Genomic DNA, 72,089 nt, shown 5'->3' on the forward strand with positions numbered 1-72,089 from the left:
AGAGGCCTCGCAGAAAACTAAGTTTTTCCCGATTTTCGACTACGACTTCATTTTAGCTTCGTTTTTCATCGTTTTAACGCGGGATTTTCACCCAAAACTTTATTTTAACATATAAGGCCCCCTAAATATTGATATTATCCAAGAAATATTATCCAAGAAATATTAACAAGCAGGATTTTCACCCATTCTTCACATTTTTAATATAAATATTATCCAAGAAATGAGTGTGGGTGGAGTACAAAGGTTCAGTGTTGACTTTAAATTATCTTATGACACAAGCAACCACCCCCACACCCACTCTATGACCAGCCACACCTCCCCACCTTACCTAGGTCACTTCAATGTCCTTTCCACTCATTTACCAGCCCTCCCCACGTCCTTAGGGCTGGAACATCCATCCTCTCTCTTAACTTCTCTCATTTTCTCTCATTCTTCCATCAAGATCAAACTTCATTTTCTCTTATTTTCTCTCTCTAAAATTCGAGCTTCAAGGCCATTCTCCAAGATTTTCTTCTACCTTTGGTAAGTATTAACATCCTCCATGAGATTATTACACTCCATTCTACTCCAATCATCGATTGCTTACACAAACTCCATCACTTTAATGTTAGATTCTCAAAAATCTTCAAGGCACCTTCAAGTGTTCTTGAGTTGAACACTTCCATTCTTCAACAATCATCTACTGAAATCACTCAAGGTGAGTTCATTCCTCTACATTTTCATGTTTTCTCAAGTTTCTAGGGGGGGAATACAAGTTAAAACACCAAGAAAATAACTAAACTTTTCTAACAGCCTTCATCAGAAAAGTTGGACTCCATTCACGGACTATTTTGGACAACTTAAACATTTTATTTTTCAAAACTGTATTAGTTTCAAATAGTTCAAGTTCTTACCTTTAAAATGACTACTTTCACATCTCCATACGAATTTTCTACAATTTATGATGATTTTTACAAAACTGTCTATCATTTCAAACATCAATCCGGACCAGTCTGTAATTATGGACTTGTTCACACATGTTAGAGGTCAATAAAAATCATGAGAACAATTATAGAGAAAGTAGACTCATTTTCCAAACTCTCAGATTTTTTGGATTCTGATTTTGACCTTTGATGATTTTTCTACAAATTTTCTAAGAATAGGGATAGAAAATGTTATCAATAGAAAAATACTATTAATTTCATTTCACCTTGTAATATGTTGAGCAAGGTGTATATCTTTATGTGATTATATGTTATTTCAATATATGACAATATTGTCTTAGTATGTAGACATACATCAGTTAACAAATGGATTTTTCTAGACAAAGCATAGAAATAACAATTTGTTATAATCAAAGTACATCTATTACGTACAAACATTTGAATACACTATGTTAAGTATAGTTTATGTACATTACAACTTTTACCTTTGTTTTGATAAACTATAATAGGTATAGTTTATGATACATCACATAACACACTCATACAAAAAGGGTACATTTATACGAAAATGTTCTACACTCACGCACACCACATGTAAACTTGTTAACTCAGGTTTTGAGACATTCTCTCCCCGTACGTCCGAGTACGGGATCCAAATTCCTGTAAGTTATAACCAAAATCTCTTGTAGGGAGAGCGTCATAATTGTGTATAGATCTATATTGGGGTTGACATCCCACACCTCGCTGGTAGCTACAGCCGGACCGGGAGGTCTGCGGGTGACAAGAGTCATAGGATCAGGGCGTCTGAAAGACGTTGTGTAGGTTACCTCTAGTCATAGTATGGTTATAGCGACTCACATAGGGAGCTAACAATACATAAAGTTTACGGGACTTTTTATAAATCGAAAAGGGTTTTATGCGGATTTAAAACCACTTTTATATCTTTAAGTATGGCAAATACTTGTTATTTCTCGGTCTTGGGATTTAGGACTACATATACATATTAAAGAAAATATTGGATTTTCTGGATACATGCTCTATCGCTTTTACAAGGAAAACAGTTTACTTCTCTAACGAAATCTCTTATCAAATCACCAACCTTTGTGTTGACACTTTTTCAAACAACTTGTATTCTTAGGAAATCACTAAACAGGAAATCAAGTGCATTTTGAGGATGGGACGTTAAGGCGTCAAACATTTCATATTTTGTCAACATATTGTAATTGATTTTGAATCATGTAATTCCTACAATGATGTAATTCTTTCAATTATATATATGTTGATTTGTGTTTACTTTCATCACTATTGCCTCTGTTGTTATGATACTATACATGAAGTCCTCCACCCCCGAACGTTTCCGCCATCCTTGGTTTGGGGGTGTGACAAAGTAGCATGCTATTTTCTGCTTAAAAGTTAAAGTAGGATGCTATCTCTTCGTTAAAAATGAAAGTATCTACCTATTTATAGCTACATACTATCATTTTTCCAAAAGTTATAGATTCAAGTTAGAAGGCATGTTAGGAAAAAAAATGAAAGTAGGATGCTATCATAATTCCCAAACAAATCATAGAAGTATATTGATATTTATTGCATTTACATAAAAAGGTTAAATGCAATAAATAACAACATATTTTCGTTTAAAATGACCAAGTTTAAAATAGCCAATGTGTGTTTTTTGTGCCTTAATGCTAAGTTTAAAATGACCAAAAAAAATACTAATCTTTTCCTGTTTTACCCGATTCAAATGACCAAAAAGATTATGTTGATGAAATCAAATAAGTAGAAATAAATGGTCAAATGACCAAAAAATTCCAAATGTATTTTATGTCTTGTATTGTCAAGCTTAAAATGACCAAAAACAATTACGTTTTACATGATCAAATGAAAAAATATATTTAATGGTTAGAATGGGCAAAATGGTCCAAATATGTTTTTTTACCTATAAAGCTAAGCCATAATGATAAAAAAAATTACTTACTTTTTTGTTTTACCTGATTAAAATGAGAAAAATGATTATTTTGAAAAAAAATGACAAAAATAGCCTTAAAGGTCAAAATGAACAAATATAGGAATCAAATCGATAAATAAACTGAAACCTAGATGATGAAAATAAACGATATCAATAGAGACCTCGTATACGATGAACTATAACAGAAAGTACATGTTGAAATTCCTGAATCGTGGAAGACGGGAGAAGAAAAAACGAAAATTAATGAGGTTTCATTACCAGTGAAGTTTAAGAAGAAAGTACACAGTCATAGTTTATAAGAATTGATTTGGAGATGATTTCGTTTTAGAACCCTAATTTCCTCCAAAATTGTTGATTTGGAATTGCTTGCGAGATTTGATGATTTCAAATTTAAATTACTATTTGGTTTCCAAAATCAAGAAGGCAAAATTAAAGGAAACAATGAGTAATGTATGGAATAAACCAATGAGTATCTAATAATCAGGTTTCGTGTATAGAGTTGACTTGACCATATGGGCAATATCGGAACTTCACTTACACATTTGAGCGGGATAAATCGATTGAGAGGGGGCTAATAGCATGCCACGTGGCAAAATTGGTTTTATTTATTAGATTAAGGGATAGGGGATGCAAAGATCTTTATGTATAAATTAATGATAAAATGATAATGTTATGCAATGAAATATATATAAAATTAAATGGATTAGGAAAAAAACTAAGACATATAAAAAGGTATAAACCTTAAAGGTTTGTGAAACAATATTTTCTAATAAGTTCTGAAATAAGAAATATTATGATAATTATTCTATATATTTTTATTCGTAAATTTAAGATACAACTTTTATAAATGATCATTTTACATGTTTCTCCTTTTAATATTGCCTTAAAGTGGAGAATTTCTTCCTTCCTTGACGTTCTACTCCTCAATAACAGCAAACTGCTGCTTAAATCGATTGATTCCACTAAAAATGTTAGAAAAGGTATTTATTTAATTGAAAATAGTTAAAAATCATTAAAATTGACATCTCTATGAAAATCTTTGAAGTCTGACCTTGATATATTTCTTAGTTTTAGCAACACCTATCTTCAGCCTAACACTGACATTCATTATATCTTCAACGGCTCTAAGGGATGGTCTAATATGAGCCCATGCATGTGCTTGATGAGTTTCATGCATCTCTTCCTTTTCAACATCATCTGTCACAACTAACATTTTAGCTAGGAAATTCTATTCCTGTGTAACCATTCAACTATTGTAAATCTTATACCCTAAGTAAACCACACACTATGCTCATTAGATTCATCAATGACGTTCAACAAAGAGACTAAAAACCCTAAGAATCCCAGTTTAAGTCCGTATTAGACTAGGAGTTCCTTATTGGGCCTAATGGGCCAATAAGCACCCAATTCAACCTCATTGGACTTAGAAGCCCTAATTGGATCCTAACTGGACCCAATTCATAAATCTAAAACATTTTGGACCATTTGGGTCTAGAATGATCCATTTTAACCATAATGGGCCTAATTGGGCCATAACTAATCCAATTAACCATTAGTGAGTCATAAGCCATTCTTGTATTCAAATTGGGTCGTGAACTACTCTAAAGGACCAATGGGCCGAAAACTTTCTATATGGGCCGTAAAATCTCGAACCAAGATTAGAAGTGGGCCAAGTTAACCTATTTCTTCTCCCTTTAGCCCACTCCCGACCCATGTTTAAAAAAAATAAAGAAATAAAAAAATAAATATAATACAAGGGTGATTAGTGAAGTGCCACCTCACTAATAACCTTTAGTCAACCATGCAATATACACAACATACATCTATGAACTCTCATATTTCCATGCACCTGTAATCTCAACTCTCTTTCCCTCTCCTCTTCTTCTATTCTCGGTCGAGACCACACACCCACACCCACACCACCATCTTCAATTTTCCCTTCAAACTCTCAAACACTCAAGAACATCTCCTTCCTTTCATCAAAATTTTCGAGATTTCCAAGTGCTTCAAGAGGATCTTTCAATAACACCACCAACCTTGGTAAGTTCTTACTTAGATCCATGGGTTAACTTCTTGAATTCATCAATAAATCTCTTCTTAACCCACATTATTACGTGATGCACACTCTTGGACCTCATAGAACTCGAGATCAACTCAAGGAAACTTACTAGGATTGAAAACTCTCTCCATTTCTTCTTCAAAACTGAATCATCAAAGCAATGGTGAGTTCATACCCCCTTGTTTTCAGTTTTCATATGATTTTTGGGGGAGAATACAAGAAAAATGTGTAGATCTATGTGTTATATGCATGTTTTGTGTGAATACTTGTTTTTTTGGTAATAATGGGTTAGATCTTAGAAAATCTCGAAATTTAAGTATTATCTAGCAAGGATCATTGAACTATTACATTATACATATCATATTACCAAGCCAAAGAACACATGTTTAAGATACAAAAGAATTCAACAAAAATCTTGTTAAGGGTCAAAAATTGTCAAGAAAACAAAAGATAAGGGGTAAAAAGCGAAAATTCTGTTTTAAAGGGGGCCAAACAAGTCCTATACGTATAAAAAGATATTTTTATACTAAACATACTTTTAAAAGGGTCAAAATTGCAAATTTAGGCTTATTGGGCCAAACATTTGGGCCTCAAGGCCTTTGGGCCCATTTTGCAAAAAACATGAAGTTTTAAGGTTTAAAATGTTATTTGGCCAAAGTTGGAGTCATGAATGTAATTAAATCAAATTTGGAGGTGAAAATAACATTTATTTTCAAAATGGACCAAAAATGTAAAACTTTCCAAAATTAGGCCGAAAATGTAAACTTTTACAAACAAAGTGCCAAAAATGCTCTTTTCTGCAAAACAGGATTCTAAATGTAAAAATATACCTTTTTGGGCCAAAACCGTAAGTTTTTAGACATTTGGGACAAAACTGCAACTTTTTATAACTTATGGACTAAAATGTCATTTTTACAAAAAAAAAAAAAAAAAAAAAAAAAAAAAAAAAAAAACTCTTTACGTCAATCTAGTAAACCCTTAGCTAAAAAAACCACGAAAAAAAATGAACGAACAAATTATGTCGATAATCAATTATTGGGCTTATTATTCACGACACCTGGTCTTTGGGCCCAAAGGGCCTAACTAACTGTATATTGAACCCAATGTGTTCCATGACGTGTTTAGTGGGCCTTGCGACTCACTTACATGTTAATTTAAGCCTAAATTATGGACTATATGTGTATTGGGCTTTTGTGGCCATATACATGTCTATTGGGCCTAAGTTACCTTTTTACATGTTATTGGGCCTTCGTGGTCCATTTACATGCTAATTGGGCTTGGAATGGAATTCATGTGCTTGCGATCAAAACTATACCATTGCGTAATCATTTAACGTCTTATACTTATATAAAAATGTACCTTTTGAATCCAAACCTACAACATATGTGTGAACATTAAACATGGTACGAAAAAGGAGTTGAGAATCTAGTGAGACATGACGGTTGGCACCACTGAGTGTACAATCATAGCCTGTAGTTATAATCAGAGTTTCATGGGTGGAAAGCGGGAGTTTGTGTATAGATCTATACAGGGTGACCCCCCACGCCTTAGTTGTTCGCTACAGCTAGACTAGGCCAGTCTAGGGCAACAACATCCTTATCAAGACCGGCATTTGGAAAAATACCAAGACGGGCGACCTAGTCATTATCATGCATGGTTATAACAACTCATTTAGGGATTCGATACCAAAATTTAAACCTTTTATAGATAAACTCTTTGAGGGTTTCAACACAAAACTCTTATTTAAGGATACAAAAATCTAAACATTGCTATAAAACGGAAAATATCGGATTTTCTGGGGAAATTATTCGTACATATTTATCAGTTATTCAAAATACAATGAATCTAAACTACTTTTGTAACACCGTGAAAATTTACAAACAATTTAAACTTTTCAAGAACAACCCATATTCATTAATTTATTACAAAAAGGTTTTCAGTTCATTTATTATCAGAGTATCCCAGAAACATCAACATAAAACTAAGGAGTGGTACGATCACGCCTTCGCCTTGCCACGGTCTCCTGAAGTACCTAAAACAATACACTGAAACTGTAAGCCCGAAATCTTAGTGAGTTACCCCCAAAATACCAACCACAATACCACACACATATCATATCATATCATAAACAGAACAGCCATGCATATCGAGTCTACAATGTGACTGGTCCGCCTGCACCAGGCCTTAATTCCACCTGGTTCACTCTCTCTCCGAGTCTACAATATGACTGCTACACCCGCACCGTGCCTTCAGTCCACCTGGTCCTCTCTCTGAGTCTACAATATGCTGGTCTGCCCGCACCGAGCCTTCAGTCTGTCTGTTCCACTCTCCGAGCCTCGGCACTTCTGGTCCGCCCTCTTGGGGCCTTCAGCCTATCCATACCACTCGTCGGGCCCTCGGTCTAACCGGTCCGCCCTGAGTCTATTGGCCTACAACACAAAGCAGGACCCACCTCAACCCAACCCCAGTCCAACAACCATGTGCACCTAAACATATAATTATATTACATCTCACAACTAATCAAACCGATCCACCATATCACATAACATAGCAACATCCTAACCATGATACCAACATAACCGATCACTAGAATAGCATCATCCTATATACCAGGATACCGACCATAACCATGTCTCTAACATACACCATCCTAACTACCAGGATGCAGAAATAGCAAAGAAATAACATAACAACAACTACTCGGATTTCCATCCGATAAAGGGCCGACCTTGGTGCCTTAAACCCTGTTGATATAGTGAGGATAACTCACCTGCAACTGCCGACATGAAGAAATAAGATCACGCTGCTCCGACCACCAGCACGAACTCCACCACTGAACATTACAAAATTAACCAAATCCAATAAACACCAATAATTACCAAAATACCCCTAGAAGTCAAACTGGTCAACCCTTGGTCCAAGTCAAAGTCCTCAGTTAAACTCAACCTTCCTGGTTGACCCTACTCGCCGAGTCAACCCGATGACTCGTCGAGTCCCTATACTCAGAAACTCCCATAACACGACTAACCTCACCGAGTTACCCCAAGACTCGTCGAGTTCAGTAATCTCCGAGTCTCATCCTGCTCAAACTCAACGAGTCGTCCCTCAACTCAGCGATTCACGACTTAACCAAAAAAGGCTAGGGTTCCACGACCAGACTCGCCGAGTCCAAGAACAGACTCGCCGAGTCCAAGGAAATCTTCAATATACTCGCCTAGTTGTTCCTCCAACTTGCCGAGTCCAGACGTGACATCTTCATCCAGACGATTTCAGGCCATTCCGTTGCTTCCAATACATTGATCTGGACTCCTAGGCCATATTCACACGTAGAGTTTCCAACTTTACGTGCATGCAAGGCTCAACAAGCTCCAACAAGCTAAAAATAAAGGTTTAAGGCAAGGACACTCTCAATCACGCCTCAAAGCTATCACTTTCTATTCTCATGGCTCCAAACCAACCTAGATCTGAAGTTGCAACCTCAGATCTAGTCTCTATACCCGAAATAGATCCCAACCATGCTAAAGAGCCCCAAATCACACACCATGGATGAAATAACAAGCAAGTAGCTTAAGGTAATGTCCTCTTACCTTAGAATGAGTCTAAACTGATGCAGACTTCAGATCCACAAGCTCTCTTGATGCTATCCTCAAATTCCTCCAACTTCTCTTCACCAATTTCTTATTCCAAGCTTCAATCTTCTCAACAATGGAGTCTCTCACGATTTAGGGTTTCTCTGGAACACTCAGGGAAGATAGAGGCTGAAATGAAGGCATATTATTCTTTAAATAGGGTGCAAACCCTATGGATTAGGGTTTCTCATTCCAGCACGGACTCGTCGAGTCCAACCGCCGACTCAGCGAGTCCGGTCACTTAACATGTGCTCGGCACACGCTTAGACTTGACGAGTTGCAGCTCCTACTCGCCGAGTCCCTTTTTTCCAAACTTACACTTTACCCCCTGAACTCTTGATTCTGACTTGGGATGTTACAATTCTCCCCCACTTAAATTAGACTTCGTCCTGGAAGCCTGCTGCAGCACACAATTCCAGATAATTCTCCCACAATGCACCTCCTAGTATCAACTTACTCAGGTTCCTCCGAACACTGCTATCAAATCTCTATAAAGTCCAACTCTTCCCTCACATAGTTACGACAACTGATTTGAGCCGGCCACTGGCTTCTTTCTCTTATAACAATTCTTATTAACCAATGATCACCCGATGATACTTTAATCACTCCAGATCACAACAATCACCTTACTCTTACAAAGCTAGATATCATCATGAACCACCGGGTCCTGACCCGGTACCAAGCTGCTACCCCTTTCCTCGACTGGCATAACTTTCATTGAATTCACTTCTGGGACTTAACCCATTTTCCTTTCCGAATTCAGCTCTTTTCTTTCCGTGGTGATAGGATGTCACATCCTTCAGCTCCTGAGCAACTCCCATGAGCTCTCCCTTGAAATCACATACCCATGTTGAACTTGCTCTAACATCCTCGGGCTGGAAAAACCTGACACACTGACAATACCTCCAGACATCCCCAGGATGATTTACCACTACATACATGACCTCCTGACCACAACCATACTGAGAATCCAAGGCTCCCTCCTTGCATCCCTTCCGAACTCCTCTGGTTCTACACCACTGGAAATCCATCTGTGACCTCAACAGACATCCAACCCGGATGTACTTCCATACCACTGGCACAATCACAGTACTCAACAACCATAATTGAAATACTCTCAATCATCCATTCTCACTACTGCTTTCACTTCCGTGAACCAACACTCCCTCCCGGAGTTACATACCTTTCCCTTTCCTTATCCAAAGAAGTCTACTTGAACACCTTGTTACTTCAACAAGTGCCATGGTTCTCACACCCCACTCTACACTATTCCCTTGTAGAGTAACCACTATTCCATGCATCACACACACTCTGAATCTACTCGCAAGGACTCTCGGATCCATGCACTGCCTTCCACTAACATGATCAATACCCGGGGCCAGACTTACTGTTTGCTATTGCATCGCAACATACTCAATCCATCTCCTTATATATCTATCAACACATACAGAGTCTTCAGCATGATAGGGCCGCCTTACCAGGCCTTCAGCCAATCTGGACCACTCTCAGAACCTTCAGCATGTCTGGACCGCCCTCCAAGGCCTTCAGCCTGTCTGGACCGTTCTCCGAGCCTTCAGCCTGACTGGTACGCCCACCGGCCTTCAGTCTATCCAGACCTCTCAAACTATCATACATCATCCCGAACTATCCTTCCCGGGAATCTCTCTCGTACATACTGTTCTAGCCCTCTAGGGGTTCCGAACTCTAACTCCATTCTATATATTCAAATCCTGGCCTAATCCTAGGCCTCACACAAACAATCACCTTTTCTGAAACCTTGGTCTGTACCCTGCCCCATTTGACTGCCATTTACTAATACCAGCCCATACTCTTGGATTACTGAAACACTACTAAATCCCAAACAACTAATCAACCTCAAATACTTGTCGATCCTCCTGAGAATTTTCCAAGTCTCCCCACTTAGAGCACTGACTTCCAACCACCAGTGACCCAACTGACATCACTTAAACAACCCTACTCAACATATTCCCCTTATCCATGAACTTATTTCCTCCAAAGTGAGCAACCTTCACGAAATCACATCCCGACATCGCACATCTTGAACTCTAAGGGAGTTCGACCCTCAGCTGAACACTCCTCAAATTGCAAATGATATACCCGACATCCAGACCAAAAAGCCTAATTCCCCACCAACAGTCCCCATGGATGATAACCAACTAAGACTCCCAATAACAAAACCCTCAATCATACGATAAACCCAGCGAAAGGACAAACGAATACAATACCATGAATCATGCGAACGACACTAGCAAATATATAATACTCCATAATAACCACAAGATAACAAGATAACAAAATGTAAACATACCCGTAGCTACATCTGGCTCTGCCCTGACCTCCTCGGCAGTAAGCTGAAAAGCTCAACCCTGAGCCCTCGGAGGCTCCGCTCCACCCTGCCCCCCGCCAGTAGTCCTTAAAGTGGTCGGTGCTGGAACCTACACCGGTCTGGATACGAGTTGTGGATAGTTGGCCCTCAAGTGACCAACCTGATGGCAATGATAACAAATCCTCAAATCCTGAACTGGGGATGACTGCCGACAATCCCTCGCATAATGCCCCTCTCTCCCGCACCTACGGCACGCACCACTAGACCTACAAACTCCGGTATGAGCCTTCCCGCACTTCTCGCAAGTGCGGATGCTCTGACTTCCCAACCTGGAATCAACGGTCTTTGACCGTTTCGGCGCCAGCTGCGACTGCGTCGGGGCCTGCCTCTGCTCTCTCAACTGCAACTCAATCTCCAACTCACGCCGCCAAGCAGTCTCTTGCAAATCCAGTAAGGTCTCGCACCTCTGCATAGACACAAACTGCCTGATATCCCTCTTGAGCATACTCAGATATCGGGACATCTGAGCCTGCTCCAAAGCAAACTCAAGACAGAACATCACCCTCTCAGTGAACATCCTGGTGATCTCTGTCACTGACTTCGAATCCTGATTTACTTCCAAGAACTCCTGAGCCAACCTCTCCCTCTCAACCCATGGAACATAACAGGTACTAAACATCTCCCGGAACTGATCCCATGTAAGTGCAGCCCTCAAAAGGTTCAAAGCACAACTCACTCTCTAATCCGCAGGGCATGAACACGTGAAGAAACACCCCTCCACGTCCGACAACCATCTCATAGCAGCGATCGGATCCTGAACTCCATCAAAAGTAGGGGGCTTCGTATTATCGAAGTCCCGATACTGAAAACCTCGACCAACTCCTCCACCTGTCACTGCTACAGCCGCTGCAGCTGCCGCGGCAGCCGTCTCTGCAAGAGCTACATAGCTCTCATCAAAATACTCAACCATGGAGGTCTTGATCAACCCAAACATCTCCGGAATCTCCTCCCTAAACATAGCAGTAATCTCATCATGCAGGATCTCACGAATCTGGCATGCAACTCATTCGTACTCATCTGAGCAATGACCTCGGGTGGCGCTGATCCACCCTGACCGCCCTCTCCTGATCCCGATCCCGACCCGGATCCACCCCCGGCATGCCTCGTAACCACCATACTGAAATACACCGCAAGAAAATCAGATGCTTCCCCAATAACCCGGGAACCAACTCCCAACCCGACCCTAGGGGTTGTCATTTCCTTGATACGCATAAGGGTCCTATGCTTTCAATAGTACGGGCCCATACTACCTTCCACACCTACCCATATTTATATCAAGTATCACCACAACACCCTAGCGATAAACATATACGTGGAAACACTCAATCCTCACCTCTAGAGGAACTGCTAACTACCTCACATAACAGGGAACCCTAGGCTAGCAGGCATCATATAATCAGACAATTCTATCATGCAATTCCTGAAGATCCCTAGCCTAGTACTAACATGTTGTTCTAACATATCACATAATCAAATAACTTGTATGACATTTTGGGGACTACTTACTGGCTATGGATGATCGTACCTCCGCATCCTCCTCAACTTATTTTTGAAAACCATTTCAATTTCACTTTGAAAACTCTCCATGATTTGAGATTGGATTCACACGAATGTTCCTCCAATTCACTCAAACCAAGGCTTTGATACCAACTTGTAACACTGTGAAAATATACAACAATTTTAAACTTTTCAAAAAAAAACCATATTCATTAAGTTATTACAAAAAGGTTTTCAGTTCATTTATTATCAGAGTATCCTAGAAACATCAACATAAAACTGAGGAGCGGTAAGATCACGCCTTCACCTTGTCACGGTCTCCTGAAGTACCAGAAACAATACACTGAAATTGTAAGCCCAAAAGCTTAGTGAGTTACCCCTAAAATACCAACCACAATACCACACGCATATCATATCATATCATAAACAGAACAACCATGCATATCGAGTCTACAGTGTGACTGGTCCGCCTACACCAGGCCTTAAGTCCACCCGGTTCACTCTCTCTCCGAGTCTACAGTATGACTGGTACGCCCGCACCGGGCCTTCAGTCCACCTGGTCCACTCTCTCAGTCTACAGTATGACTGCTCTGCCAGCACCGGGCCTTCAGTCTGTCTGTTCCACTCTCCGAGCCTCGGCACGTCTGGTTCTCCCTCTTGGGGCCTTCAGCCTATCCGTACCGCTTGTTGGGCCTTCGGTCTAACCGGTCCGCCCTTAGTATATTGGCCTACAGCACAAAGTAGGACCCGACGCAACCCAACCCCAGTCCAACAACCATGTGCACATAAACATATAATCATATTACATCTCACAACTAATCAAACCGATCCACCATATCACATAACATAACAGCATCCTAACCAGGATACCGACCTAACCGGTCACTAGCATAGCATCATCCTATATACTAGGATACCGACCTTAACCAGGTCTCTAACATATACCATCCTAACAACCAGGATGCAGACATAGCAAAGCAATAACATAACAACAACTACCCAGATTTCCATCCGATAAAGGGCCGACCTTGGTGCCTTAGACCTTGTTGATATAGTGAGGATAACTCACCTGCAACTGCCGACTTGAAGAAATAAGATCACGCTGCTTCGACCACCAACACGAACTCCACCACTGAACATTACCAATTAACCAAATCCAATAAACACCAATAATTACCAAAATACCCCTGGAAGTAAAACTGGTCAACCCTTGGTCCAAGTCAAAGTCTTCAGTCAAATTCAACCTTCCTGGTTGACCCTACTCGCCGAGTCAACCCGATGACTCGTCGAGTCCCTATACTCAGAAACTCCCATAACACGACTCAACTCGCCGAGTCACCCCAAGACTCGTCGAGTTTAGTAATCTCCGAGTCTCATCCTGCTCAACTCACCGAGTCATCCCTCAACTCAGCGATTCACGACTTAACTAAAAAAGGCTAGGGTTCCACGACCAGACTCGCCGAGTCCAAGAACAGACTTGCTGAGTCCAAGGCAATCTTCAACATACTCGCCAAGTTGTTCCTCCAACTCGCTGAGTCCAAACGTGACATCTTCATCCATGCGATTTCAGGCTATTCCATTGCTTCCAATACATTGATTTGGACTCCTAGGCCAGATTTACACGTAAAGTTTCCAACTTTACGTGCATGCAAGGCTCAACAAGCTCCAACAAGCTAAAAATGAAGGTTTAAGGCAAGGACACTCTCAATCAAGCCTCAAAGCTATCACTTTCAATTCTCATGGTTCTAAACCAACCTAGATCTGAAGTTGCTACCTCAGATCTAGTCTCTATACCCGAAATAGATCCCAACCATGCTAAAGAACGCCAAATCACACACAATGGATGAAATAACAATGAAGTAGCTTAAGGTGATGTCCTCTTACGTTAAAGATGAGTCTAAACTAATGCAGGCTTCGAATCCACAAGCTCTCTTTATGCTATCCTCAAATTCCTCCAACTTCTCTTCACCAATTTCTTCTTCCAAGCTTCAATCTTCTCAACAATGGAGTCTCTCACGATTTAGGGTTTCTCTGGAACACTTAGGGAAGATAGAGGCTGAAATGAAGGCATATTATTCTTTAAATAGGGTGCAAACCCTATGGATTAGGGTTTCTCATTCCAACACGGACTCGTCGAGTCCAACCGCCGACTTAGCGAGTCCGGTCACTTAACATGTGCCCGGCACACGCTTAGACTTGACGAGTTGCAGCTCCTACTCGCCGAGTCCCTCTTTTCCAAACTTACACTTTACCCCCCTGAACTTTTGATTCTGGCTTGGGATGCTACAACTTTTATACAAGTTATAGCTATGAAATTCAGACATGCATTTATACTGGATTTTCACATCATTTTCAGATAATTTACAGAAAATATCGGATTTTCTAGCTTTTTACGAAAGATACAAAAACTTTTACTCAAACATATTTATGAACTCACCAACATTATATATGTTGACTGTTTTCAAAATAACTTGTATTCTCAGGTAATCGTTAAGTTGGAAGATAAGCGAGTGTGTTTGGTTTTCTTTATTGAATGTCACTTATTGTACTTTGAACAATTAGAATTTATGTATTTTAACAATGTACTTGATGTGAACAATGCTAGTTGTATTATGTAATGTTGGTGATGAATGTGTTATGTTTCATGTATATTCATTGTGATGATTATTCAATTGTTAGTCACACGAGCCCCTGGATGTTTCTGCCATCTGGTTCGGGGGTGTGACATCATCATCCCCTTTAGTGGCCTTGTAAGAGCTATCAAGCTATCAACTGTTTCATGCCCAAAAGCTTGAGTAGACTCTGATATTGTTCAAGGAAGTCCTTCCACCTGTCAGATCATTCATCCTCTTCCTCCTAAATACATGAAAAATGAATAGATGTGTTTTTATAATATATAAACCAAATGACGTTCCAATCAGAAACTGAAAGGTAGATAAAGAGGTGAGATGGAGAGAGCAATACCTAGTAAATGCTTTAATTTTCATGGTATCTCCCTACATGTTGAGGTATCAGTCTCATAGAAAAACCACAAGCATATATGTCATATCACCAAGATTTATCACAAAGCTAATCAAGTGAAATAAACAACGATCCAGTTAATTCATTCTCCAAATCTTCCGATAAATCAGTCACTACATTAAAATTCAAAATTTGCGGAGTTCCCAATGTTACATTTCCAAAACTAAGATGATTAACGTTGTACACGATAAACACCACAAAGGAAACGGAAAAACAAACAAACAACTGATTACAAGTGACAACAATACTTAATATAGATCCAATGACAGAGACAGAGTAAGCGAGTATAATATTGTGCAACGCCTAATGAAACAGATGCCAAACTGATAAAATAGGCATAATTATACCTCTTATGTTCGATAGTGACAATAGGAGAATTCAAAACTGGTGATTTGGCCATCATTTTCGGATTCTGTAATTATGTCGATCTAGTATCGAGTCCGCACTACAAGTGTCACAACCCCTCGATTTCTGCTAAAATGAAATGATGAAAAAAGAGAAAGTTGTGTATGTATGTGGAGTAAGTGACTCTGCTCTCTAGTTAATATTTCTACCAAAAGAAAGGAGGGGTGGTGGGGTGTTGCCGGAGGTCACGGGGACAACTGAAAAGACATAGCAGAAGATTTTGCAGATTGTTGAAGAAGTAACGCTGCAGGAATAAACCCTATAGATTGGGAATTTTAAAGTTTCAATCGGTATAAATGTTGATTAGGATTCCAAGAGGGAGAATAGATATTGTGTATTTGAAACTTTGAATCAATATAGATGGTTATTTGGTTTCCAAAACGGAGAAGATGAAATTAGAGGAGAAGGAGTCGATGAATTAGATAGAATGAGAAGCAACATAAAACCAGAATTGAAGAGTAAAGCATCATAAGGGTATTTTCGGAAATCCACACTGAAATAATGAGGCAGGAGGAGAAGTCACGTGGGTCTTACACCTAGTTTCGTATTTAACAAGGAATCTCCTAACTATCAGTCAGCTAGCTCTTCATTATAAAGTTAATGTTATTTCTAATGATGAATCATTTATTATTATGAAGCGAGAAGCGAGAAAACCCATGGCTGGAGGGCGACCTAAAGATGACTTCTGAAAGATCAATGTGCTCAACAATCATTATAGAATGATATTTGATAATAACATATGATCAAATACGGTCATATTTTATAGCAAATAGACATTTATTGACTATTTATTAGAATTTGATTACAAATAAATATTAATAGCTCTTGTATTCAATTGGAAAATTATAATTTTATGGAAATAATATTTTCGAAGAGATAAAATCAACTAGTAAATCATAAAGTTAATATTTTCATATTTAAGAAGGAATCTCCTAACTATCAGTCATCTAGCTCTTCAATATAAAGTTAATGTTATCTCTAATGATCAGTCCTTTAATATTATGAACCGACAAGTGACAAAAACCCTTGGCTGAAGGGCGGCCTTAAGGTGACTTCTGAAAGATCAATATGCTTAAGAATCATTATAGAATGATATTTGCTAATAACTTATGATCAAATATGGTCATATTTTATAGAAAATAGACATTTATTGACTATTTATTAGAATTTCATTACAAATAAGTATTATCAAATCCTGTATTTAATTGGAAAATTATAATATTATGGAAATAATATTTTCCAATAGAGAAAATCAACTAGTAACTCATAAGATATTATTTATATGGTGTGTACATTATTTTAGACTAATTAAGTATAACTAATATTAGTACTTGTATATGTAAGATAATGGGATAGATTAAAAGACACTCTAGCCTCACATATTTCTAGTCAAAGTTGTGAGCTTCTTTGTAGAAGAGTGGTTGAGTGTCTTCCATGCTCTTACGTATCCTTGCTTCTCTTTTGTTCCATGCTTTCATTGAATGTAAGTATGTTCCTATGTAGCTAAGTGTTAGCATACAAAGGAGTGTATGGCTAGCTTTAGAAGTTGATATTTATTCTTCTTTGCTCTCTAAAATCCAAGAGCATAATGTGTTATGTAACAGCCCGGATTCCCAGGTACTATTCATTTATTTATTTTTGGTAATTTGTGAGGAGACTCGGCGAGTTGGAGCCTAGACTCGCCGAGTATGATCGCGGATTTGGACGCGGGTCTGCGTCCGGACTCGGCGAGTCCATGCTGTTTAATGAAACCCTAATTTCCCGGCCCTTAGCCCTATTTAAAGGACCTTATAACCCTTCATTGCGGCTACCTTCGACCTTGAGAGCACCAGAGCATCTGAGAGTCCTTGTGAGTGAGAAAAGAGGCCATTATTCACCATCCTTGTGTGTGTTAGCAAGAAGGGAAAAGGAAGGCCAAGCTAGGAGAGTTGGGGAGCGTGGATCTACTTCCATTTCGGCAGAGGAAGCTATTTGACGTAATATTCAGAGCTTATTCTCGTGTTTTTATTGATATGGTCAAATCTAGGGTTTCTTCATGCCTTGTTTACCTTGTAATTGGAGTGTGAGAGGTCCCATTGGGAAATGGTACCTAGATTTGGACCTTAGTAGGTCCAGAGAGTCCCAAATGCTTTGCTTTATGCCTTTCCTTTTGAGTTGGGGACTTGGGTTACCATTTTAGATGTCATTTCACCAAAAGAAGCCTTGTAGGCGTCGCATGGTAGCCAAGATAGTGACTTTACGTGATGAATGAGCTTGGAAGGACTGGATCTATGAGTCATTAGGACGGATCTAACCTCAGGAGCGAGTTTGAGTTGATGCATGGCATGGACTCGCCGAGTCTGAAGAACAGACTCGGCGAGTAGCATGAAGATTGTCCTTAACCACTCAGCGAGTGGTCTTGCCGAGTTAAGGGGTTGACTCAGTGAGTCAGAGAGGGTTGTCGAGTGGATTGAGTCAAGCTGGAACTCGCCGAGTTGTTCTTGAGACTCGGCAAGTTGAGTCGTGGTGGCCCCGCGATTCATGCCAGGTGGAACTCGTCGAGTCAGGGAAGCACTCGACGTGTCAAGGGAGGATTCTAGGGAGTCAGTGAACGCGTATAGACTCGCCGAGTCACTCTAGTGCACTCGCCGAGTCCGGTCAAAGTTGACCGTTGACCGTTGACCAGTGTTGACTTGATAGGGGTAGTCAACCTTAGTTGTGAAAGTGTTAATTAGAGGTATATGGTGTTATAGGAGGATTATAGCTCGGAGGATCGAGCGCGAGTGATTTGCGAGTTATCGAGATACACGAGGTGAGTCTTCTCACTATACTTTACCTTGAGTAGGTAATCAGAGTTATGTGACAGAGTATTTGTATGCTATATGTATGTTATGTGTTGTACTGCATTATTTCTATGTGATTTATGTTGTGCATGCTTATAGAGTTGGAACCGGAAGGTTCCTAGATTTAGAACTAGAGGGTTCACAGAGTAGGGTCTACAGACCCACAGAGTTGGACGCCATTCGTGGGGCACAGGCCGAGGCTGTGCAACCTGAGATGCAAAAGAAAGAGCGGGTTGTTGGTTTGGTTTCAGATTTCGTTACCGATGGTCGGGGGCTTATGACATTTCAAGGGCGTATCTGGGTGCCGTTTGTGGGAGGAACGCGTGCCGTCTTGATGGAAGAGGCTCATCGGTCGAGATTTTCGATCCATCCTGGAGCCACTAAGATGTATTTGGACCTGAGGAAGGAGTATTGGTGGCCCTGTATGAAGAGGGATGTTGCGTGGTTTGTTGAGAGGTGCTTGACCTGTCGTAGGGTTAAGGCCGAGCACCAGAGGCCGCATGGTAAGTTGCAACCGTTGGAGGATCCTGAATAGAAGTGGGAACATATCACCATGGATTTTATCACCAAATTGCCAAGGACTGCCAGGGGAGTTGATGCAATTTGGGTGATTATGGACAGGTTGACGAAGAGCGCTCACTTTCTTGCTATCAGCGAGAGTTCTTCAGCAAAGAAATTGGCAGAGGTGTACGTGAGGGAAGTGGTATCTCGGCATGGGGTGTCGATCTCGATTGTTTCAGACCAAGATCTGCGTTTCACTTCCAGGTTCTGGAAGAAGTTTCATGAGGAGTTGGGTACCAGGCTGCATTTTAGTACCGCATATCATCCCCAGACAGACGGTCAGAGTGAGCGGACGATTCAGACGCTCGAGGACATGCTCTGGGCATGTGTGCTGGATTTCGGGGGAAGTTGGGATACGTATTTACCCTTGGAGGAGTTTTCCTACAACAACAGCCATCATTCGAGCATTGGTATGCCGCCCTTTGAGCTGTTGTATGGGAGGAGGTGTCGGACCCCGATTTGTTGGGGAGAGATTGGACAGTGTGTGATGGGCAGTACAGAGATCGTGCTTCAGACGGCAGAGCAGATCCAGCAGGTCAGACAGAGGTTGTTGACCGCTCAGAGTCATCAGAAGAGCTATGCATACCGACGCCGGTCCGAGCTTGAGTTTCAGGTCGGCGACCTTGTACTCTTAAAGGTCTCTCCTTGGAAAGGAGTGATTCGATTCAGGAAGAGGGGCAAGTTGGGGCCCTGATATATTGGTCGTTTCCGAGTGATCGCGAGGGTAGGTCGGGTAGCCTATCGTTTGGATTTGCCAGCAGAGTTGGGGCTGATTCACGACACTTTTCATGTGTCGCAGCTGAGGAATTGTATAGCCGATGAGTCGGCAGTGGTTCCATTAGAGGATATTCAGGTGGATGCGAGCCTGAATTATGCTGAGAGACCAGTGGCAATCAGAGATCGGAAAATCAAGGTTCTGAGGAACAAGGAGCTACCCCTGGTTTTGGTTCAGTGGCAGCATCGGAAGGGGTCCAAGATGACTTGGGAACCGGAGCGTGAGATGCATGAGCAGCATCCAGAGTTATTTGCAGAGCGAGACTTCGACGTCGAAGTCTAGTTCTAGTGGGGGAGAATTGTAACAGCCCGGATTCCCAGGTACTATTCATTTATTTATTTTTGGTAATTTGTGAGGAGACTCGGCGAGTTGGAGCCTAGACTCGCCGAGTATGATCGCGGATTTGGACGTGGGTCCGCGTCCGGACTCGGCGAGTCCACGATGTTTAATGAAACCCTAATTTCCCGGCCCTGAGACCTATTTAAAGGACCTTATAACCCTTCATTGCGGCTACCTTCGACCTTGAGAGCACCAGAGCATCTGAGAGTCCTTGTGAGTGAGAAAAGAGGCCATTATTCACCATCCTTGTGTGTGTTAACAAGAAGGGAAGAGGAAGGCCAAGCTAGGAGAGTTGGGGAGCGTGGATCTACTTCCATTTCGGCAGAGGAAGCTATTTGAGGTAATATTCAGAGCTTATTCTCGTGTTTTTATTGATATGGTCAAATCTAAGGTTTCTTCATGCCTTGTTTACCTTGTAATTGGAGTGTGAGAGGTCCCATGGGGAAATGGTACCTAGATCTGGACCTTAGTAGGTCCAGAGAGTCCCAAATGCTCTGCTTTATGCCTTTCCTTTTGAGTTGGGGACTTAGGTTACCATTTTAGATGTCATTTCACCAAAAGAAGCCTTGTAGGCATCGCATGGTAGCCAAGATAGTGACTTTACGTGATGAATGAGCTTGGAAGGACTGGATCTATGAGTCATTAGGACGGATCTAACCTCAGGAGCGAGTTTGAGTTGATGCATGGCATGGACTCGCCGAGTCTGAAGAACAGACTCGGCGAGTAGCATGAAGATTGTCCTTAACCACTCAGCGAGTGGTCTTGCCGAGTTAAGGGGTTGACTCAGTGAGTCAGAGAGGGTTGTCGAGTGGACTGAGTCAAGCTGGAACTCGCCGAGTTGTTCTTGAGACTCGGCAAGTTGAGTCGTGGTGGCCCCGCGATTCATGCCAGGTGGAACTCGTCGAGTCAGGGAAGCACTCGACGTGTCAAGGGAGGATTCTAGGGAGTCAGTGAACGCGTATAGACTCGTCGAGTCGCTCTAGTGCACTCGCCGAGTCTGGTCAAAGTTGACCGTTGACCGTTGACCAGAGTTGACCAGTGTTGACTTGATAGGGGTAGTCAACCTTAGTTGTGAAAGTGTTAATTAGAGGTATATGGTGTTATAGGAGGATTATAGCTTGGAGGATCGAGCATGGGTGATTTCCGGGATTTGCGAGTTATCGAGATACACGAGGTGAGTCTTCTCACTATACTTTACCTTGAGTAGGTAATCAGAGTTATGTGACAGAGTATTTGTATTCTATATGTATGTTATGTGTTGTACTGCATTATTTCTATGTGATTTATGCTGTGCATGCTTATAGAGTTGGAACCGGAAGGTTCCTAGAGTTAGAACCAGAGGGTTCACAGAGTAGGGTCTACAGACCCACAGAGTTATAGCCTCGAGTGGCTAATATGTGTTTTGTGTGGTATTTTGGGGAACTCACTAAGCTTTGTGCTTACAGTGTTGGTGTTTATTGTTTCAGGTACTAGTGATGACCATGGGAAGGCGCCGGCTTGATCAGTACACACACACACATGGGATTTTTATGATATGTGATCTTGGGATTCGTTGTATGACATTGATTGGAGTTTCAAACACTGATGTTTTATGAAAATTAAATGAATATGTTTTAATATTATGCGAAAAATTATTTTGAAATTCACGTTGTTACAAGTTGGTATCAGAGCCTTGGTTTGAGGGATTCGAGTACACCTTCGGGCGTATTTGAACTCAAACTGAGGATTTAAGAAGTATTTTCAAAAAGAATAAAAGATTTTTGGAAGAACGCAGAGCAGAGTTGTGTGTACGATCAGTCCACGCCCGAACGGTGATTTCCCAAAATACCCTCATGTTATGTGATATTGATATTGATATGATGTATTCTCATGCTAGAGTAGGCTAGGTACTCCTATTAGGACTAGAGTGGCCTGATTTGTGATGCCTTAGCCTAGGGAGAGGTGAGCTTCTATGAGATGCTTGAGAGTGAGTAGGTAGCAGCGAGGGGCTTATGAGAGATTTGTTAGAGAGTGGATTGTGCACGATAGAGTACTTGGAATTTGGGATCCGAAGAGGAGGACTTGGGGTGTATTCTGATACGGTGCGGACAGTAGTATTGGGCCTGTACTACTGAAAGCACCGGAGCGGTGTACAACCCAAGTAGGAATCTTTGGAATACCAAGGATCAAGGAGGGATGAGTTGTCGAGTGTGAGTATCCTCGAATGGATTCTAATTTATCGTATGTTGTATTTCAGAGGTAGATCATGGTGAGGACACGTCTGATGCCTGAGAGCAGTGAGACCAGTGATGAGGAGATCCGCCGGATCATCCATGAGGAGGTGGCTGCGGCCATCAGGGCAGAGATACCAGAGATGTTCGGGTCTATTAAGACCACGTTGATTGAGACCTTCGATGAGCGTTATGCCGCTCTTTCTGAGGCTGCTGTTGCAGCGGCTACCGCAGCTATTGCTGCCGCGAGGCCGCAGGGTGGTGATGCGTTGCTGTTCCGAGAGTTCAGCAACACAAAACCACCAGAGTTTGATGGGACCTAGGACCCGGTGGCGGCTATGAGATGGATTTCTGACATAGAGGGGTGTTTCTTCACTTGCTCAACTCCTGAGCATTTGAAGGTTCGGTTCGCGCTGAACCAGCTGCGCTTGGGAGCGAAGGACTGGTGGAAGTTTGTGACGGCGCACTTTATGCCTGCTGAGCTTGCGGTAGTGACCTGGGAGAGGTTCACTGCCATGTTCCGAGATGAGTACATTCCCCAGGTGGAGAGGGGGCGTTTGGCCCAGGAGTTTCTAACCCTCAAGCAGGGTACTGAGTCTGTTATGGTGATTACCAAGATGTTCCATGAGAGGGCGATGTTCTGCCCTGAGCACGTGTCCACGGAGCAGGCACGTATGAGCCGATATTTGAGTATCTTGAGGCGAGACATTCGGGAGTTCGCGGTGAACTCCTCGTACCGGACATTTTCCGAGCTTTAGGAAAATGCCCGGAAGAGGGAGATTGAGCTAGAGACTCAGGCCAGGGAGGAGGCAGAGTCTCAGGGGAGGGATCGGCGACCGGCACAGTCTCAGCCGGCAGCCAAGCGGGCCAAGCCCGCTAATCCCAAACCAGGGAGCCAGAAGGGCCTCACTTGTGGGAAGTGTGGCAAGGGTCATGATGGAGTTTGTAGAGCGGGATCTTGCTACAAGTGTGGCAAGGAGGGGCACATGGCCAAGGACTGCCCCAAGGGGTTTGCGGTGTGTTTTCACTGCAACCAGACCAGACACCGGAAGGCAGATTGTCCGTAATTACGAGGATCATCTCAGGGAGCACCTCAGGGATCTGCCCCTGCCGCCATCAGAGCTACTGAGAGTCGGCCAGTGAAGACCGAGGGCACGAGGGAGAGCTTTTCAGCTGACCGCGGAGGAGGTCCGCGCAGCGCCCGATGTCGTGGCTGGTATGTATTCTTTCGTGTATTTATTTTGATGTTGAGATATGATGCTTATATTATGTTATGTGTAGGTACTTTTCTTGTGAATTCTGTACCTGCCTTGGTGTTATTTGACTCGGGTGCGAGTCAGTCTTTTGTATCTTTGGCTTTTAGTCAGCATATCAGTGTTAGTCGTCAGGCGTTGAGTCGGCCTCTGAGAGTTTCCATAGCTGACGAGAGGGTGATATATGCCACGGAGGTTCTCCGAGGGTGCGTAGTCGAGATTTTCGGTGTTGAGTTCCCGATTGATCTGGTTCCTATTGCGATGGGTGATTTCTGTTTCATTGTGGGCATGGACTGGTTGAGCAGATTCGGTGCGGTTATCGACTGCGAGCGACAGTTGGTGACCATACGAGACCCTAGTGGGGGAGTTCTTACGGTGTACGGCGAGGGTACACGTTCAGGATCAGCGTTTTGTTCGGCCGCTAGGGTGAGGCAGTGTCTACAGTAGGGTTGTAAGGGTTTTGTGGTGTATGTGATGGATACGCGGGTGGATTCCGAGAGACCGAGGTTAGTTGAGGAGGTTCCGGTAGTGCGTGAGTTCCCAGATGTATTTCCTGAGGAGTTGCCGGGCGTGCCTCCTGTGAGGCAAGTAGAGTTCAGTATAGACTTGGTTCCAGGGGTCGCGCCTATCGCTAAGGTGCCTTATCGCCTTGCACCTCCAGAGATGCAAGAGTTATCCTCGCAGCTTCAGGAGCTGCTGGGAAAGGGGTTTATTCGGCCGAGCAGCTCGCCGTGGGGAGTGCCTATCCTGTTCGTCAAGAAGAAGGATGGTTCACACCGGATGTGCATTGATTACCGGGAGTCGAACAAGCTGACGCTCAAGAACCGTTACCCGTTGCCGAGGATCGACGATTTGTTCGATTAGTTGCAGGGAGCGTCTTGGTTCTCCAAGATCGATTTGAGGTCTGGATATCATCAGGTGAGGGTGCGAGATGAGGACGTCCAGAAAACAGCTTTCAGGACGCATTATTGGCATTACGAGTTTGTGGTGATGCCTTTCGGGCTCACCAATGCCCCAGCAGTGTTCATGGATCTAATGAACCGAGTGTGCAGGCCGATGTTGGATTGGTCGGTGATTGTATTTATCGATGACATTCTGGTATATTCGAGATCTAGAGAGCAGCATGAGGAACATTTGAGAGAGGTTCTCGGAGTTCTGAGATCGGAGAGGCTTTATGCCAAATTCTCCAAGTGTGATTTCTGGTTGCAGGAGGTCCAGTTCTTAGGACATCTCGTTAACCAGAAAGGGATATTGGTCGACCCAGCCAAAGTTGAGGCGGTGACGAGTTGGGAGGTGCCGAGGTCATCCTCCGAGATTAGGAGTTTCCTAGGGTTGACAGGGTATTATTGGAGATTTATCAAGGATTTCTCTAAAATTGCAGTGCCACTCACAAGGTTGACTCGGAAGGGTGTTGCTTTTTCATAGGGCCCCGAGCAGCAGGCCTCCTTTGAGACACTTCGCCAAAGGTTATGTGAAGCCCCAGTGTTAGCCCTCCCGGAAGGCATGGAGGACTTTGTGGTATACTGTGACGCATCGATTTCGGGGTTGGGGGAGGTGCTGATGCAGAGAGGGCATGTGATAGCATATGCATCGAGGCAGCTGAAGCCACATGAGATGAGATATCCCACCCATGATCTAGAGTTGGGGGCAGTGGTGTTCGCCCTCAAGATTTGGCGTCACTACCTGTATGGGGTTCGGTGTACAATATACACGGACCATAAGAGTTTGAAATATTTGATGGATCAGCCCAACCTAAATATGCGACAGAGAAGGTGGTTGGATGTGGTCAAGGATTATGATTGTGAGATCCTGTACCACCCGGGCAAGGATAATGTTGTAGCCGATGCACTGAGCCGCAGGGCGGAGAGCACCCCGCTGCGGGATGTATGTTTGAGATTGACCGTGATAGCTCCAGTGTTGGACGCCATTCGTGGGGCACAGGCCGAGGCTGTGCAACCTGAGATGCAAAAGAAAGAGCGGGTTGTTGGTTTGGTTTCAGATTTCGTTACCGATGGTCGGGGGCTTATGACATTTCAAGGGCGTATCTGGGTGCCGTTTGTGGGAGGAACGCGTGCCGTCTTGATGGAAGAGGCTCATCGGTCGAGATTTTCGATCCATCCTGGAGCCACTAAGATGTATTTGGACCTGAGGAAGGAGTATTGGTGGCCCTGTATGAAGAGGGATGTTGCGTGGTTTGTTGAGAGGTGCTTGACCTGTCGTAGGGTTAAGGCCGAGCACCAGAGGCCGCATGGTAAGTTGCAACCGTTGGAGGATCCTGAATAGAAGTGGGAACAGATCACCATGGATTTTATCACCAAATTGCCAAGGACTGCCAGGGGAGTTGATGCAATTTGGGTGATTGTGGACAGGTTGACGAAGAGCGCTCACTTTCTTGCTATCAGCGAGAGTTCTTCAGCAAAGAAATTGGCAGAGGTGTACGTGAGGGAAGTGGTATCTCGGCATGGGGTGTCGATCTCGATTGTTTCAGACCAAGATTTGCGTTTCACTTCCAGGTTCTGGAAGAAGTTTCATGAGGAGTTGGGTACCAGGCTGCATTTTAGTACCGCATATCATCCCCAGACAGACGGTCAGAGTGAGCGGACGATTCAGACGCTCGAGGACATGCTCTGGGCATGTGTGCTGGATTTCGGGGGAAGTTGGGATACATATTTACCCTTGGAGGAGTTTTCCTACAACAACAGCCATCATTCGAGCATTGGTATGCCGCCCTTTGAGCTGTTGTATGGGAGGAGGTGTCGGACCCCGATTTGTTGGGGAGAGATTGGACAGTGTGTGATGGGCAGTACAGAGATCGTGCTTCAGACGGCAGAGCAGATCCAGCAGGTCAGACAGAGGTTGTTGACCGCTCAGAGTCATCAGAAGAGCTATGCAGACCGACGCCGGTCCGAGCTTGAGTTTCAGGTCGGCGACCTTGTACTCTTAAAGGTCTCTCCTTGGAAAGGAGTGATTCGATTCAGGAAGAGGGGCAAGTTGGGGCCCTGATATATTGGTCGTTTCCGAGTGATCGCGAGGGTAGGTCGGGTAGCCTATCGTTTGGATTTGCCAGCAGAGTTGGGGCTGATTCACGACACTTTTCATGTGTCGCAGCTGAGGAATTGTATAGCCGATGAGTCGGCAGTGGTTCCATTAGAGGATATTCAGGTGGATGCGAGCCTGAATTATGCTGAGAGACCAGTGGCAATCAGAGATCGGAAAATCAAGGTTCTGAGGAACAAGGAGCTACCCCTGGTTTTGGTTCAGTGGCAGCATCGGAAGGGGTCCAAGATGACTTGGGAACCGGAGCGTGAGATGCATGAGCAGCATCCAGAGTTATTTGCAGAGCGAGACTTCGACGTCGAAGTCTAGTTCTAGTGGGGGAGAATTGTAACAGCCCGGATTCCCAGGTACTATTCATTTATTTATTTTTGGTAATTTGTGAGGAGACTCGGCGAGTTGGAGCCTAGACTCGCCGAGTATGATCGCGGATTTGGACGTGGGTCCGCGTCCGGACTCGGCGAGTCCACGATGTTTAATGAAACCCTAATTTCCCGGCCCTGAGACCTATTTAAAGGACCTTATAACCCTTCATTGCGGCTACCTTCGACCTTGAGAGCACCAGAGCATCTGAGAGTCCTTGTGAGTGAGAAAAGAGGCCATTATTCACCATCCTTGTGTGTGTTAGCAAGAAGGGAAAAGGAAGGCCAAGCTAGGAGAGTTGGGGAGCGTGGATCTACTTCCATTTCGGCAGAGGAAGCTATTTGACGTAATATTCAGAGCTTATTCTCGTGTTTTTATTGATATGGTCAAATCTAGGGTTTCTTCATGCCTTGTTTACCTTGTAATTGGAGTGTGAGAGGTCCCATTGGGAAATGGTACCTAGATTTGGACCTTAGTAGGTCCAGAGAGTCCCAAATGCTTTGCTTTATGCCTTTCCTTTTGAGTTGGGGACTTGGGTTACCATTTTAGATGTCATTTCACCAAAAGAAGCCTTGTAGGCGTCGCATGGTAGCCAAGATAGTGACTTTACGTGATGAATGAGCTTGGAAGGACTGGATCTATGAGTCATTAGGACGGATCTAACCTCAGGAGCGAGTTTGAGTTGATGCATGGCATGGACTCGCCGAGTCTGAAGAACAGACTCGGCGAGTAGCATGAAGATTGTCCTTAACCACTCAGCGAGTGGTCTTGCCGAGTTAAGGGGTTGACTCAGTGAGTCAGAGAGGGTTGTCGAGTGGATTGAGTCAAGCTGGAACTCGCCGAGTTGTTCTTGAGACTCGGCAAGTTGAGTCGTGGTGGCCCCGCGATTCATGCCAGGTGGAACTCGTCGAGTCAGGGAAGCACTCGACGTGTCAAGGGAGGATTCTAGGGAGTCAGTGAACGCGTATAGACTCGCCGAGTCACTCTAGTGCACTCGCCGAGTCCGGTCAAAGTTGACCGTTGACCGTTGACCAGTGTTGACTTGATAGGGGTAGTCAACCTTAGTTGTGAAAGTGTTAATTAGAGGTATATGGTGTTATAGGAGGATTATAGCTCGGAGGATCGAGCGCGAGTGATTTGCGAGTTATCGAGATACACGAGGTGAGTCTTCTCACTATACTTTACCTTGAGTAGGTAATCAGAGTTATGTGACAGAGTATTTGTATGCTATATGTATGTTATGTGTTGTACTGCATTATTTCTATGTGATTTATGTTGTGCATGCTTATAGAGTTGGAACCGAAAGGTTCCTAGATTTAGAACTAGAGGGTTCACAGAGTAGGGTCTACAGACCCACAGAGTTATAGCATCGAGTGGCTAATATGTGTTTTGTGTGGTATTTTGGGGAACTCACTAAGCTTTGTGCTTACAGTGTTGGTGTTTATTGTTTCAGATACTAGTGATGACCGTGGGAAGGCGCCGGCTTGATCAGTACACACACACACATGGGATTTTTATGATATGTTATCTTGGGATTCGTTGTATGACATTGATTGGAGTTTCAAACACTGATGTTTTATGAAAATTAAATGAATATGTTTTTATATTATGCAAAAAATTATTTTGAAATTCACGTTGTTACAAGTTATTTCCTTAGTCTCTCTTGCAAAGTACAGTGTTTAGAATAAGTCCTTATGTTGTTCTATTTTAAGGCTAAATTTTGTTTAGTTGTTAAATTCTTAAGGAGCATTTAATATAGGAAATGACTAACATCTTTGGTCGCTAATACTTGCTTGGTGGATACATATAAAGGAGATCTACTATGGGTCTCTCTTTCCATCGTCTACAACTTCCAAGCCTCCCATTGATGAATCAAAGTCTACAAAGGTGGTTATTCTTTTCATTCTATGTTTGGTTTAATATTTCTATAAATGCAAAAGGATCATTGGTTTGTTAAAATGGTTTTCATGTATGCACTAAACTCGGCTTATTATAACTTGTTCCTTGAATGGATAAGTTAAAAAAGGGTAATACATATAGATAACATTAAAATTGAAAATAAAATAAAACATCTATTCAATTTCATAATTTTAAGATAAAGCTAAAACATGATATGTGAAAAAAAAAAAAGTAATAACCAAGTAAAAACATCAGTCATTCGTAGAAAAAACAAACCTCAGAAACATATATTTGGTGAGGGAACTTTTAGTTGCAGAATAAATGAAGGCTAGAATAATGTAATATTATAAGAGAACTCAACTAAAATTGGGAAAAGATGATGGTGTTGATGATAACCTGTTAATAATTAAGGGTTTTTGAACGTAGAAAAAAAAATCACCTGGTGATCAATAATCGCAGAGAGGAGAGCACGAACGTGAGTTGAGCGATTATCCCTCTGTGGCAACCTGAAATTTCTATTTTGTATAACCACTCAACTCAATCAAATTCATACTTGTTTCTGCTATCTTTTAGCACTGTTTAGAGTTCGTTTGAGTGTTCTAAGCATAGTACATCTAAGAATCGGGTGTTAGGAAGTATCTGCTTGAGTCTATTATGCACTAGCCAAGCCTTAAACTTCATTATGTGGATTTTATGGCCATATCACCATGAGTTTACGGCCGTAAACTCATGTCTTATACATGATGTTCTTTCATATCATCCTCATTATTCACCATTTCAACCTCAAGAACTTGATTTCTCTCTCATGTATCATAAGGATCTTCATTTTTATCTTCAAAAATGTAAGTGTTTCATCCTTTGATTTGTTGATACATCTCCTTAACTAGTATCACCATTTGATTTCATCTATTAACTTCATCTTTTGGGTTGAATATTAAAGAACTCCAAGAACACCAAAACACACTAGTGTTTTGGGCCGAAATCAACCCTTTTAGCTTCCATATCGTAAGTATCTCTTCCCTATACATGTTATCTAGTAGAAACCCTTGATTTGCACCTTGAAAACATCCAGTTCCCAAGAACAATAGGAGTTTACGGCCAAGAGCATCTCCCTTGGCCGTAAACCTTGGTTAAAGGTGCATTTGTTGAACATAAACTCCCTAAAGCTAAGAATTGAACCTAGAACACCACCTTGATGCTTTAAAGGACTTTAAATCACTCTTTAGCACAAAACTTTATGAGTTTACGGCCGTAAACTCATAGGGCCATAAACCCTATGGCCGAAAACTCTCAAGAAGCATACCATTTTGGTCGTAAACACCATATTGTGGCCATACTCCCCTTCTATACAATCATATGTGATTTATAACCCTTCCATCCAGGTGTATCCTAGTCCCTAAGGTGTTTTCCTTACATGATTAGTTGTACAAATACTAATTATATACCTATATGTGTCATATTATGCTTATTAGGATCCATTGTGCTCAAGTCTTCACTTGACACTTAGCATCCTACAACCAATATTTCATTCGAATCACTCACTCCAAGTAAGTTCATACCCCTTAATTTATCTTTTAAATGATTTTAAATGCTTTTATGGGGGGATACAAGTAGAACTATTATAGTTATTATATCAATCACATGTGATTAATAACTATCAAACAAGTGGATTTTCTAATACTTCAAACTGTTTTATCAATCAAACTCATCAAAACATTTTATAAACTGACATCAAGTCATTTGTTACCATTCACATGGTTGAAACTCTTTTACATGTTAAACTTTCATTAAACTCTTTTAAACTTATATATTGTCAAAATCATGTCTATATAGATATAGTTGTATATGTAAGGTTGAAAGGGCTTAGGACTGATAACTCACTTTATTTCCTGTTCCTTGTTTGGTTGTGGACTTATGGTATCCCGTTATTTGTACGAGTGTCGTTTGAATCTTAGTTATATATTATTTATATATGTATAGATATAAAAGTTCTTACATCAGTTTAGCACCTTTGGGTAGCAAAGGTGTACAAACATACTTAGACATTCGAACAACATTACTAGTAAACTATAATAGGTATAGTTTAGGGATTTACTACTCACTACTTCTAGAACAATGAAACATACAAGAGTCAGTTCATTCATGAGTCAATACAAACTTACTATTATAAGAAATAGAAAGAACATACAATGATGAGAAACTAAGAGAACATACACTACACTATACAATGAGAACATACTATACACTAGAACAGAGAGAACATACAATACACTAGAACATACTATACAAACACTAGAATACTAAAACATTAATGTGAGCCACTACTTCATGACATAGCAATCTACTGATGTGTCATGTTTTGTAACCAGAGTCTCCTGGAAGGAGAGTGTGAATTTGTGTCTAGATCTATATGGGACTGACCGTCCTACACCTTGCTGCTAGCTAAAGTGGGACCTGCAGGTCTATGGGTGACGAATTCCATACCATTTTAACATCTTCGATTGTCGTGTGTTACTAGTCGATCAAGTATGGTTACAATCATATCATATTTTACCTTAATTAACAAACTGGTTTAAGGTAGTTAGTACATTGGTAGTTACTTATATACAATACTACTGTACACTGTTATTTTCCCATTGCATTCAAATTGTAATCTTCTCACATAAATGGTAATGTAAACTATATTTTGGTAATGATAATCATACTTGGGAAAGATACACACTTTTACAAACAACACATCACAGATAACATTTGGGCCTCGGTAGAAGGCTACTTTTTAGTAGAAAATATAGGATTTTCTAGGAGATACAAACAATTACTACAAACACTTACAAACATTTACAAACACTTTCATACAAACAAATGACACTAAAATACTTATGAACTCACCAACTTTAATGTTGATCTACTCTTTTAAAATAACTTGTATTCTCAGGTCAGCAGTAGACAGGTACCGATGACCAGGTTTTGAGAAGACGGAGCTTTCAAGACTCGTCTTTATTTTGATTATTCATTTTTGGTGTCTTATAAACTATACATAACACACTTGCATTAAAATTATATTATTAATTCAATGGATGATGTTTCTTGTTTACTATTATGCATTGTTGTGATATTGTACATGACGTCCTCTGCCCCCGAACGTTTCCGCCGTTTAGGTTTTGGGGTGTGACACCCTCCATGTCTCTTTTTTTCTATTTCTTTGTGCATTAAATTTTGATTTTCTTTAGTTCTCTATAAAATATAGAGAATTATTAGGTGGAATTCCAACCCCCCCCCCCCCTCCCCCATCCCCAATTCTATATAAAATATAGGGAATTAATTATGTGGAATAACAATTAGCTTTCTTTCATATTTCTTTATTCTTGCATGTAAAAAAACGCGGGAAAGCAAATAAATTCCAATTCTTATGATAAATAGTTTCATTTTATGTTCTTTTTGTATGCCATATTATATCATAATTATGCATTTATTTTAAGCCTATAAAAGCATTGGTGTATTGATTAATATATGTTTGTTCTAGAAAGACAATAATATATTAGAATAAAAATACCCCGTGGGGAGTTAAATAACCAATTAGAAAGAGTCCGGAGAACTAAAAATAAATAAACAAAATCATAACATAACATATTCAAGACGAAATGAGAGGACCAAACTCCAAGATGATGACCAAAAATACCACCAATATCAAATTACAACGTAATAACTTTGAACTACAGTCGAATGCAACAAAAATCGTGACCAGAACACTGAGATACCAGTCCATCATAAGTAATAGCAACTTAGACCTTTTGTATGAGAAAATATTAACATCGAGTCCAATTGAAAATCATTCCAATGTGTGGTAAAGTACCATATCAACCTCAAGGGTGAAATGGTCTAGATGTGGAACTGATTAACTGAGACTTCCAACAAACATACCAACCCTCAAAATTTACATCCAACAACAACAATCACAAAAATAAAAGGTCAAATTCCATATAACCTTATTTCTATTAGGATTTCACACTAGTAGTGAGACCGAGATGAGTGTAGTTCCAATTATAGCAATTGCCCTTTAGATTGAGACATGTATCCTTGAAACAACACCTTAGCTACAATAATAAAATAGGAACACCATATCAAGCACTTTGATCTGTAATTACAATTCATTTTTGTAACACCCAGTTTCCATAATGGATCGGTTTAGGGCTTCAAGGAATCAAAGACAAGGTTTTTGGGTAAAACCATAGAGATGTTACGACGTGATAAGTGATTAAATGAAAAAGTTGATTTAAACTGATCTCACGATGTGAGACATATATGCTCACTGTGTGAGATGCGCTGCAACCCAAGCCCATGATCTTTTAGGGTTCCCTTCGTATTTAAACCCCATAAACTTCATTTTAGGGCTCCTTAACAGCCTTCTTTGTCCTCAAACATAGAAAAACCATAACCCTAGCATCCCCTTGTATTTTTAAGCTTTTGGTGGTATTTATGTGGCTTGACAAAGAAGGAATCGCCTTTGGAGCAGAGATCCAGCTTGGAAGCTTCATTTTCATCTTCTAGCAACATCTTTGGACCACTGTGAGTAACCAATATTCAGTATTTATGATTCCTTGTTGCTAGATCTAAGATTTTATGCATGTTTATCCATGGATAGTTGAGTTAGAGTGTTGGGACTCCATAAAGTTAGCAACTTTATGGGTCCTTAGAGTCCCTTGGTGACTATATGTGATGGATCTGATGTTTGGATGATGTTTGAGCTAATTCTTGAGGTTTTGACCTCCTTTTCTTCATAAATGCCCTAATTTAAGCTAAATCTTGCAGTGGACATGCAAGACCTTAAAGCATTGATTTTTATGGTCTTTGGGGTGTTAGTAAGCCTTCTAGAGAAGATGGATTAGTGGCTCAATAGATCAAGAAGTTTAAGCATCAAATGTCGTTCAGACTGATCTCGCAACATGAGACTATGCCTTTCATGTCGTAAGGTTCAAGAGTCTCGACTATTTTGTCCTTTAGTATCTCACGCCGTGAGCAATTGTGTAAAACCCCAAAAATCAAGGGTAAAATTTTCATTTTTAATATAACTAAAACATTGATACCATTTATTTCAAACATTCCAAATCATCGTTAAGTAAATCATTTAGCAAAGTTTATCCCAAAATCATTCATTGCGGAAATCATAGGTGTGTGCACTACGATCAACCCAAGCCCTTCATTTCCAAATCGATGATACCTAAAACCAAAACTGTAAACCGTAAGCACAAAGCTTGGTGAGTCCCCCAGAGTATACCCCACACACAATCCACATAACACATATCATATTAGCTGTAAAAGCTAGCTCTACCACATAAGCCCTGCATATAATCATATAAGGAAGCCTTGGAAACCCTACAGGGTCTTACTCCGGGTGCCATGGGAACCCCCACATGGTCTTAGCCCAATGCCTCGGGAACCCCCCGGGGTCTTTGACCTAGGATCCCAAGGAAACCCTCCAAGGTGTTACACCTAAGTGCCTTGGGAACCCCCCGAGGTCTTTGACCTAGGATGCCAAGGAAACCCTCTAAGGTCTTACACCTAAGTGCCTCAGGAACCCCCCGAGGTCTTCAATACAAGTATCACAAAGACAACTAGCATACCAAATACCACACAATCAACTAGCATACTACATATGTAAGTATTTCTCATGGGAACCCGGGCATGGTCTTCACATAAATAGATAATGTGTCAATAGCACATTCGCAACAATCATCACTACTAAATAAATGGTCGGCCTTGGTGCCTTAGACCAATTGGTATAGTGAGAAGACTCACCTCAAATGCAGAAGCTTCCTGAATGAAATCTTTAGTTGCTGCCCTGTCCACTACCTGAGCTATCAATACCAACCAATATAGCTAATTAGCAATTGGGTCCCATTCCATAATCCTTAATCCATAAATGGGGTAGAATGACCATTCTACCCATGACCCAGTATGATCCATAACCCAGACCCAAACCCAAAACAAAACCCCAACACTATAATGTCCATGAATCCATCAATGGCCCAATTTTAATCTAAACACTTAATCCCAAAATGCAAAAAAAACCACTCGTGGCCCAATCCATGGCCCAATTTTCCAAATTGGGCCCAAGACCCTAGTGGGCCTCCACAAATAAAATATCAACCCAAAATCTGATGACCCAATGGCACCTAAAACAACAAAGCCCAGAAGATGGCCCAAACCGAAACCCAAAAACGAAAATCCCATTCTGCTGAGTACACTGGGCGTACTTAGCTTGTACGCTAAGCGTACTGTCTTAAGGGCTTGTACGCCCAGCGTACTCCTCCTGTTGACCAACTCTCAATCATAGCTCTTAATCCATTAAGCCAAGACGTCCAAAACCTCAAAATGGCTAAATATAAGTGAATTGATCCATAAAGTCGAATGCTTTAAGCCTTTGCATGGATTAATGAAGCCTAAACACAAAAGATGAATTCCAAAAGGTCAAAATCACTCCCAAAATGTCTTAAAACTTCTTAATACCTTAAGACCTCAGTCCAAGCTTCCAGATCTGACTTCAAAGGACTTCTTATGTCATAAAGCTTCCAATTTTATGACTTAGCATTACTCAATGGGGCCTAAATCTAAACCCTAAGTCCCAAACTTGATCAAATGAGTAATAAATCATTCATGGAAGGTTTATACCCCTCAAGACCTAAACTTTATGACTTCGAAACCTCATTAAGGACCTAATAAGGGGCTCAAAGGTTCTAGAGTAACTTCTACTCATAAGAACCACCTCAAAGGGACCAAAACCATAACAATGTACCACTTAGCTAGATCTACATGGAAAAGTTGTCAAGGTTGAGAGTTTATACCTCCAGAAGATAGATCTAGGTGCCCAACGCTTGGATCCAAAAGCTCCAAGTCAAACAATGACTCTTCAAGAAGTTCCTTCTTCCTCCTCTAGTACAAAAACACACCAAAAATCACTTTGAAGCTCTACAATCACTCAAATGGGGGCTAAGGGTCGATTTCTAGGGTTTAGAGGGATGGGGGTGAAGGTATTAAGGTTAGGTTATGAAATAAGGAGCTTAAATAGGGTCCAAGACCCTAAAATAGGGTTCTGATCTGACTAGAGTACGCCCATCGTACATATGGTACGCTCAGCATACTCCAGGGAACATTTGTGACCATCCTGGTCAATATGCCCAGCATACTACCTTCTTCACTAGTACGCGTTGCATACTCTTTGTGTACGCCAGGTGTACTCGGCTAAGCCTGAAAACCACGAAACTTCCGAAGGCCATAACTTCTTTGTTATAATCCCGATTCCGACTATCCTAATATCCACGGAAAGGTGACTAGAAGCCCTACACTTCTAACAACTCAAACCTTTCTTAAGACCTTCAAAACAAAAATCCATTTTCCACAAAAGCCCGATCTACCACTTTACTGAAATACTCCTAGGCTCCAAGGCACGAATCGAATACCCTGATCACTTCTAATACATCACCCACACCCAAATGGTCTAGGTCTTACCTTCCTAAAAGTTGTAATCCTTATAATGACCGACATTGGAACCACAGCCTTAGACTATGATTCAATTCGGAACAGAGCATTACAAATTGATGGTTATGTCGTGAGGGGCAATTGACGGTTGACTTTCGTTGATTGTTGAATTTTTGACCAGTTTAAATCTGGGTCAATTGAAGGATTTGGATTGTTGATTAAGATTCTTCCATGATTTGGTGTTAGAGGGCTCGTGGGAGCAAGCAGTACAAAAAGAGGACCATGTCACAATGTTTTTGGGATCTTCGATTCAGGTGAGTTTTCCTTACTGTACCCTTGGATCGATGGCACCAATGCTAATCCACTAGTTTTGGTTATCATTTATTAGAGGGATGCCCTAGGGGTTGTATGTAGTCACATAGGATAAACTAAGGACTCGTAATCTAGGTTTTCTTTCCTATTCCTTGTTTGGTTTTGGCTTTAGAGTAGGATCATTTGTCCAAGTGTTTATCTCACCTCTGGTACATATAGTTACGCATTCCTTGGAGAGTTGGTTATTTATCCTTGTGTTGTAACGCCCCAAAATACGGGCCAAAAATTTCATTTTTAAATAGGTGATTTGCAAAACGTTTGTAACAAAATATCATTCGACCATATCATTTAATAAAACATGTCTCGTGTCTGTAAACCAAAACATAAATCATAATAATGTCAGAGTACAAATCCCAGAGTGTCTCATAGTGCGGAAAAACAAGAGCGTGTGTGTGATATGCCGCTACGCGCCAGCTCCTTCCCCTTGGCTGAAAAGGTACCTAAAACAACAACTAAAAACCTTAAGCACGAAGCTTAGTGAGTTCCCCCACTGTACCACATACCATATAACCACATATCATACATATATTGTCAGGCATATCTGGGTGCCCGACCTACCCCTTCGGTCATCTCGACCGAATATTAGCTAGCATATCTAGGTGTTGACCTCACCTTTGGTCCTCTCGACCGGATACTGACTAGCACATCTGGGTGATGTTCTCCCTTTCGGTCCTCTCGATCGGATGCTGGGGACTATTTCACCCCCTATTACTACCATATAACACATATCACATAATCTATCTATCATGGCTGGGCATGACTGCCCCTTCGGCCCTATCGACCGGTAAACCGGGGAATATCTCCCCTACTATTACTAGCACATAGCATCATATCATACTAGCACATAAACATATCACAGGTAGTAGCAAACCAAGATGAATACCACAGAGAAAATCATCTAATCATACAACTCCTACTGGTGAGCTGGCATTGTGGCCGTAGACCCACTGCTACTGGAAGGTAACTCACCTCGAAAGTAGCTGCTGAAAGTCTGCTTGCTGAGCACCTGACTGCTGAACCGGTAATCCTCCGACTATAAATCATGAACATAGATTAGACACTCATAAATACCCTTAGGTCAAATGACTGACCCTCCCCTGGTCCAAGGTCTACTCCTTGGTCAAAGTCAACTTCCAGTTGACTGGACTCGCCGAGTCATGGCATAGACTCACCGAGTCCTTCTCCTACTAACCCGTTCCTACTCGACAAGTCCCTCTTCCCACTCACCGAGTCACCCTCAACTCACTACTTGGGACGATTGAGCCGACTTGCAACCCGACTCGCCGAGTCCCCACGAGCAGATCTCCTGCTCGCTTCCAAATCCCCACCGGAGCATCCTTTTGAGGATTTGGGTTTCTGGAACTATTGCTACACGCTAAATTGCTAATTCCACATGCAGATACGAAGGGTTGGAACTCCAACACTTAAACCCATCTCACTCAGTAACAGTTCATCTGACTCGTCGAGTTTGAAGATCAACTTATCGAGTACCAGACAATCTTCATAGGAATCACCGAGTTGTTCCTCCAACTCGCCGAGTCTAAGGCCATCTTCATAGAACTCGTCGAGTTCCACTTTGGGACTAGCCGTGTCCCTTGACCCATTTCCCATATAGACCAAATCTGAGACATGCAACGCTTCAAAACCATAGATCTAAGTTCCTAGGGCATGCTTATCACGTAAAGTTGCAAACTTTACGTGCATGCATGGCCCTACAAGCTCCAAAAGGCAAATCCAAGCTTTTTATGAGGTCATACACTCAATGGGAACCTCAATCACTCCAACCACAGAAACTTTATACTTCTAATACGTCCATAAGGTCTAGATCTGAAGTCCTTTCGGATCATTAAGCACGAACACAAGGAGTATGGTGTTTTAGGGCTTGAAAACCACCATTTTAGGGACAAAAATGGAATCTAAAGAACTAGTGATCAAGGTAGGGGCTTTTCTACCTGAATGGAAGCCTCTTGCAGTGTAGATTCCAGATCTACCTCCCCTCATTGCACACTACCACCTCTTTCTTTTTCTTCTAAGCTCCAAACCTTCTTCACAAAGCCAAAAATCCTTCTCAAGAACAAAATGGGGGCTAGGGTTTCGCTCTTCAGCTCTCTGGAAGTGTTAGGGACAAAGGAGGCCAAGTTAGAGCGTTTAAATAGGGTGCAAACACCCGGATTAGGGTTTTTTTTTCCCAAACAGGGTCTACTCGCCGAGTCCAAAGTTCAGTCCCCGCGTCTTATCCCGCTCCTACTCGGCGAGTTGGTCCATCAACTCGCCGAATCCAAGGCAAAAATGCATTATTTTAAAATGTTAATTACAAGGAGTACGTACCAGGAACCAGGTGCTACATGTGTATAGGATGTTGCTATGCTGTAGTGATCTGCTATATTTATGTATATCTTGGTGTAATAGGAAGCAACAGTAGTGGTATGTTGGTTAGAGTACCTATAGGTTGGTTATCGTCTAGTGGAGTGCCCTAGGGGATGTATGTATTCATGTAGGATAGCTTCAGAACTCTTGATCTAGGCTTTCTTGCGTGTTCCTTGTTTGGTTGTGGCTCTAGAGTAGGATCATCTGTTCGGGTGGCTATCTCACCTCTGATTACTTATGGCTATGTATTTCATGGAGATTAGCTAGTAGCGGAGCACTGTGTTGTGAGAGGTCTACTAGGCGGTAGTGAGTTGTATGATTGGTATTTGCATGTATTATGTGCTTACTTGATCCTTGATTGTTTATATGTTGACATGTTGTGGCGGTTGAGGTTTCGGCAGTCTTGTTGTGTGCTATAGGCCAAGAGACCCAGTGCGGGCCGACTGTAAGTTGTACACATAGAGGCCTAGTAAGAGCGGTTGGGTTGAAGCAGCAGACCAACTTACTTAGGGTAATCCAATCCAATGATTCTGGACCCAATATACATGCTTGTATATGTTCTGTTGTGTGCGATATTTTGGGGGAACTTACTAAGCTTCGTGCTTAGCCAATTGTTATTGTTTTTTAGTCCAGTCTGATGTCGTGGGAAGGCGAATGCAGGACTATACACATTCATCAGTAGAAACGAAGATTCTACGTTATCTTATTACTTTGATTTTCAACAAATATAAATTGGAACAAATGTTTTTTCTTGATATGGATTTTATAATGTGGAGTTTTACCTTAATAAAAATAAAAAAAATTTGTTGTGAAAATGAAACGTTACAGTTTTGAAAAAAGAGTCGGGATTAACATTCTACACTAAATATTTGTAAATCTTTACCCAACATAAATACAATCTAACTTTCAAGTTAAGGGAAGTCGTATCTTAAAAGCATCAACCATGAACACTAATGAAACCTAAAAACATTGTCTTCTCTAATTCTACCCCACTTTACCCTTATTACCCATTACAAGTTGTAAAAAAAAGCACCAACATAATCAGTCTAGATTTTAGTTTTTACGCCTGTGTTTAACCCATTTTGCTTTTAAGATCTTGGATTTTTTAATATATATAACGTGTCATTACATGCCTTCCATATTGCCAAAATAATAGTGCCGACAAGAGCAAAAATATGATCTTTTAGGCCTCAAATCTGCTCCAGCCCATGTATCAGCCCAAGCCCAAATTGTCATCGCAAATGAATAATCCATAAACAAATAAATTATGTCATCTTATTTGGCATTGCAACGTTTTTCATTTAGTTATAAGAGAAAAAGAGTTTAATATATTATGAAAAATAATTATATATTCTGAAACTCTAAAACCATATATATATATATATATATATATATATATATATATATATATATATATATATATATATATATATATATATATATATATAGAACTAGGTTCAAGTATTATAACTAATTATTATGCGGATATCGTATGCTATGAGAATTACTAAGAGAATAAATTGTTTAGCAATGCGAATACGTTCAACCTTACAAAAATATCGTCATTTTCATGCATTTTCGCTAATTATTATTTATTTTGTTCTCACACATCGTTTTTCACTCATTTTCATTCTGACAGAATACGACCCAATAAACATTCTGACAAACATTCTGACAGAAATGAGAATAATAATAAGTGTATAATAACCTTATAGACGATTTAATTAGTGAGAATGTGTATTAATGACAATAGTTATGTATAATTAAACGTATTCGTATTGCTAAACAGCTTATTCTCTTAATAATTCACATAGCATACGATATCTGCACAATAATTGGTTAGAATACAATAACCTAATCATATATATATATATATATATATATATATATATATATATATATATATCATACATATTTATAAAGCTAACATTTTTTCTTGAACCTCATGCATTTGAAACCCCCATAAAAATTTGCAAACAACTCATGCTATTGAACCTCTTATTTTAATGAATACCACTCAAAAGTCTCTTAATAATGATTAACAATTCAAAGGTTTTATAACTTATATAATATGTTTAATATACAATTAATGGATACGCTACTATAAAAAGGTCAATCTTTTTTAGTAGACACACAAATACAAATCACATACAAAATTCACAAAGAAAACAAGTTTATAGTTTTTTGTGTTGGTTTGAGGGCTTTGAACAATTTTTCGAGCCATGTTATTATGTTGAAGTTTTCAATTTGTAAGTTTGTTATATAGTAATTTTTTTTTTGTATTTTCTTGATTTATGTATTCTTTTAAGAATATCATTGTATGTTGTTGTTGAAATTTCAATGTAAATTAGATTAGATTCATGTTATCGATCATATGTTATTAAAGGTGATATATATATAATATTTAATTACCTATTGTATACATGTTTGTATGTTCATGTTGCTTTAAAACAATAATTACTTCAAAATCATGGATACGTCATATTATCCGTATTATCCATGTAAGCGTTTTTTAAAATGCAATTTGTCTATATTATCACTTTATATTTTAGTATATGTTTAACATTTTAATTATAATAATAAGTGTTTTTTAAAAGTTTCTTTCACTTATTAATAATAACAAGTGGTTTTAAAATTAGTACGCAATAATTATAAATAATAAAATCCAATTACATGGATATGTCATATTATCAATGCAAGTCTCTTTTGAAATGCAAATTGCCTATCTTATCACTTTATTATTTAGTGCATGTTTCCCATTTTAATAATAATATTAAGTGTTTCTTAAAACTCATCTTTAACTTATTATTAATAATGAGTGGTTTAAAATAAATGAATAACAATTTTCAATGATAATAACATTAAATTATAAATTACATTTGGCTATAAATAAATTGTATTTTAAATGAACATCATTATTGAAATTAGAAAATGATCGTATAAGTAAAAATATAATTAATCAATAATAATAATAATAATTAAAAATAATACTAAATAGATAATTATATGTAATTCTATTAATGAGGAATGTGGGTTGATGTGAATGAATATTATTGTTCAAAATAATAGAGATTTTATATATATATATATATATATATATCTATATATATATATATATATATATATATATATATATATATATATATATATATATATATATATATATATATATATATATATATATATATATAGGGTTAGGTTCATGTGAGACGGCCTAATTTTGTGAGACCGTGAGAGCATTTTTTTATTTATTTTTATTTATTTTTAATTTTTTTAGTTAACTCAAGTTTCGAAAATAATATTTAAAAAAAGAAATTTTGGATTTTTCCATTTGTTTTGCATTTTAAAATTATTTTTTAGAATATGTATAGTGTAATATTCTATTAGAATATTTCACGTATTTTTAAAAAAAAATTAAATTTATTTTTATTTTTATTTTATTTTTTTTAGTTAATTCAAGTTCCGAAAATAATATTTAAAAAAAGAATTTTTAGATTTTTCATTTTATTCTGTATTTTAAAATTATTTTTTAGAATATGTCAGTATAATATTATATTAGAATATTTCACGTATTTAAAAAAAAAACGGAATTTTTTTTTAATTTTTATTTTTTTTTAGTTAATTCAAGTTCCTAAAATAATATTTAAAAAAAGAATTTTTGGATTTTTCCATTTATTTTGCATTTTAAAATTATTTTTAGATTTGGTCTCATAGTCTCACAAAATTAGAATGATCTCCAATGAACCTGAACCTATATATATATATATATATATATATATATATATATATATATATATATATATATATATATATATATATATATTAGTGTAAAAATATTATCTCAAAGTTAATGTCAATAACATGACCATTTTAAACATATATTTTTAATTTTTACTACGCAACGTGCGGGAATTTGTCTAGTATATAATAAAAGACTCATTCTTATCCACGTGTCATCTTCTTAGCTCAAGATATTTTAAAACGAAGTTCCAAATTTGTGCTTTTATCTTTAAAACAAACCCGTCACATTGCACGCTCTTCATACTCTTTGTTTTTCTTAATCCCATAAATTTAGGAACTAATCCATATATTTTTGGCAATTACCGTGTCTCCTTCTCTCCAACCCTAACAGTCGTCGGCCACATCTCACGCAACAGAAGGTATGTGCTTCTTTGTCATCGCTTTTATCATCTTAAGAGATTTTATTGGTCATTTGCGTTATATTTTCCCATTAATGTTATGTTCTTCGACGCTTTCTCTTCTTATTGAATGATCCTAGTAACAGCTAGAGGTTTATTGGAAAAAACTTTGCTATGAGTTTTGTACATGATTTTTTCTGGTAATTTGGTTTCAAAGAAGGTTAAAATTAGGAAACTGCATCTTTACAAAATGCTATTTCTTCACTAGATCCATAACACTTACAATCCATGTTATTTTTTGTTATTTATTGTATTTAACACTTCACCTTATCCGCACTAAGCGACAATTGACAAGCCCTTGGTTCTGCCGACGTTAAAATATATTACGAAGCCATTAAAAAGTGAGATGTTTTTGTATCTAGAGGAGTAGTATTGATCTTATTCCCTCTTTCAAGCTCCCTCTCAAAGCAGATAAAAGTAAGTCTTGATTCGAAGACTTGGGTTGTTCCTAAAACCTTAAACTAAGGAATAATGCAAATGTAATTTGGATGAAAGAGGAATCATATTAGGCATTTGAACACAAGAACTTCAAAATTTTTCATTACGCGCTAATCAGGTTTGTTTCTTTTTCGTTTTTTTTTGAATTTTTTGGCATATAAACCATTTTGTATTGATTTCCTACTTAATAAATGTTTTGACATGATATATTGTTTCATTTTGGTTTTAATGTCTTATTATTTCTGGGCTTTTCATGATTAATCTGGAGTTTGTGTTTTCAGGTTCTACTGTTTCTTAAATTGAATATTTCTTTTGTGTTTTGAGTTAAGGAGTTTCCCCTATAGATCGATTGTTATTCAATCTTCATGTAAATCTTCTCGCATGGTATTATTTGGTTGAATAACATAATTGATAGTAAGCACATTTATTTTTTACAATTTTCTTTTTGAACTTAAAGAGCGTTCACTGTGATGATGCAATTTTTAAGAAAATGTATAATTAATTAAAATAAATAAGGATGAGAATAGACACGAATTTAGTTGGTCGTATTTATAAGGAGAATGCCTCATGTTCATCGGGTTAGAATGTTATATAAATTCATTTATAAGATTTATAAATTATGATGTCAGACCCAAGGGTTATTGCATTTTTTGGGATTTGATTGTGAGCTCAGTGAGTGAAGAAGCCGAAACAGAAATTGAAGAGGAAAAATGTATTTTCATGAATCTTGAATGGAAAGGGAAAGGATTGATACAAAATTAATCAAGGCACCATGTTGTGTTGAAAATTTCAATTGTCGCCATTGCCGTAATGAAGCCACTGTACGTTTATTACTATTTGGCTTCGATATCAACTCATATGAAAAAGTTATTGTGAATTTATTTAGCCACTAACTTTCTACATTATTACTAACTTTCTACATCATTTGATAAAACAGATTAATTGTCAATGATCAGATTCATTGTTACAATGTTCCTTAACATGAAATAAAAAAATATAGGTTTTGTGTTTTGTGTTTTCATTCAAGATTAGCATGTTCAAGTTCTATTACAATCCTCTTTATATATATATATATATATATATATATATATATATATATATATATATATATATATATATATATATATATATATATATATATATATATATATATATATATATATATATATATATATATATATATATATATATATATATATATATATATAAGAGAATTCTACTTTGATACACGTTGTTCACTGCATCTTTCTTATACTTCATTCCTCCGCCATGGCTCCCGAGTTTCCCAATTTTCAATCGGTGCCTCCCAACCATTGGTACAGTTTGAGTGGGCGACATTCTCCCTTCTTTTATTCTCACATGATTGGATTTAAAATCGACATCGCCCTTTTAATTGTATTGTTATCTTCTCAATTTGAGTGTTTTGATTAAACGAGAAGGGACTGCCCCTTGTCATCCCATGAACTAACTTGTCGCCTGTCGGGATGTAGCTAACTTTTTATATCATAATCTCTACAAAAGCCCTAATTTGTTTTTTCTCGTTGCCATATGTATTGCTTCCTTCATTCCGTGTCAGTTGAGTGTTCGTCTGCTCCGCTCTCTTCACGCTACCGTCTTATGATATTAATTAATCGATTATGTTGAGTCAAGAAACCGTGATTACGATTTGGTGTTCATCTTTTGTAGGAGATTAGTTTCTGCTACCTAATTCAGGTCTTTGGCTTTTACTTTTGGTTGCTGATTAACAAGTCTGAAAAATATGTTGTTATCTTAGACCTAACTTCCTTTGATCGCTCTTGGTTAAGGTGCCTCTCTGTTTCTTTATTACTTTTCAATTTTGGTAGTACTTATTGATATTTTTTACTGGGGAAAATGAAATATTACAATAGTAAAAGGTAAGGAAAGCTTTATGTTTGTTCTTCAATTTTGGTTTATGTCGCATGGTAGGGAGTCTGAATGGTTTTCTTATTTCTGCTTCTTGGGTATTTTTGTATTAATTGTTTGCTTTACTTTCTGGTGGTCTGTGCAACATCAAAATTTTAGAACTGCTATGGCTGAAGATATGCAAGTCTACATGTCAGATCCAATATTTTTGGCCTTTAGAAGGTAATCATGAAAGGAGAGGATTTGCAATTGTTAAAACTAAAATTAATCGTTTTATATTTTTTGTGAAGATTCTTAATGGTTCATATAATAATCTAATGGTAATTATTGATTAGGTAATAGATTTTTTTTGAAACGGATTAGGTAATAGATGAATATCAAAAGGGCATGGTTATTCATGGAAGAACATACAACAAGATATCACTGATCAACGATTTATCTTAATGATGCTTTAAACATGTTTCATGTTCGTATTAACAGTTATGGTTCGTTGTTGCATAGTTGATGTTCATTGTTTATATATGATATTATCTTTGATTCGTTTTTTTTAACCATATAGGACCCTACTGAAGCGAAGAAGCTGTTGAATATTCAGAGATAGTTGGAAGAAACAAAAGGGTATCTTTGTAAGCATTAATTCATTAAAATGATATCTATCATGTGCCAAATTAAATTTGATATAATTTCTATTTTGCTCTATAGCATGGTTACAACATGAGAATAGATAAAAGGATGATTAAAAAACGTTAGAATTATATCATATGTGTTGTACTTATGAATCTAGCAATTTTCTTTCATTTTTACTTCTAGAGTGATTGTAAGCTGGATGGATAAATCATAAAAATTGTTGAATATATCAGTGTAGATGCTTTGCTTTCTGAAAGATCTGTCTTGAAAATGTCGTATCAGTCAAAATGGATTTTTTTTTTCTTGTTTCTTACCTTATTGGTATCTTTATTCTAATCTACTTATTTCATTGGTATTAATTTGTATCATTGTCAAATTAATGCTTCAAAACTCATTTATGGTAAATATGCATGTTTGACGGTTCTTGACATGGGATTAAATCAAATCCGGCCATAAGTGATATCACACTGCAATTACTAATTAAAGTGTACGATTCTTAGTTAGTTTGTTTTTGTTATTATGGTTACAGATGTATGGAGATTGTTCCAAAAGAAGCTATTAAATAACACAATCCCCATTTTCTGTATTTTCTTTTGGTCAAGGTATCAAAATTTTGTATTGCCTTTTTCCTTCTTTTAGATATGTTACTTGGGTTAAAATACATCCATGATCCATCGTAGCTATTTTTTTGTAGTTTTTTTTTTTTTTTTAAATCATTGATCCCTCAACTATTCTTTTATTTTGATTCTTCTCATATATATATATATATATATATATATATATATATATATATATATATATATATATATATATATATATATATAATGTCCAGTTTACTTCATAAGTTTCTTATTCCGAAGTAATTTTATTGATAAAGTTAATTAGAATAGCATCAATTTTTAAAGAGAAGTGGTTTGTTCATATTTCTTTATGGTTGCAATTTTAGTAACTTTTTTTGTTTTTGTTTTTGCTTTTGTGTAGGTTGTTTTGACTTCAACGTGTGTGAATCTGTTCTTCTTCCTTAATGATTACAATCTGAGTCTTTTTTCTTTGGTAGGTGGTGTCCCATTTTGCAATCTGACACGAGAAAGCCATAAATTGTCGCCATGAAGAAAAAATCAAATATGTTGGACACTCCAGCCCTCGCCTACTGCAACTCCTGAAATGTCTATACCCTGGTTAAATCAATTGAAGAAAGCACATCCAATTCTTCACGAAAGATGCTTCCACAACAACATTCCAAAATGAAACAAACGGGTATTTGGGTTTGAGGACTTTTAATCTTTTCAAAAAGATTGAATGTAGGGACATTGTTACAGTTTATTTAGCGGAATTAGTGGGGACAAATTCTCTTTTTGCTATTAAGTGTATGGATAATGAGTTTTCAGAAAGAAGAAAGAAGATGCCAAGGGCAGATATAAAGAGAGAAATTTGGATCCATCCTTTTTTACCGACTTTATATGTGCATTTTGTATCCGAGAATTTATCGTGTTTGGTTATGGAGTATTGACCAAGTGGCGGTCTTCATTTCTCAGAAAAAAAAATAGCCGGATCAATATTATATTGACGAAGCACCAAGGTACCCTGAAATAGCAACATACTGTTTATAGCATTCTATTTTTTACATCATTATACTTTCAATTGTTTTGTTATCAAAGACAGTATACTTTGAAAATCTACCCAATGTAGATAGATAATATGATATTGTTGTGATCGGGAGTTTTTAAAGTACAAGTCTACAAGAGGAAGAAATAATCGTAGAAAGTATGTGGCTATTTACTTTTATTTCTTCTTATTTGCAGATTCTATGTTGCAGAAGTCCTCACATTAGCATATCTACACATGCTTGGAATCGTATACCAGGATCTAAAACCCAAAAACATTTTATTTTGAGAAGACGAACACATCATGCTAAATGATTTAGACCTTTATCTTCATTGCACTGTGAAAATGTGATTCCTTTCATTGCTTTAGCTTTGTTCATCCAGATTGTCTTTCTTCATCAGATAAAAATCTTTATGAATTAGTTTAATTGCTTTTATTATCATTTGAAATAACTTTTCCATCTTCCATTTCTTTCTATTTATTAGATTTTCTTGAGTTTGTTGCTTAACCAACAATAATATATATTTTTAAATGATCTCTTGTTGGCTTCCAAAAGCTAAAGATGGACTGGAATTAAAAAATATTTAATTTATGTCATGTCCGGGAGGCCACCTGATGTCTTTGATAATTCATTATGGAGATTAATGTATCCATCTAATCTCTTTTTTTTTTTATTTACTTCTTCCATTTCATTCATATTTTCTTGTGTTGTTTATTGCTTTTGTTTTCAGTATAGAGATGCATATAAATCGAATTTTAAAATCCGAAGATATAGAAGCAATGCAAAATCATCAAATCTGCATAGAAATTTGGTATTGATATTTACAAGTGGCTTAAAATAAGTTTATTTAATTTGTTGCAACTAAGAAATAGTAGCCTTAATTGCAAATTTCAGCAACAAATTGTCACCTAATTACTAATTGGTTTGAGTTTAATTTTAACGTTTGTAGTGTTGGTGCATGTTGCTTAATTTATTTAACCAAATTACTAAAATAAGTACAAAGGTCAGTTTTTATTTATTTATTTATAGAAGTTTTATTCTACATAGTAGATTTTATCAAGAGGATAATGTCTTGTGTATTATTTTTCCAATGGACCACTTCTTATTGAATGATGAATTTAATTTCCTTACATTATACTATTTAACTCACCTTTTCTCTTCATCTTGATCCACATAGCTTCGAAATCGGTTCATTTTTCCTTGAAATCTCTTAGCTTAAAGACCATTTCTTTAGTCACGGCCCTAATAAGTTTCATTATATATATATATATATATATATATATATATATATATATATATATATATATATATATATATATATATATATATATATATATATATATATATATATATATATATATATATATCGTCCTTTAATTTATCTATATGTTACATCTTTTTATAACATTTCATTTCCATAATTTCATTTTAAACCCCTTATTATTTTATTAATTTATAAAATTAAATAGTGAAAAATATATTAATTGCCAAAAGAAACTATCTATATATGTATTTTAATCTTTCTATTTAAAATATGTTTATATATTATTTTAATAGTACTTGACTACCTTTAATTTAATCATACATGTCTCATTGGATGAACTATTATATATGATTGTCGTTAAAAATATTAATTTGCTATTTAAATATTATTTGTTTTTTTTTATGTTCGAAGTATACTTTATTATTTTAGGGTTATGTTCTGTAGTTATGCACTTTCGAAGTACATTTTGTTATTTTAGGGTTATGTTCTGAAATATATCATTTTATTAATTTATTTAGACTATAAAAAAGAATTAGTAACTGGAACCATTCTTGTCATTTAAAGCAACTTTCTTTGAAGTACGTTGTTATTTTTGCTCTTTTATGTTATCAACTCGGGTATCACACAAGTTTTAACCTATAAATGGATCTTAAATTTATATTTGTTCTATAAATTATAATTATATTAAATGCATGCACATACGTAACATATCGGATATTCAAATAAAAATGAATATTAATTTTAAACAATCAATATAAAAGATTAAACAAAACATATATCTTTTTAGTTTAATAAAAATTTATAAATCTTTTACTCGTGATTTCCACATGTTGTAACCTAGTATGTATATATATATATATATATATATATATATATATATATATATATATATATATATATATATATATATATATATATATATATATATATATATATAAGGTGAGGGAATAAAAGTATAATTTTAGAAACTTAAAATGTTAACTTTTTGGTCAAAGGACTACAACTGTCAATTTGGGCTCTTGAGTATCCAAAAATGTAACTCCCGATTTGAATGAATTTAATGGTTGTGGGAGGCCTCATGACTAGCCCTTACTTAGCCAAACACCATCCTTACACCCCCTAGTATTCATGGAAAAAGAAGAAAAACAAAAAGTGAGTTGAGAGAAAAGAAAGAACGTGAAGAAAGAACGCAACATGAAGAGAAGAAAGAAATAATAGTAAGAGAGGAGAAATAAGGATGCAAAATAGGAGGATAATGAAACGTGGGGTAGCCATTAGAGCTTGCAAGTAAGTGTTTCTCTTCCAACTTCTAGCACAAACCATCATGAAACTCATCACAACAAACTAATCTTGCAAGTGTGTAATATTGAGTGAATAATGTGTATGATCACAAAGCTTTACATTTGCCTGTTGTTTATTAACGTTTTTCGGTGTGGATAGAGGAGAGAAAGTGGCATGATTACAGACGACTTTTTCATTCTCATAGTTTATCAGTTATATTTTTCAAGACTTGTGAGTTCCGCACTTTGATTCATAAAACATTTTTTGGTAAACTCTGATATTATGTCTTGAAAGTTTTTAACGTAATGATCTTTTAATGTTTTTGAAAGAAGCTATTATAGGTAATTAATTCTCTCATTATGTGAATGGTATAAATAATACAGATAATGGTTTATGAAAGGAAACTATAATCACACTAGGATTCTAAAAACTAGCTGTCATGTGCATATCTTTTTATCACATGATTATAATAATAGTATATCTAAAATCTAATAGTCCCCCGCGGTCGCAACCGGAGGTTGACGAATGCTGAGACTGTCTAGAAAATCATTAAACAAAATACGTGGTAGTCCTTTAGTAAAAACATCAGCTAGCTGGTAACGTGACAGAACATGCAAAACTCAAACCTCGCCTTTAGCGACCTTTTCCCGAACAAAGTGAATATCCATTTCAATATGTTTTGTGCGTTGATGCTGAACATGGTTACCGGATAAGTATATGGCACTAACATTATCACAATAGACAATAGTTGCCTTAGAAAGAGGACAATGTAACTCGAGGAGGAGATTACGTAACCAACAAGTTTTAGAGACAACATTAGCAATTCCACGATATTCTGCCTCAACACTCGATCTCGATAAAGTTGGTTGACGTTTGGAGGACCAAGAGATCAAGTTGTCTCCTAGGAAAACATAGTAATCAAAGGTAGAATGTCTTGTTGTGGGACAGCCTCCCCAATCTGCATCGATATAGGAAAGGAGTTGGGTAGCGGCAGATTTAGTAAGATGTAAACCGTGATGTAAAGTCCCTTGGACATAGCGAACGATGCACTTTAGAGCATGCATGTGAGCAGTATATGGAGCGTGCATATGAAGACATATTTGTTGTACAATGTATGAAATATTTGGTTGCGTAAAAGTAAGATATTGTAAGCCACCGGCTAAACTCCGATAATAAGTTGGATCGGGAAAGGGATCACCAGCTTTGGCATCAAGTGTTGAGTTAGTGTCAACAAGGGTGGTGTTCGGTTTACAACTCGACATGCCAGCACGCTCAATGATCTCCTTGGCGTATTTAGTTTGACTTAAGACTATACCTTGAGAATGATGTTGAACGATGATGCCAAGAAAATAACTTAGAGGTCCAAGATCCTTCATCGCAAATTCATGTGCTAGAAGCTCCGTAAGAGTATGTCGAAGATTACGAGATGAAGTGGTGAGGATGATATCATCGACATAGAGGAGTAAGTATGCAACATCATTACTTTGTCGATAAATAAATAATGAGTGATCCGACACACTATGCTTGAAATTGATAGTCCCGAAAAAATTAGCAAAATGTTGGTACCATGCCCGAGGGGATTGTTTAAGACCGTATAGGGATTTTTTAAGGAGACAAACGTGGTCGGGATGATTATTGTCGCGAAACCGCTATGGTTGATGCATATAAAATGTTTCGGAAAGGTTGCCATGTAAAAATGCATTTTTTACGTCGAGTTGATGTATTGACCATGATTTAGAAACGACAAGACTCAAGACAGTCTGTATAATAGTCGGTTTAACTACCGGGCTAAAAGTATTGTGATAGTCAACTCCAACCTGTTGTGAATGACCGTCTTCCACCAGTCGTGCTTTATAACGTTCAAAGGAGCCATCAGATTTAAATTAATGTATAAAAATCCACATAGATCGAATAATATGCATATCCGATGTTTTTGGTTGTAAAACCCAAGTCTTATTCTCAATTAGTGCATTAAACTCATCAGTCATAGCCTGTTTGCAATTTGGATTAGATAACGCATCGTTCAAATTACGTGGAAGCGGAAAAATAGTAGAAAGAGAAGAAAGGTTGAAGATGTGTTTAGGTTTAGAGATACCGGACATGCTTCGTGTATGTATGGTCCGAGATGGTTATGTCACGACGGGAGTAGAGGGAGGTTGGGAGGAATTCATGTTAGAAGGATTTTTGGAGCCTAGAGTGGTAGACATAGGGTTAGTTTGATCGGGAAATGGGGAAGCCGAGGCAGAAGAGTCACTGGTGGAGTTAGGGGTTGATGACGGTTAGGAGGGAAAGGAAGTGGGAAAAAGTAAAGAGGTATGTATAGGATCTGTGAGACAATTATAAGAGAATGGTGTTGTGGTGGGATTTTGTTTAAAAGGGAAAATATCTTCATTAATTAATACATGGCGAGACAAGATGATCTTGTTTTTTTGGATGTCAAAGCATTTATATCCGCGGTGGTGAGTAGGGTAGCCGACACACGGAGTGGAGCGCGGTTGTAATTTATTGATGTTGGTAGATGGAAACAATGGGTAACACAAACAACCAAAAATACGTAAATGTTTGTAAGAGGGAGCTCGTTTGTATAGTAGATGGGTAGGGGTGTGGTTGTTAAGTGTTTTTGTTGGAATGATATTTAAGAGGTAAGTTGCCATTTCAAGAGCATGGTGCCAAAACGAGGCTGGGACATTGGCGTGGGAGAGAAGTGTTTGAATTATATTATTAATGGCTCGAATTTTATGCTCATCTTACCCGTTTTGAGATAAGGTGAGAGGACAAGAGAAACGAAAAACCATTCCATTTGAGGAACAAAAGTTGTGAAAGGATTTGCTATTGTATTAAGTGCCATTATCACATTGAGAAGCTTTGATATTTGCGTAAAAATGAGTTTTGACAAAGCTACTAAAAGAGAGGAAAAGTCCATAAGAAATTTAGTTTGTTTAACAAATACACATGATTGACAAGAAAGAGAACGTAATAACGGTGCCCTCCGGAACTCAAAACCGGTGAGGTCCAAACGTCACTATAAATAATATCAAAAGGGGTAAAAGTAGTAGTCATAGAGTTAATAAATGGTAATTTAGTTTGTTTAACAAATACACATGATTGACAAAGAAAAGGAGATTTAGTACGATTACAAGAGATAGACTTATTTTTTCTAAGTAAACTTAAAATAACTACGCCGAGATGTCCTAAGCGATGATGCCAAATGTTTTGAGAAACTACGGAAAGAGCTTGAGGTTGTAGTTGTTGGATAACTGAGGATGAAAGCGGATATAAATCACTCTGGCTATTGCATCTCATGAGTCAGATCCTCGTTTGGTAATCCTTCACAGTAAAACCGAAAGGGTCAAATTCGATAGCTAAATTATTGTCAATAGATAAACGATGGACATAAATAAGATTTTTAATGAGAAAAGGGGAATAAAGAACGATTTTTTAGACGGATTGGAGGGTGAGGGGGTCAGAAGGATGTGTGCCCATATCCATATATTAGAATTTTGTGACCATTACCGACAATTATATTTTTATTTAATGCACGTAAATTTGAATAACACTTGAGCGTACCTTGGGAACCCGTCATATGAGATGTAGCACCGGTGTCAAAATACCAATTATCATCAGGTTGTTGTAGTGGAAGAGCATGCATGGCTTGAGTGAGATCGGTGGGTGAATATGTCGGGTAAGCTTGCTGTGGTTGGTTTTGCAGGTATGATGTGATCAATGACCTGGTAAGCTCTGCAATGTATTTTAAATAGAGTTTCCCAGGAGGTGTAATGTCCTTTTTCTATCTCTAAGGTAATAGGAATTATGTTTTTGATATTGGAAGTAGTAAGGGCTGGATGAATTTTGGATTCAGTAGCCATGGTAGAAGGAATGAGAGGAAAAGAAAAAGAAAAGAGGACGATAGAGGAGAAAAGAAACAGATAAGAAATGGATGGTAGAGTAAGTGAGAACCAAATTGCTCTAATACCATGAAAGAAGCTATTGTTCGTAATTAATTCTCTCATTATGTGAGTGGTATAAATAATACAAATAATGGTTTATGAAAGGAAACTATAATCTCACTAGGATTCTAAGAACTTGCTGTCATGTGCATATCTTTTTATCACATGATTATAATAATAGTATATCTAATATCTAATAGTTTTCTTTACAAATGATTTTTTTATTGTAATAACCAAATTGGTCATGACATCTACATAAAGGAAAAATAATGGAAGAAACATACACTCTATTTTGCACAAAAATAGGGTAAACATGGAATCTATTTAATAGAGTACACAAAATGAAACATATATTTTTCTGTAGGAAGTCATCTAATTCACATAAATAAAGAAGGTTATGGTTCAATCAAAGCAACATCTATAAAAAGTTTTAACTGAAAAATACTTTTATGGAATCCCCCATACAATCCTACATATCCACAATTTAGTAATGTTAGTAAACCATCCAGAAGTAAGTTCATATAAACAAACTGTTGTTGCGTAGCTCCTTTTTTAAACCTGTTTTTCCACTCCCATTTCCACAAAATAGAATTTTCTATTACTTTAATTTTGTCCAAAATAAGAAAGTTATTTTTTCTACATTAAGTAAATATAACTAGGGAAAAAGTTTTTTTCGAGTTGTATCACCCATCTACATATCATTTCAAAACGTTGTACCGGTGCCATTTCTAATTTTCCTTTTGAAGAGCTTTGGAAGATTAACACCAAATTCAATCATATCATCAAAAATATTATATATGTCAGACCAAAATCAAGACGTTCCTCACAAGTTATGGATAGTCTTGTAATTAGTTTAATTATCATACATTATACATACTTATAAACTAGCATTTTTTCTTGAATCTCATGCATTTGAAACCCCGTTTTTTAATTTCCTTAAACCACATTCATTTGAAACCCCAATTTTTAACTAATCCAACTCAAAAGTTTTCTTAATTATGATTTAAGACTCAAAAGTTTTATAACTTATATTATGTTTAATTAGTATTTAGTGAAAATTTTACTATAAAAATGCCAATCTTTTGGGAAGACATGCATACAAATCATACACAAATTTCAGAAAGAAAAAAACTTAAAGGTTTTTATGTTGGGTTGAGGTCTTATGACCACTTTTGGAGATATGCTATTATATTAGGGCTTTTAATTTGTAAGTTTGTTATACTAATTTGTTTTTATCAATGTTGTAAAAATCCCGATTAGGTCCCAATTAATCTCCGATTAATCCCTAGACGCTACTCGACCGATTAGAGAGCGCCTAACGATTAATCCATTCATACAAAATGACTGAAACAGTAGAACCCGATGAAATTTTAACATTTTGAAGAAGTTATATCTCAATAGAAACTATTTGAGGTATGATTAGTGTTGTATTTATCATATTAACCTATTTTGTTATGATATTAGTGGTATTTATGAACTTTTATATGATATTAGTCCTATTTAATATTTTAAAATCATACATATTAGCAATTAATGGTCCTCGATTAATCTCCGCCTAGCCAATTAATCCCTTAACCCCAGTCGACCGACTAGCTAACGTCCAGTGATTTTTACAACCTTGGTTTTTATATTTTATTCGTTTTTGGATTATTGTAATACAATCGTTGTATATTGTGGTTTAATCGTTAATATATTGATTATATGTTATATAAGATGATGTCGAAAATATTTAATTAAATATTTTAAATATGTTTTTTTTGTTTTGTAATTGTACCGTTTCAAAATGATAATTAATTAAAAGTCATACATATGTTATGCTTTCCATCTCTCTCTCTCCCTCCCTCTCTCTCTCTCTCTCTTTATATATATATATATATATATATATATATATATATATATATATATATATATATATATATATATATATATATATATATATATATACTATAATAGAGGTCAAAACACTTCAACCAAAATTCATTTAAAACCTAATATTTCAAATGCTTTTTAATAATAACTGTAAAAATTTCAATATGTGTTACTTAATTGATAAAATATTAATGTTTTGAAACTCATAACTCTTAAACTTATATCATTTAATTTGTTAGTTAACTAAAATAATTTTCCTACATAAATATAACATTTTTATGTCTGGTTACTCATACTTGCTTATGTAATTTGAAATCAAGGTGTACATAGAATGACTACTTCAATTTTACATAGGAATCGATATCACTAAAGAGGTATGTTGTGTTTAACTGATGGTAGGAGATCCACATATCCTTTTTAATTATTTATATTAATGCTTAGTAATATTTATTTTATATTTATATTCACCTTAATTTTTTAGGTACAAATTAAGGAAGAAGATTATCGGCACACCAACATAAAGTCAAACGTATGCCTTGCAAAATATGTAATTCAAATTAAATATCATATTTACTAATCGACTTATTATAAAACTCTTGATGACATTTATGTATAATGATATATTTTGTATGACTTCATTCTTAATTTTAATGTTTAATATTTGAAATCATATATGAAACATTGGATGTTTTGGTGTAATATAAATAGTTTAATACAAAATTTATTAGTTCAATATTGCTTATTAATAGTTCATTCAAAACAACTTATTTCTTATTTTATCCAAAAAAATATTATCAAACATAAGAAAAGTAGATTATATTAATGTTATACAAGAACTTATAATATATATTAGATATTATAAAAGTAAAAGTAAGTTTATAATGTATGAACTATATTAGATTGTATTAAAATATAAGTTGATGGAGTTTTATGTTATTTGATAATTCGGTTAATGCCCAAAACATGACTAAAAACGTAAATTTCAACATATTTATATTTTTTCTCATAATTATTTTAACCATTTAAATGCATTCTTACGCAACGCGTGAGGTTATGACTAGTGTTACATAATTTCATGAAATTTTATTGTCGTTAAATCAGTTTGTAACTTTTTGCGCTCAAGATGATATTAACAAGCTATTGAAAATCTCATTTCATGTTTACTATATAATAGCATGATAATTTATTGTCGCTACATCACTTTGTAGCTTTTTTATGTTTAACAGATAGATACCATTTGATACTGTTTAATATATATCAGTTTGTAGCTTTTTTGTATTTAACATTTAGAAACCATTTGATAATTGGTTTTTAATGAGTTATTTGTTACCATCTAAAAATATTTTATACAAGAGTATAGGAATATAAAAAACTTTTTATCCTTAATAGGGAAATAAAAGAGCTTTTGTGTGAAATATTTAGAATACGGTTTTACAAGGTACATTAATCTATCATGTATTGATATAGTACGATAGTATTTTTATTACATTTTATAATGGAATAAGATATTTATAAACTAACGTTTCAAAGGCATATTTTATAATATATTTTAACGGTAATCTATCTAGAAATTTGTAGAAAGTAATAAGAACTCAAAAACTTAACAAAGTTTTTTTGATAGCCATTAACATACTAACATATATCATAAATACTTGTATTTCAAAAGCCTACAATTTATTTAAAACGTAACTCTTAAAGATATTGAGCCACTTGTTCACATATTTTTAGCATTCCTTTTTAGTGAACTAGATGAACCACTTGAAACCGCTTGTATATTTTTGTTAGCCGGCCTGTTTAGAGATGAATTCTTTATAGATGGAGAAACTTTTGTAACTTCTGACCTTCGGGATGATATGACTATGATTGCTGTTTCTTCTAAGATAATTGAGTGTTTTTCTGACAAAATGTCACGAATTTGATCAAATTCGGATACAAAATCTTCATCCTTGATATAAATGAAATTTTTACCCATCTGCAATGATACCATAAAAAAGCTTGAAGAATTTATAAATCCTTGAAGTAGATATGTAACTTATAAGGATAAAGAGAACATATTCATTTTTATGCAGAATGAGAGTTAAAAATACAACTAGATGGTCTTCAAATTTGTTTAACTTTTTGAGAAATGATATATGAATTATTTATTAATAGTATTGAATGTCATTAAAGTAAGGTAAAAGTTAATGCAAACTCACAAAAAACAAAATAACAACCGACTAAAATTCTACATTTATTAAAGACCATAACAAGCGGCAACTAATGAAAAAACTAGAGCATATATATATATATATATATATATATATATATATATATATATATATATATATATATATATATATATATATATATATATATATATATATAGAGAGAGAGAGAGAGAGAGAGAGAGAGAGAGAGAGAGAGAGAGAACAAATAAGTTCAACCAAAACAAAATGAGACCTGTGATGCCCCAAAAATAAAGAATAAATATCGAACACAACAAAACTCAAATGTAAATATACTAAACAGGAAGACTTGAAGGGAAAAAAGACAAAGCCTCACTTATCAAATTAGCATTCACATACCATATCTAGACTCTGCAAAATATGTTGCATTGTATGTCAGTATCGTGTTGGATTCATGTAAAACCTTGAGAGTTGTAACTCACATAGATAGTTTAATGTGCTAACATGTATTTAATTTTAGGTGTGGCTAAACTTTTTTAATGGTTGGGCATGTGTGTTAGTGTGTGCGGACCCACACATACACCAACACATTGACTCTCAAATGTTCTATCATTGGATTTTCATTTAAGATTCTAATTAATTTTATATCTTTAAAATTTTCAACCAACACATTTATTCTAGACACATTTCTCAAAGATATGATCATATGGTATACGTAATAGGATTTCGTGTATATCGACATTATTTTCTTTAAAGTGGCATATAAATATAAATGCATGTAATATAAGTTGTAAGTTGTAATAAGTGCTATTATTCTTATAAGTACTAAATTTATTGGAAGTTGTATTGTTAATTAATGTGTATGTTATCGGGTAAACTCAACCTTAGTCAAGTCAAACTTTATATCTTTATATAAATAATTTTATTTTTAAATATATTTTTATTTATTACTCCTTCCGTCCTAAAATTATTTTCCACAAACAAAAAACACACAGATTAAAAAAACATTAATTACCATTAATTTTATACAATAAAATTACAGTTTTGTTTTTATTTTGTATTTAATGTTCCATTAAATGCTTAGTTGGTTAAATAATTATTAGTGGGTATTTTGGTAAAAATTTTATTTATTTTTAAAAGTGGACTATTATTTTTGGAAAAAACAAACAGGAAAGATGGACTATAATTTTGGGAGAGAAAATGACTTAGGAGGGTAACTACCTCTTATCCGTGTTCACATATTGACAACTTTTTTTTTTTGTACATAATAAAACAGCTAACTTGTTTTAACTGTTTAAATTACTCAAATATTACCGGCTAATACCTGTTTTAACAGGTAACTCAAAGGGAAAATGACTTAGGAGGGTAACTATCTCTTATCCGTGTTAACATATTGGCAACTTCTTATTTTTTGTACATAAGAAAGCATGTAACTTGTTTTAATTGTGTAACATCCCAAAAATCATGACCAAAAATTTCGTTTTTAATTTAATACTAAAACCATAATTGTCAAACCATTAATTTAATACTTTGGCATCGGGCCTCGCTCGGCATCAGGCCCCGCCTGGCATCGAGCCCCGCTCGGTATACATATATGTCTCTCTTAGGCCCTGCCTGTCTCCGGGCCCCGCCCGCAAAACACATACAATCATATAACATGCTAACACATAAAGAAACATATTCTACTGTATCCCTGTCCTAAGAAACATACTCTGCTAATAATGTGATACGGACATATATATATATATATATATATATATATATATATATATATATATATATATATATATATATATATATATATATATATATATATATATATATATATATCGAGCGGGACTCGATGCCAAGCGGGGCCTGATGTCAGCGGCGCCTTATGCCGGAGTATTAAATTAATGGTTTGACAATTATGACTTTAGTATTAAATTGAAAATGAAATTTTTGGTCATGATTTTTGGGATGTTACACAGTTAAAACGAGTTAGTTGCTTTCTTATGTACAAAAAATAAGAAATTGCCAATATGTGAACACGGATAAGAGGTAGTTACCCTCTTAAGTCATTTTCCCTTTGAGTTACCAGTTAAAACAGGTATTAGCCAGTAATATTGGAGTAATTTAAACAATTAAAACAAGTTAGCTGTTTTATTATGTACAAAAAAAAGAAGAAGTTGTCAATATGTGAACACGGATAAAAGGTAGTTACTCTCCTAAGTCATTTTCCCTCCCAAAATTATAGTCCATCTTTCCTGTTTGGTTTTTTCGAAAATAATAGTCCACTTTTAAAAATAAATAAAATTTTTACCAAAATACCCACTAATTATTATTTAACCAACTAAGCATTTAATGGAACATTAAATACAAAATAAAAACAAAACTGTCATTTTATTGTAAGTATTAGCCGATAATATTGGTGTAATTTAAACAGTTAAAACAGGTTAGTTGCTTTATTATGTACAAAAAAGAAGTTGCTAATATGTGAATACGGATAAAAGGTAATTACCCTCGTAAGTCATTTTCCTATTTTGGGACGGAGTATATCTTTAAATTGAAGGTAAAAATAGTGACAACAAATATATTTTTAATTTTTTTTTAATAAGCAGAATAATTTGAGTGTTCTTCTCTAATTTAATGTTTTTTTTTCTTTTATTTTTTTCAATTTGATGAAGATATATAATATTATTAAAAGAAAACTATTTAAACTGTGTTTTTTGTTTTTTTAATCATAATAAGTCAATTAAGAAAAGAAAATATTTTCGTAATTTGTTTCTTTGTTTTTTCTTAACGCTTGAAACGAAATTCATATGGATCATAGTAATTTTTACATGGCTAAATTAAACACAATTTTTTCTTTTTATAATTGTTTATATTTATATGTAACAATGAAAAGTAAAAGATGATTAGGTGAATGTTAATAGCAAAAACAGATCATTATATTTATTTATATCTATACTTATATAACTTTTATAATATAATTCATTTAAATTATTAGGGTTTAATATAAACTATTATTTCATATCAGATTCGTTCGAAACCTTTACAACTTTTTAAGTTTAACAAATTAATCTTTTTTATTCAAGAGTTTTTATAGAAACATCTATAACTTTTTAAAATTTAACAAATTAATCTTTTTTATTTAAGAGTTTTTAAAGAGTAAATTGCAAATGTTGTCTCCGTGGTATCTTAAAAAATGTCATGCGATTCTAATTTATTTTTATGCATAGCTGGTCCAAAATCGAAACTTCAACGTAGATTTGGCCCCTCAAGTAAGTCGTCGTTATTTTTTTAGTTAAGTTGGTCGCATGCTCCTCATATTAGGGTATATTTGTCATTTTAAAGGTTTTTCTCTAATTTCATTATTATTTGACTTTTTATTAGGGATAATTTCGTATATGCCTTCCTAAACATCTAAATATCGTATATGTCCAACCTAAACTCTAGATATTGTATTTGTCCTTCTAAGTAATATATATACTCACATCTATTTTTTTTTTTTATCATTTTAATTGATTTTTAATTCTTTTCAAAATATTAAATCATTATAATTCAAAAAACATTTTGAATAGACAATATTACCCTTGGTCCTTGCTACCTCAGTTCACGATTGCCTCCGTCATAAATCATGAATCAAGCCTCTCCTTGTCGATACCTCCAGTCGGTGATTCCAGTCGCTGATTCCCCTGTGTCACAGTCACTCATCACACATCACATGAATCTTGAATTGTTGTAATGTCGATACTTCCAATTGGGGCTTCCAGTTGTTGATTCCCCTCTGTGTCGTGCTCACTCATAACAAATCACAGGAATATTGAATTGTTGCAATGGCTATAATAATCAGTTATCAGGTAATTTTATGATTTTTTTTTGTCAATTGGACATTCAATTTGGGATTACAACTAATGAATATGTCACCTACACATCTAGAATCTCGAATTGTTGAAGTCCCTGTATCAATTTCATAATTCCTTTTCCATATATGCTTTTTTTTAGGTTACAACTAAAACAACAAGCTTAATTGTGATTATGGAATATGAAGATTTGGTCATGTTCTGAATAACATTTGCCTCCATATGAGAAGCGACTCATATGGTGATTCACTGTTTGGGATAAAGGTCTCGCCACCAAGTATTCTATGAAATGCGCAACTCAGTTGAGTTATTCTGTTTTCTTATCATCATTTTAGTGTTTTTCCCGTAATTTATGATTCTACACCAAAATTTCGTAGCAGGTACACCAAACTGTAATGCATGTCTAATGAGAGCCAAATGTAGACAGTTTGCTAGTGCTTTTGCAAGGTATATGTAACGCTTAGTCCATGTATTATTTATTTTTCCATATTTTAGGGTTTTAGGTTGGAACTCGATGAGTTGGGGAGCTCCAACTCGTCATGTAGGGATACATTTCGACGCGGGATTAAGGACTCAACTCGACAAGTTGGGGAGCCCCAACTCGACGAGTAGACGATGGAAAGGAAAACCCTAATTTTTAGGTTTGCACCCTATTTAAAAGCCTTAAGCCTCATTCTTAGCCTCCCTTATCGCCCCTTTGTCCAGAGAAAACCTACTTCATGCTTTTCCTATAATTGTGAGTGTGTGAGAGCTTAAAGGGTGCATTTTGGAGTTTGTTTGAAGAGGCTTGAAGTAGGAGGTGCATAGCTGAAGGAAGAGGCTACAGATCCGGTGTCTTCTCTGTTGAGGCAGCCATATTGAGGTATAAAGTTGGTACCTTGATCATTCATTTGCTAGATCTCCCCATTAGAGGTTTTAATGTCAATTTCAGCTTATTCTTGGGTCATTCTTGGATTTGAGCATGTATTGAAGCTATGGCTTCGGATCTTGACATCTTAGTGCCTCTATGGACTTAAAGTTGCCATCTTTATTAAGTCTTAGCCCTCCTTCATGCCTTAAATTCCTAAATAAGCAATGTTCGAGTGTTTTAGCCCTCTTTAATGCCATGCATGGACGTAAAGTTAGGAACTTTACGTGGTATCTTCACCATAGGGGATCAGATCAAAGTTTGGGGCTTTGGACTCGTTGGAAAAGTGGATAAATGTGTTAAAACTAGGAAAACGCGACGAGTTGCCCAACCAACTCAGTGAGTTGACTCGGGTTTCCCCAATCCTCTAGACATTATGCGAACTCGACGAGTTGTCATGTCAACTCGGCGAGTTGACCAGGGTTTTTCTTGGTTTTTTGAGGGCTGAAGGAACTCGACGAGTCAGCAAGTGCACTTGACGAGTTGGGTCAACATGGACTGTTGACCTTATTAACTTTGACTTTGACCATGGTTCACCAAGTTTGACTTTAAGGGTATCTTTGGTATTTTGGGATTTTGACGAAGTTGGTCACATGATGGTTGTAGGTAGTTGAGTTCGGAGCTGTGAGTTGGGGTTTGGCCTTATCAGTCCAACATTTCTCGAGAGGTGAGTCTCCTCACCATAACAATGGGTCGAAGGCACCAAGTTCAGCCCATTCAGTTAGTTGTGATGATTATTGTGGAATCATTATAGATATGCCTAGTATGTGTGTATGTGAATGTGTTAGTACCTTATTGGTTAGATATGCGAAGACCTCGGGGGGAGCCCGTGGCAGCTGGATGTCAGCCATGTGGGGGAGCCCATGACACATAGGTATAAGACCCTGGGGGAGCCCACTGCATCATGGAGTAAGACGCTGTAGGGAGTCCACGGCATCCTTATATGTTTGTATACATGGCTTATGTAGTATGTATGCGATTTATATGGTTATTTGATTATGTGGTTTATGTGGGGTATGTTATGGGGAGCTCACTAAGCATTAACATACAATTTTTTGGTTGTTTTAGGTACTTCATGATCTAATGGCAAGGGCCTGACATGATGGTGCGACATGCACTCTCCGACATTTTAGTTGTGACACTCTGATGTTTTGAATAATTTATCTGATGTTATGGATTTTTGAAAAAAAATGTGATTGGAATGCTATGTTTTATGAAAATAATTTCGTTACTAAAAATGAAAAATTTTATTGGAAATTTAGGCTGTTATAAGTTGGTATTAGAGCCTTGGTTTGAGGGATTTGGGCATACTCCTGAGTGTGTCAAAATCGTATACGGTTAGGATCTTATAGCCTTAGATTAATTGATTTAGCCTTATTTTATATTCCTTGTTTGGTTGTGGTCCTAGAGTAAAGTTTGTTATTCGACTGTCTATTTGATCCTGTTCTGTGTATAATTTGCATGCATAAGGCAACCTGTTATGATTGACTTGAATTCGGGTTTGGTGGGAATGGAGCAAATTTTAGGGTAGCCTAGGATTTGAGTTATGCGGCAGTTGTGAGATATGTTTTGTTCTGGGACGAATCAGAGTTATCAGATAGAGCCTTGGGGAAGGTATAGGTAGGTGTGGAAGGTAGTATTGGGCATGTACTACTGAAAGCATAGGACCTGTGCCCGAACTAGAGTAAGATTTGGAAGCTCTAAGGAGACCGATATGGAAGGATCCACTTTTTGAATATTTTGATCATTCTGTCTGATGGTATTTCAATGTAGTATGTGTTGGGTTTTATGTACTATAACACTCCTATGGTGCACATACTACCGTAAATTCTTTGGATTTAAGTTTTCTCTAGTTATACATGCAATAACATTTTCCAAAGCATCAAGCCTACAACTAGCATTCATTTTGGCATACGAATCATAAAGTAAGTTAGAAGATTACCTCTTGTTGTAGCTTGTTGAATTTTGGCCTTTAAGAACTTAGCACCTCAAGTGTGATGCCTCAAATGGGTCACAAACACCATGAACAAATGGAGAACTTGAGAAAGAGGTTATGAGTCACTCAAAATTGGTTATAGTATATCTAAGATTACTAGTGTCACCAGTTTTAGGCTAAGGGGTGTCATATATATATATATATATATATATATATATATATTTATATATATATATATATATATATATATATATATATATATATATATAGTGTAGGAATCCAAGAGTCATGGGTAAACCCTAATCCATACACTTAGGTTATGATCCATATCTCATGTGGGCTAACTCTTCATGGATACTTACATAAACTCAGCCCATCAAGGATCAACAGCCCAAACGATATATATATATATATATATATATATATATATATATATATATATATATATATATATATATATATATATATATATATATATATATATATATATATATCACTGATTTACATAATCAGTCCCCGTTAATTAATTAGTCTCTTTTGATCACTAAATTAATTCCAAATCAATTCTTGATCAATACTAATTAAATAATATGATTTCACAATTAATATATTATACTTATAATATATTAATAAATCACAAATAACCTCTTTCTCAAATATTCTTCCTATCAATTGTTCTGGTGAAGGCAACCCAAATGGATCATGCTACTCTCGGGTCAAGTACATACACATTATAGTTATGAGCTTAGACACCTAATCCAACAGTCCCCCACTTTGATACCTCTAATAACTATTATTGCAAGTACGACTCCAAAATCCCGACTAGCTATCGTATCTCTTAAAACCCGATGTCGAACTCTGACCTAGTCAATGACACGTTAATTAGATAAGGGATCATATATTCCTCCATTCTAGATATTGTATGGACTGAGACATGGATTATAATCATTCTCTTTTTCCATATGTTGTTTCCCAATTTCCGATTTATGAGGACCGACTAATTGAACAAATCAAATCAGTCCAGGCTTGGCCAAGCGCTTAGGGTTGTCATCACTAAATCATCGAGGGGCCCACAATATCACTTTTATCCGTCTAAGGGTAAAATGAACGGATAAACTTCGACTCATATGCTTGCTCTATTTACTCATCAAATCACACACCATGATATGTTTTATAGCACCAAGTTACTGGTGCATTTACATATAATCAATGTGCAATTGACTTGTAAATTACAACTCATATCTCACTGTTTCAAGAATATAAGATATTATCGTCTCATAATCACTCGTGATAAAATCCAAATTAAATGTGCATGGGTTTAATCAAATACTCAAATCTTATTACAGGAGTACTCATGAACACTGCAACAAACTTGTGCTATGTCTAAAACACCTAGACAGTCTACAGTCAGATTCACAACATTCTTGCCTCAATACCTGCTTCCAAAGTATGATCGAGTATGGATAGATTGAATAATCTTATTATTCGGGAAGTCAAAACATGTGAAGTCAAACACAAGAATAATCGAATCCAATATGGTCTCAAAACTTTTGAATATAAATAAAACACATTTTATTTAATCGCCATATTGATTACACATTATTCATTGTATACTGTTTCGATTAATCAACTTAATACTTGAATTGAAACAATACTTATCCCATGCTCCAAGCATGCAAACTATGCTTACCTATGGTCCTTACTTTGTGAAATAGATTAGTTGAAAACACTTCAATGATGCTCATTTCACAATTCCAAATCCTTAGTATAAGTACACCTAATTCTTACCACTATCATGCAATGATCCTTTTGTAATGTCGATGTACAAAAGTCACAGAGACTTTGCCAACGATATTACAGAGTATTCCTTTAGAGATTGATAACAAAATAATTCCAAGGAAGCGAAGTATCAAATTCAAAGTACATTCCTTTGAACATCCTTCTTGCAGAAATAGATTCTTAATATCCATCTCCCATTATGGAAACATTTCCATATATTCCATATGACAACTCATTATAAATAGATGTTTATTCATAATAATGTCAATATGGTCCATTCATTACTATACTTCCAACTGTCCTTAAGCAACCAATCCTTAGCGAGCCTTAGATTGTCCTTGATAGTTGTTTGACCACTTTAGTCATATCCTATTCCAGTCTTTTTTCCCTCTTAATGCCCTAGGCATTTGCAAAATTAGAACACATGAATATTACAACATATGCAATCGATCCTATATCTGAAACATATGGGACACGATTCATAATGTCTTACATAATGACATGATACTTGACCAATCTTTTGCTATAATATTTCCATATATAGAATTTCCAATGTTGAAATATTTTAACATGGTATTCATATATATCCATGACTAAGTTTGATTAATACTTCAATCTAAGCTTTTAGATTTGAAAATAAAGTATAAGTCTCATCTCCCTTACTATAGCGAAACAACTTTTCAACCTTTGCAATTTTGCAAATTAGAACTTTGTTTCCTATAAATAGTATTTCTAACTAGCAACACTTACCATAATAATTATGCTTCCACTACCATAACAATTATTTTGTTACTAGCATAACATTTATGCTGCGACTAGCTTTGACATGTATCCAAAATCAGCTGGACTTCTAGAAATCAATACTTTATTGACTTTCTTACAAAAGTTCAGATTTCTGATATGAGTTGCTTCGATAAGACTTTATCTGACCTCATACACCTTTTATTAGAAAGCTCATATGTGTGTCTAAACTATTTCAGAACTTACAACAATAAATTTCGAATGTTCCAACTATTTGCCACTTCTCACAATTCGAACTTTGAAGAGGGATGTCGTAATCATAATCGAATTTGAGAATGCAATTAACACAACTGCTATCTCCTTAAATCTACTTAGTGAAAGCGTTTCCTCATAATAATTTTCATGAATTAGAGAGAAACCTTATGACACTTAGATTTGATGGTGTATGTGTTCCTATCCATGTGAATCTGTCATTTCCAACCATTATCATATGACAAGATCTATGACAAATTCAAACTTATATGGACCGAACTTGTTCAATCTTAATTTCTTGCCACTTTGTAGCACAAGGGCCTACCACGTCTTCCAAGTTGTTCAACGGATCACCCTTACTAATAAATGAACTTTTACTAATCAAGGTGCTTTGCCCTATGCAAACAATTGAGAACTCATAGAATTTACATGCATAGTCAACTTTAACTAGAATGGGCATAGAAACAAGAATATGTCAACACGATAGGTAACGAACCTCAAGTCGTGTGCTAGCGCTAAACAATATTTTTTATTCTTGATTAGTTCTTGAAGCTTTTCAAGATCTTTAAGACACCCACTGACCTCTTGACATATAAGATTCTCTGTCAATAACTATTCATTGACAAAAAAATATTCAAGAGTTAGTGCAGATTCTTATCAAGAATGACACTTCATATAATTAGTCTTATTTGGTCTTTGTTTTAGCCAAAACATCACAACTACCAATTTGAAATATGCAAGAGTTAGAAAACATTTCTATTCCATATTTCATGATGTGTTATAAACCTACTTAGGACATCTCACTCAAGTCATAATCTTGGAGAATGACTCTAAGACTTGACTTTGGAACGAAGTATGATTCACCTTAATTGATTTAACCATTTCAACAATTTCTGATTCCTCTTCTTATCCATACAAATGTACTAAGGTGTCCTTAGAGGATTAATTGTGATATGGTTTTCATAATCATTAAGATGATCATAAAATGTGATACTAAAGTACTCTCCTTTCCTTTCATATTGGAGAAACTTTTATCTTTATGCCTAATTGATTATTCTTATTCGTCCTGCTATACATTGAAACTTTTTCAATGATTCAGAATAACACTTAAACTTGTAAGCATAACCATATTTACTAAACTTTTAGTAAATCATGACAAATAGTTTTATCGTTCTTTGTGGAGGACCTGACCAGTGCACAACCAAGCGTACCCGATCCCCTAGTCCTTCACTTGAATCACATTTACATGTGAACAAGGAATTAGTCTTAATTTCCCAAAAATGAAGGTTCTTATACATCACACAATACAAGTTGCATGATTCCAAGTTTCTGTCCAATTGAAACTTGAGTGATGAAAATCTTTCCTTATTTGGTAAATTTTGACACTACCACAAATGAAAGAATCAAATCCATTTTCAACATTGCTAACAATAGAAACATATAAACATCAATTTTCACAAATGCCATTGCAAGGAAATATAAAATAAGATAAAGTCAAATTTTTTCTTTATTTATACAATGTGAAAAAAACTTGTCCTTACAATGCAATTACAAATGAAAACTATGTTACTACATATTTCTAAGCAATCTATCTTAATTTTTAAGCAACAACTCAAAAATCCGATCATCGAATAAGGAGATCAAAATGTAACGACCCGAAAATCTTTCCGTTAACGACGCTAACCTTCCGTTACTCGAGGATTAATTATAGTAAAAATATTTTGATTCTATGAGTATTAAAAAGGAATAATAAAAAAAACTACACATGGTGTAGTTGCCTATTATTCAAATAATTGACAATATTGATAATGGTCCAAAAGTCAAGGATTATGATGTGTGTAAAACGCACTACTTTTAATCCTATTACTTCAAACACAAATTAAACACACGAAAGGCAGTGAACCTATCAATTAATAGTATAGTTTAAGCAAGTAGGGTATCGAACACAAGGAACGGTAACAATCAAATTAAGTACTAGTATTACCTAATTAAAAACAATTAATAAAAGAGGGGGTTTCTCTAGTTTTGCAAGACTAGAAACTTAATCAATCGCTTAACTTTCAAACAAAGACAATTAAAAACTAAGAAGGACAAGAAAGGACAACTAGATTCAATGATAAAAGAGACTTCTGCTTAGATTCGATTCACTTATTCCTATGGTTGATTTCATGGCTGGTGCAATGAATTAATATGTCAATGGTTACCGATTCCTAATGTGATTGGGTTCATGTTCATTATTACCAATCCTTTAGTAGACAAGTTAATTCAAACAGTGATCAATTGATTAAATTAACAAGTTTCCTAGTGTTCAGTACGTATCAAGTAAGACTTATAATAATAATTAATCAAATTGGTTTAATTCAATCAATTCATGTATGGTTGTTCATCACATATGCTCACACATTGATTTACATATTTTATAGTTAACCCTAGTTTCATATTCACTATTCCTAGGCATACAATCTTATATTCATAAAACTATATGAATCAAATAATCAAGAAGATATTCATGCAACTCAATCACTTATTTGTTAACTAAAAACATTTATCATCAATACATAAGGATCTTTAATAAGCTTAACAAGATGAATAACCAAATTAATATCAATTCAACCACTCAATCAAACAATGTTCATAAGATTGTCTCATCCAAACAGAAGTAAAAAGCTTTTAGCTCATATCTACAGCAAGTAATAACCTAAAATCAAAATCTAATGATTTAAACATAGTTCAAAACAAAGATTAAGAAAAGAAGAATGATTATTTGCCTTTGATTCTCTTTGAAATTGTCTCTTATGTTGAAATCTCGAAAATAGCAGCTCCAAGAACCCTTCTGATCTTCAAAAGTTGCAGCTAGCCTCCAGCAAAAGTTAGGTTTTCGGGCCTATAAGTTATCTATTTATAGTTTCCAAAAATTGACCCAACTCGTCGAGTTTTTGAGAATAACTCGACGAGTTTCTTTAATAATTCGCGCGTTCAGCGTGTACGGCAAGGCATCCTTAAATCTAGAATATTCTAATAAACTCGTCGAGTTTATGCTAAAAACTCGTCGAGTTTATGCTAAAAACTCGTCGAGTTTCTTCTTTTATTTAGCTTCTTCCTTTAATCCTTGATCTCCAAGCTTCCAATCACTCAATCCTCTTCCTTTTTCATCCAAGCATGTCTTTTATTGCTGAAATTGAAATATTAAGCTAATTAAGTACCTTTTGTCCATAAAATGATATAAAATCAACAATAATTAATAAAATAATGAATGATTTCTATGACTAAATAAGCCCATATCAAAATACCCCACACTTGACTTTTGCTTGCCCCCAAGCATAACCGAATTTTAGCACACTAATACCACATAAGACAATCCCAATCGTACCCAACCATTATGCCAAGACCGCAATGCATGCATTTGTGTCTAAAATTTTTCCTAAGGACCCCCCTCAATTCTAAATACTCACAATCCTCATAAACACTCGCCCACTTCTTTTGAACAACGCTTATTTTATGCATCCCTCCGAATCCATCACCATAAAACTTTCTTAACCTCAAGTCATTTTTGGTTAAATCCCCAAGCATACATATGAAAAAATAACATAGAAAAGAAAATTACAATAAAAATAAATACTACTTTTGATTGAATCTTTTATACTTTGTAGCTTTTCTTCATGATATTCTTCTTTGTCTTCATAGCTTTGTAGATTCTTTATTGAAACATTTCATCACTTTTTTTTTCAACGCACTTTTTCCACTCAAAACTAAAAACCTAGAAAAACATATGCTTAAGCAAGGGAATTTAACTTCATCCTTTATTGGTTAAAGGCATTAGTCTAGTGTGCAATGACTACTTAAGTTTTCCTGGATACATTTCTGGTACACGATGCTAAACATGTTGCGATCCTCAAACTAAGCGAGGTTGTGTTTTTGTCCCATGATTTCACTAGAATAAAGGGGGCC

General features: G+C 36.6%; 2 long non-coding RNA genes across 9 annotated transcripts; one reads left to right on the forward strand and one right to left on the reverse strand.

Moving 5' to 3' along the window:
• The first annotated feature begins 45,263 nt into the window (after positions 1–45,263).
• Positions 45,264–48,606, forward strand: LOC111877045 (uncharacterized). 8 transcript variants are annotated; one of them, XR_006189635.2, is made up of 5 exons: positions 45,264–46,144; positions 46,482–46,548; positions 47,079–47,151; positions 47,531–48,128; positions 48,352–48,606. It is a non-coding gene; the product is annotated as an uncharacterized LOC111877045 (long non-coding RNA). The 8 variants fall into 8 exon arrangements; XR_006189637.2 differs by having other exon boundaries at positions 47,607–48,128; XR_006189636.2 differs by having other exon boundaries at positions 46,482–46,540.
• Positions 48,607–53,750: 5,144 nt separating this feature from the next.
• On the reverse strand, positions 53,751–54,730 carry LOC111877064 (uncharacterized). The gene is made up of 2 exons (XR_002845249.3): positions 54,268–54,730; positions 53,751–54,027 (listed from the first exon to the last, which is right to left on the reverse strand). It is a non-coding gene; the product is annotated as an uncharacterized LOC111877064 (long non-coding RNA).
• Between the last annotated feature and the right edge of the window lie 17,359 nt (positions 54,731–72,089).

Source organism: Lactuca sativa, chromosome 3 (assembly GCF_002870075.4).
Source record: "Lactuca sativa cultivar Salinas chromosome 3, Lsat_Salinas_v11, whole genome shotgun sequence".
Taxonomy (NCBI): Eukaryota; Viridiplantae; Streptophyta; class Magnoliopsida; order Asterales; family Asteraceae; genus Lactuca; species Lactuca sativa.